This window comes from Hibiscus syriacus, unplaced genomic scaffold, assembly GCF_006381635.1.
Source record: "Hibiscus syriacus cultivar Baekdansim isolate YM2019G1 unplaced genomic scaffold, ASM638163v2 tig00116939_pilon, whole genome shotgun sequence".
In the NCBI taxonomy this organism is placed as follows: domain Eukaryota; kingdom Viridiplantae; phylum Streptophyta; class Magnoliopsida; order Malvales; family Malvaceae; genus Hibiscus; species Hibiscus syriacus.
Window position 1 is genome coordinate 1,928,367 of NW_024063477.1, and position 72,089 is coordinate 2,000,455.

Below are 72,089 nucleotides of genomic sequence, written 5' to 3' on the forward strand. Positions count from 1 at the left end.
CCGTTGTTTAAAATAAAACATTACATCCAAAAGGATGAAAATAACTAATGTTAGGCTTTTTTTTTTTGACAAGTTCACATGGAGTTTTCTTTAAAATTGGCCTAATCATTACTCGGTTTATAACATAACAAGCGGTGGTGTGGCTTCGGCCTAAAAAATTTTGGCAAATTGTTTTCACAAAGCATGGTTCTAACCATTTCTTCTAAAGTTCGATTTTTCCTCTCACACTCTGTTTTGTTGAGGGTTCTAAATGCTGAAAAATTATGGCTAATACCATTAGAATTACAAAACTCAGTAAAAGCAAGATTTTCAAATTCAGTACCATGATCACTCTTAACACTAGTTATGGAGTAACCTTTTTCATTTTGGATTACTTTTGAAAACGTGATGAATTTTTCTAATGCTTCATCTTTAGTACTTAAGATAGAACCCAAGTATATCTAGAATAGTCATCTACCATATAAAAATATTGTTTTCCACCCAAGCTAATAGTTCTAATTGGCCCAAAAAGATCTATATGGATCAATTGTAATACTATACTAGTTGATACATCATTAATGGACTTAAAGGAATTTCTTTGATGTTTTCCTTTAGCACAACATCATAGATTTATCTTTATCAAATTTTAGCTTTGGCAACCCTCTTACTAATCTCCTTGAATTAGTCTTTGTAAACCTCATGTTTGTATGTCCTAGTCTCTTATACCATAACCAACTATTAGTTCATCCTTAGCAACTGCACAAGTTAGTCATTTTAGAATCTAAATGAACCATGTAAATGTTTCCTATTCTATGACCAAAAGCATAATCCGATTAGATGCAATGTCAACAATTTTGCAACCATTTGCTTCAAATAAGACATTGTATCCTTTATCGCATAATTGACTAAAACTCAATAGATTATGCTTTAACCCATTCACATATAATACTTTTTCTATTTGTATGGAAGATATATTACCTATAGTGCATATACCTTCAATGTAACATTTTGAGTTGTCACCAAAGGTTACTACTCCTCTATTTTTATCGTTAAGCTCTATAAATTGGCTCTTGTCTCCGGTCATATATCTTGAGCATCCACTATCAAGGAACCATGAATTTGAACTTGTATTTTACACCTTGTAGTCATGCTCCTTTTCCTAGAAACATAGATTAATTTCTAATTTTTGGTACCCAATTTCTTTTGGGTCCATATTCATTAGTTTCTAAAATTCTAGTTCCCATGGGTATCCATTTGTGTAGGATATCCTTATCTTTAGTAGTAATGAGTTCTTTAGGAACCCATATACTTCTAACGATTTTACCATTAGAGGTTCTTTGGGGACCTCTATGATTGTAGTTTTTAAAACTTTTTCTAACAAAGTTGGATTTTGAATTTTCTCCATTTTTAAAACGTTTTATTCCAACTTTATTGAAAGAAGCTTTAAGATCATCAATTTCGTTTTGATGATTGTCATGAACTCTTGAAAGTAAGTTATGCAAATCAGTATTTTTCTTTTAAAAATCTTCGATTTTGATTTGCAATTCTTTAATTTTACTTTCAAGATCATTGTTGGTCTTGGATATGAGATTATTTTTGTTTTTCAATTTTTAAAAATCATTTTTGTATTTTAAAAATAATTTCTCATAATCCGAAGCTAACCCAGTATATTCCTCTACTAACTCATCAAAAGAATAATCTTCGAAATCAAATGAGTTAGAGTTTACCTGCGAATCTTCCCCAGTGGCCATCAAGCACATGTTCACTACTTCTTGTTCCTCTTTATCGGAAGCTTCATCATCGCTCCATGTAGCCACGTGCGCCTTGTGCTATATGAAGAGAATAAATTAACTTCCTCACAAGCTTCATATTTGGAATGATCTCTCCATATGATTTGAGACCACTGGCAATCACAAAAAATCTATCCGTCATAGCTTTGATGTTTTCATCCGGTTTCATCCTGAAATTTTTATAGCTATGAGTTAGAAGACTAATTTTAGATTCTTTTACCTCGTCTGTGCCTTCATGAGTGACTTGTAGTTTATCCCATATTTTCATGTTGGTTGTACAAGATGAAACTCATTCGTATTCATCTGGTCCAAGAGCACAAAATATAATATGGATAGCCTTTGAGTTGAGCTGAAACATTCTTGTCTCTTCTTCACTCCACAATCTTGAATGCATGGATGGAATGGTGTATCCGTCTTCCATGATATTCCATGCTCCCATGTCACTTGCTTGAAAGAAATATCTAATTCTATTATTCTAATAAGCATAATTAGCTCCATTTAAGAAATGAGGCTTATTGACGGGCATTGAATCAAGATCGAAGGCGTTGTTTGAAGTAGAGGCCATTGATGAATTGAATATCAATATAATTCTTCCCGAATCGACTCAAGAGGTGGTTAAAATTTAAAATGAGTATAGAAAATAATTGAACAACGATTTAGAGTGGTTCGACTTTCTCAACCAAAGTCTACGTCCACTAACTTAGCTATCCACACTAAGGATTTTCCACAAATTCACTAATTTGTCTTTCTTTTAAGGGCAAAGAGTAACCTTACAAATCCCTCAAGAATTATACCCAAATTCTTGAGAACACTCTCTCCCAAAGAGAACAATACAAATTTCACAAACTTACAGAAAAACCTCATAAGGTAAGATGTTTGAACAATTCTAGAACAAAGAAAGGACACTAAAATATAATACAATTGAGTACAAAGGGTGTTCTTGAAAGCAAAATGAATATTGAATGGAAATAGGCTTGAATTTGCTTAAACTTGATGTTTAAGGCTTTCTCTTTGTTTCTCTCTCAATTCTTGTTGATCAATGGCTTCAGAACTTGTTTAAATACACCTTGGATTGATTCTAGCCGTTGAGAATCATTTGGGTGATGTTAAAGCCGTTGTAGTGTGTAAACTCTCTTGAAAAATGTTGTTGGGAGCGTGGGGTATCGGTACGCCTTCAATGGGTATCAGTACCTGCAGTGTAAAATTCAAATATTTTGACCGTTAAATGACTAGGGGTATCAGTACCCATCAACCATTCTGTTTTTCTTGGAGGCAAATTGGCATAGGGGTATCAGTACAATAGCACAAAATATAATATGGATAGCCTTTCAGTTGAGCTGGAACATTCTTGTCTCTTCTTCACTCCACAATCTTGAATGTATGGATATAATGATGTATCATCTTCCACGATATTCCATGCTCCCATGTCACTTGCTTGAACTAAATATCTCATTCTATTCTTTCAATAAGCATAATTAGCTCCATTGAAGAAAGGAGGCTTGTTGACGGGCTTTGAATCAAGACCGAAGGCATTGTTTGAAGTGGAGGCCATTGATGAATTGAATATCGATATAATTCTTCCTAAATCGACTCAAGAGGTGGTTAAACCTTCAAATAAGTGTAGCTCTGATACTAATTATTGAGTTAATGATTGACGAAATAGCCAAGAGTGGGTGAATTGGCAATAAAAATTTTAGTAGAAGCTTTTGCAGAAAATAGAAAATAATTGGACATCGATTTAGAGTGGTTCGACTTTCTCAATCAAATTTTACGTCCACTAACATAGCTATCCACTCACTAATTTATCTTTATTTTGAGGACAAAGAGTAACCTTACAAGTCTCTCAAGAATTATACCCCAAATTCTTGAGAAAACTCTCTCCCAAAGAGAACAATACAAATTTCACAAACTTACAGAAAAACCTCATAAGGTAAGATGTTTGCACAATTCTAGAACAAAGAAAGAACACTAAAAAATAATACAATTGAGTACAAAGGTAGTTGTTGAAAGCAAAATGAATATTGAATGTAAATAGGCTTGAATTTTCTTAAACTTGATGTTTAAGGCTTTCTCTTTGTTTCTCTCTCAATTCTTGTTGATCAATGCCTTCAGAACTTGTTTAAATACACATTGGATTGATTCTAGCCGTTGGGAATCATTTGGGTTATGTTAGAGCTGTTGTAGTGTGTAAACTCTCTTGAAAAATGATGTTGGGGGCGTGGGATATCGGTACGCCTTCAATGGGTATCAGTACCTGCAGTGTAAAATTCAAATATTTCAACCGTTAAATGACTAGGGGTATCAATACCCATCAACCATTCTGTTTTTCTTGGAGGCAAATTGGCATAGGGTTATCAGCACAATAACACAAAATATAATATGGATAGCCTTTGAGTTGAGCTGGAACATTCTTGTCTCTTCTTCACTCCACAATCTTGAATGTATGGATATAATGGTGTATCGTCTTCCATGATATTCCATGCTCCCATGTCACTTGCTTGAACTAAATATCTCATTATATTCTTCCAATAAGCATAATTAGCTCCATTGAAGAAAGGAGGCTTGTTGATGGGCTTTGAATCAAGACCGAAGGCGTTGTTTGAAGTGGAGGCCATTGATGAATTGATTATCGATATAATTCTTCCTAAATCGACTCAAGAGGTGGTTAAACCTTCAAATGAGTGTAGCTTTGATACTAATTATTGAGTTAATCAATTGACGAAATAGCCAAGAGTGGGTGGGTTGGCAATAAAAATTTTGGTAGAAGCTTTTGCAGAAAATAGAAAATAATTGGACATCGATTTAGAGTGGTTCGACTTTCTCAACCAAATTCTACGTCCACTAACTTAGCTATCCACACAAAGGATTTTCCATAAATTCAGTAATTTGTCTTTATTTTGAGGACAAAGAGTAACCTTACAAATCTCTCAAGAATTATACCCCAAATTCTTGTGAACACTCTCTCCCAAAGAGAACAATACAAATTTCACAAACTTGCAGAAAAACCTCATAAGGTAAGATGTTTGCACAATTCTAGAACAAAGAAAGAACACTAAAAAATAATACAATTGAGTACAAAGGGTGTTGTTGAAAGCAAAATGAATATTGGATGGAAATAGGCTTGAATTTTCTTAAACTTGATGTTTAAGGCTTTCTCTTTGTTTCTCTCTCAATTCTTGTTGATCAATGGCTTCATAACTTGTTTAAATACACCTTGGATTGATTCTAGCCGTTGGGAATCATTTGGGTGATGTTAGAGCCGTTGTAGTGTGAAAACTCTCTTGAAAAATGATGTTGGGTGCTTCGGGTATCGGTACACCTTCAATGGGTATCAGTACCTGCAGTGTAAAATTCAAATATTTCGACCGTTAAATGACTAAGGGTATCGGTACCTATCAGGCATTATGTTTTTCTCGGAGCCAAAATTGGCATAGGGGTATCGGTACCCATTGGCATCTTGTTTTTCTCAGAGACAAAATTGGCATAGGGGTACCGGTACACCCTATGAGGAGTATCGGTACACCCTATGAGGGGTATCGGTACCTCCTTATTTAAAATTTATTTTTGCCTCGATTAAGGTTCGAAATACTTTGTAAAAATTATTTAAAAAACATTTGAAGTATGAAACACAATTTTACACTTAAGTAAGGATTGAAATTGACATTTGAAAGCTTGGAGTAATATTTTTTATATTCGAATAATTTAATCGAATATTATTTTTCAAATCGAATATAAAATCTTAAAATTCATTTATACTTAATTTGTTATATCGAAACATCAAAATGTTTTCAACAATCTCCCCCTTTTTGATATAACAAAACAGTTTAGTAATTTTAAGATTTTCTTATTGAAAATTATTTTTAAAAATCAATTTTTTAAAATTAATCCCCCTTACTATAACACTTCTTCCCATTTTTGATAAATCAAAAAGACTCAAAAACGTTTTTAAACAAGGTTTTTAAAAATTATCTAATTGATATTTAGATAAAACTTATGTTGCTAAGATCACAATCAAGAGAAAGATTAGCCATTAGTTCCATAAATCAATATTCATACATAATGTGCAATGGTAATTGGTCATATTTATCTAAAATGTAAAAGATACAAAATTATTAACCAAATTCAAATAATCAAAACCAAATATATATATATATATAAGCATCTAAGTTCAAGTATCCATCATCCATAACAACAAATCCAAAAACGACCAAAATATTTTAACAATTAAAAACTAAGTTCAATCCAAGAAAACTAAGCAAGGCAAGGTCTAATCATCCATAGGTGGATCAGGAGGAGAAGGATAATGTGCTCGCATCTCGAGTGTAAGCGCATTTATTCGTTTGTTTATAGCGTCATTGTTTGTGTACATCTCCATTGAATTTCCAATTACTGAGCCCCCATAGCGGTTAAATGAGAATCTATGGATACAAACCTCATATCAAATGAATCCAAAAATGATCGAAAGTATAAAGGCATTTGATCCTCTTGCTGTGCTGGCTCATCCACGGGTACATGATCGTCGATATCTTGAAATAGTTCTTGAAGTTCTGGATCATCATCAGCTGCCGGTGCCGGAGGAGCTTGTGAAGAGCTAGCTCCCGATGTTTTCTCAATGGATCGAACCCATTGATCCTTTTCCTTTTTCCATCCCGGTTTCTTTAAAGATGTCAAGTTGATTTCATTTTTGAGAGGGATGGCTACATCAAGCCGTACCTTAAGCTAGACTTTGATAAACAAGTTACTTAGAAGACAACCATAAACTAGAGTTTCAAAAAGTTTCTTATTAGGGACAAGGTTTACGGTTTCAACGAGTTCAACAAAGATAATTTGAGGTAGGTTTATTTTCTTATTTTTCTGGATACAATGTATCCACAAAAGGTCTAAAGCTCTAAGAATGAAGTATTTGCCTCCGGATGGTCTAAACCACCAAGAGATGATCAGATAAAGAAAATGATCATGGTGATCTATCACACTCGCACTCGTCTTGGCTTTATTACGAGAACCTACTACTTGTTTTTCATTATCTAAGCCGTTATTATCTAAACCAAATGCATTAGCTATGTAATCCGAGTCAATATAAATGAATTGACCTAGAAGATAGATCAAATTCCTATGGTTTCAGTACAAGACTCGTTTTGGATGCATACGGCATTGGAATAGAAAATTCGAACAAGTTGTTGGTAAACTACAGGCTCGAGTTGAAAAAGTTTATCAAATTTCCAAGTTTGTAAGGTAGGAAGATATCTAAAGTTCATATCTACCATAGCTCGAAGAGAAGGAATACTTTCTTCCCAAATTTTATAGAACTCTAAGAGATAAACAAACCTATGGTAAAGATTATCCCTACGGCCAGGTTCGTTAAAGCACAAGTTTCAAATTGCCATTTTAGGATCATCGTGATTAGGATTTTGTGGTTGATCGGAGGTAGATTTGGAGGTGGGTTTGGTGGTCGGTTTGAACGACTAGAGGATGACCTAGGGCATTTTTGAGACATGATTCAAGAAATCGGAATATGATAGATACCTGCAATTTTAAAACATATGTATGCAACAAAATCAATCCCAAAACTCAATATGAGTGCTCAATATTTCAATGTTCTCTAAAATAATCCTAATGGGCAATTTTGAAAACTATGTTTGAAAATCAATATGTAGTTTTCAAAACAACATAATTAAATAAAAAAACAATAATTTTAAAATCAAAACATTTTTTTATTTTCAAATTTTAAAACAAATTTGATAAAATCTTGTGTTTTATATGAAATTGGTTGTAGAATCTAGTTTAGAAACATCATATAATCAATGCCCGATATATAGTTCAACCTAAAACTAATCAAAACTAGTCCTAAGTTCAAAAATCAATAAAATAGTGGTTTTAGGATAATACCTTGAAAAGTTTTGGATTGAGAGGAATGTGATGATTTTTGCACGATTTTGATGATACTAGCAGGATTAGGAGTTGAAAATCGAGTGAAATCCGACTTAAAATCATTGATTTTGAGAAAAATAAATATTAGGGATGAGAGAAAGATGAATGGAGTTTGAGTGTTTAGGATAAGGGTTTTGATAAAATGATAATTTAGGGATTTAAGAACTCAAACCCGACAGGGTGTATCAGTACCCTTATAGGGGTATCGATACACATTCAAAGAGGGTATCGATACACGTTGAAGGGGTATCGATACCTAGCAAGGGGGTATCGATACCTATGAAGGGGGTATCGATACCTAATGCATAAAAATGTCAAAAATCTATATTTGAACACTCAAAATGCTAAATTAATTTGCTCTAGTGGTGTTGGTAACTCATATTACGAAAATTAACTATGTTCAATCAATCAAATTTATCCTTAAAAAAATTTGAACATAATATTAATTTTCACTAAGGATCATAAACTCCCCCTAACTATTAGCATATAATGCACTCAAAAATGTTATTTTTATAAGCATTTTTCATCTTTTAATTAAAAGTGCTAAAATTATTTTAAACACTAAGTAAAGATAGGTCAGTTAAACCTAATTCTCTCCTAAGTATCCAAAATCATTCTTTATCTAAAGGTTTTGTAAAAATATCCGCTAATTGATGCAAAGTATCAACATATTCTAGAACTATATCTCCTTTTGGGACATGATCTCTAATGAAATGATGTCTAATTTCAATGTGCTTAGTTCTAGAGTGTGGGATGGGATTTTTGGTGAGACAAATAACACTAGTATTGTCACACTTGATAGGTATGGTACCTACTTCAATTCCATAATCTAAAAGTTGTTGTTTCATCCATAAAACTTGTGCACAACAACTACTGGCTGAAATATATTCCGCTTCAGTGGTAGATAATGCAAAACAATTTTGTTTCTTTGAAAACCAAGAAATCAACATATTTCGTAGGAATTGACAAGTACCGGAGGTGCTTTTCCTATCTATTTCGTATCCTCCATAATCCGCATCAGAGAAGGCATGCAAGCTAAAGCTAGAGTCTTTAGGATACCAAAGTCCTAAACTAGGAGTGTCCTTAAGGTATCTAAAGATTCTCTTAACGGCTAGTAAATGTGATTCCTTAGGGCATGATTGAAATCTAGCACATAAGCAAACACTAAACATAATGTCCAGTCTACTTGCGGTTAGAAAAGTAAAGAACCAATCATTGACCTATATAATTTAACATCCATACATTTACATCCTTCATTTTTGTCAAGCTTTATAGATGATCTCATTGGAGTGGCTTCGGATTTTCCATTTTCTAGTCCAAACTTTCTGAGCATATCTTTGACGTATTTTGCTTGATTGATGAATATGCCATCTTTTCTTTGCTTGATTTGGAGTCCCAAGAAAAATGAGAGCTCCCCCATCATGCTCATCTCAAATTCACTCTACATTAGCTTAGAAAATTCTTGGCAAAGAGCATCATTAGTAGAACCAAATATTATATCATCAACATAAATTTGAACTACTAATGAATCTTTACATTTTTTCTTTAAAAACAATGTAGTCTCAACCTTCCCTTTTGAAAAACCTTTTTCTATTAAAAATTTGTCAATCTTTCATACCAAGCTCTAGGAGCTTGTTTTAAACCATAAAGAGCTTTTATCAATTTAAAAACATGATATGGAAATTTTGAATCTTCAAAACCAGGAGGTTGTTCCACATACACTTCTTCTTTTATAAAACCATTTAAAAATTTACTTTTAACATCCATATGATATAATTTAAATTCATTGAAACATGCAAATGCTAATAACATTCTTATTGCGTCCATCATAGCTACGGTAGCGTATGTTTCATTGTAGTCTATGCCCTCTTCTTGAGTATAGCCTTGAGCAACAAGTCTAGCCTTTTTCCTCACTATATTACCACTTTCATCAAGCTTATTCCTAAACACCCATCTAATACCTACAGTAGATTTATTACTAGGACTCTCAACTAATGTCCATACTTCTCTCAAATTGATTTAACTCTTCTTGCATAGCCATAATCAAATGTTCATCATTTAATGCTTCTTTAATATTCTTAGGCTCTATGCATGAGATAAATGCAACATAATTACATATATTTCTAAGAGAAGATCGAGTTGTTACCTCTTTGGATGGATCACCTATTATCTCACCATCCTTGACATAGTTGTATTCTCTTAGGTAAGAGAGTTCCCTTTCTTCAAAGGTTGGATTCTCGAGAGCATCGTGAGTTTTCTTATCTTTTGTTTCTTCCTTTGATGATGGTTTTCCAATGTCATGTCTAACGTCATTTGCTTTTACAATACCTACATCATCATCAACACAAGAATACTTCCTCGGAAGAGAGGATTATCATAGAAAATAACATGTATAGACTCTTCTACACCTAAAGTTCTTTTATTAAAAACCTGATAAGCTTTAGAATTTAAGGAATAACCCAGAAAGATTCTTTCATCACTTTTAGCATCAAATTTGCCATGATTTTCTTTACCGTTGTTTAAAATAAAACATTACATCCAAAAGGATAAAAATAACTAATGTTAGGATTTTTAATTTTGAAAAGTTCACATGGAGTTTTCTTTAAAATTGGCCTAATCATTACTCGGTTTATAACATAACAAGCGGTACTTGTGGCTTCGGCCTAAAAATATTTTGGCAAATTATTTTCACAAAGCATGGTTCTAACCATTTCTTCTAAAGTTCGATTTTTCCTCTCAACAACTCTGTTTTGTTGAGGGATTCTAAGTGCTAAAAAATTATGGCTAATACCATTAGAATTACAAAACTCAGTAATGCCGTATTTTCAAATTCAGTACCATGATCACTCTTAACACTAGTTATGGAGTAACCTTTTTCATTTTGGATTACTTTTGAAAACGTGATGAATTTTTCTAATGCTTCATCTTTAGTACTTAAGAATAGAACCCAAGTATATCTAGAATAGTCATCTACCAATACAAAAACAATATTGTTTTCCACCCAAGATAATAGTTCTAATTGGCCCAAAAAGATCTATATGGATCAATTGTAATACTCTACTAGTTGATACATCATTAATGGACTTAAAGGAATTTCTTTGATGTTTTCTTTTAGCACAAACATTACAGATTTTATCTTTATCAAATTTTAGCTTTGGCAACCCTCTTACTAAATCTCCTTGAATTAGTCTTTGTAAAACACTCATGTTTGTATGTCCTAGTCTCCTATGACATAACCAACTATTATGTTTATCCTTAGCAACTAGGCACAAGTTAGTCATATTAATAGAATCTAAATGAACCATGTAAATATTTCCTATTCTATGACCAACAAGAATAATCCGATTAGATGCAATGTCAACAATTTTGCAACCATTTGCTTCAAATAAGACATTGTATCCTTTTTCTATAGATTCTATGACAATTTTGCAATGTCAACATTTGCTTCAATAGATTATGCTTTAACCCATTCACATATAATAATTTTTCTATTTGTATGGAAGATATATTACCTATAGTGCATATACCTTCAATGTAACATTTTGAATTGTCACCATAGGTTACTACTCCTCTATTTTTATCGTTAAGCTCTACAAACCGACTCTTGTCTCCGGTCATATATCTTGAGCATCCACTATCAAGGAACCATGAATTTGAACTTGTATTTTGCACCTTGTAGTCATGCTCATTTTCCTACAAACATAGATTAATTTCTAATTTTTGGTACCCAATTTCTTTTGGGTCCATATTCATTATTTTCTAAAATTCTAGTTCCCTTGGGTATCCATTTGTGTAGGATATCCTTATCTTTAGTAGTAATGAGTTTTTAGGAACCCATATACTTATAACGATTTTACCATTAGAGGTTCTTTGGGGACCTCTATGATTGTAGTTTTTAAAACTTTTTCTAACAAAGTTGGATTTTGAATTTTCTCCATTTTTAAAACGTTTTGTTCCAACTTTATTGAAAGAAGCTTTAAGATCATCAATTTCGTTTTGATGATTGTCATGAACTCTTGAAAGTAAGTTATGCAAATCAGTATTTTTCTTTTAAAAATCTTCAATTTTGATTTGCAATTCTTTAATTTTACTTTCAAGATCATTGTTGGTCTTGGATATGAGATAATTATTGTTTTTCAATTTTTAAAAATATCAATTTTGTATTTTAAAAATAATTTCTCATAATCTGAAGCTAACCCAGTATATTCCTCTACTAACTCATCCAAACAATAATCTTCGAAATCAAATGAGTTAGAGTTTACCTGAGAATCTTCCCCAGTGGCCATCAAGCACATGTTCACTACTTCTTGTTCCTCTTCATCGGAAGCTTCATCATCGCTCCATGTAGCCACGTGCGGCTTGTGCTTTAGGAAGAGAATAAATTAACTTCCTCACAAGCTTCACATTTGGAATGATTTCTCCATATGATTTGAGACCACTGACAATCACAAAAAATCTATCCGTCATAGCTTTGATGTTTTCATCCGGTTTCATCCTGAAATTTTCATAGCTATGAGTTAGAAGACTAATTTTAGATTATTTTACCTCGTCTGTGCCTTCATGAGTGACTTGTAGTTTATCCCATATTTTCATGGTGGTTGTACAAGATGAAACTCTTTCGTATTCATTTGGTCCAAGAGCACAAAATATAATATGGATAGCCTTTGAGTTGAGCTGGAACACTCTTGTCTCTTCTTTACTCCACAATATTGAATGCATGGATGGAATGGTGTATCCGTATACCACGATATTCCATGCTCCCATGTCACTTGCTTGAATGAAATATCTAATTATATTCTTCTAATAAGCATAATTAGCTCCATTTAAGAAATGAGGCTTATTGACGGGCATTGAATCAAGACCGAAGGCGTTGTTTGAAGTAGAGGCCATTGATGAATTGAATATCGATATAATTCTTCCCGAATCGACTCAAGAGGTGGTTAAAATTTCAAATGAGTGTAGAAAATAATTGCACAGTGATTTAGAGTGGTTCGACTTTCTCAACCAAAGTCTACGTCCACTAACTTAGCTATCCACATTAAGGATTTTCCACAAATTCACTAATTTTTCTTTCTTTTGAGGACAAAGAGTAACCTTACAAATCCCTCAAGAATTATACCCAAATTCTTGAGAACACTCTCTCCCAAAGAGAACAATACAAATTTCACAAACTTACAGAAAAACCTCATAAGGTAAGATGTTTGCACAATTTTATAACAAAGAAAGAACACTAAAAAATAATACAAAATAGTACAAAGGGTGTTCTTGAAAGCAAAATGAATATTGAATGGAAATAGGCTTGAATTTGCTTAAACTTGATGTTTAAGGCTTCCTCTTTGTTTCTTTCTCAATTCTTATTGATCAATGGCTTCAGAACTTGTTTAAATATACCTTGGATTGATTCTAGCTGTTGGGAATCATTTGGGTAATGTTAGAGCCGTTGTAGTGTGAAAACTCTCATGAAAAATGCTGTTGGGAGCGTGGGGTATCAGTATGCTTTCAATGGGTATCAGTACATGCAGTGTAAAATTCAAATATTTCGACCGTTAAATGACTAGGGGTATCGGTACCCATCAGCCATTATATTTTTCTTGGAGGCAAATTGGCATAGGGGTATCAATACAATAGCACAAAACATAATATGGATAGCCTTTGAGTTGAGCTGGAACAATCTTATCTCTTCTTCACTCCACAATCTTGAATGCATGGATAGAATGGTGTATCGTCTTCCACGATATTCCATGCTCCCATGTCACTTGCTTGAAATAAATATCTCATTCTATTCTTCCAATAAGCATAATTAGCTCCATTGAAGAAAAGAGGCTTGTTGACGGGCTTTGAATCAAGACCGAATGCGTTGTTTGAAGTGGAGGCCATTGATGAATTGAATATCGATATAATTCTTCCCAAATCGACTCAAGAGGTGGTTAAACCTTCAAATGAGTGTAGCTCTGATACCAATTATTGAGTTAATCGATTGACGAAATAGCCAAGAGTGAGTGAATTGGCAATAAAAATTTTGGTAGAAGCTTTTGCAGAAAATAGAAAATAATTGCACATCGACTTAGAGTGGTTCGACTTTCTCAACCAAATTCTACGTCCACTAACTTAGCTATCCACTCTAAGGATTTTCCACAAATTCACTAATTTGTCTTTATTTTGAGGACAAAGAGTAACCTTACAAATCTCTCAAGAATTATACCCCAAATTCTTGAGAAAACTCTCTCCCAAAGAGAACAATACAAATTTCACAAACTTACAGAAAAACCTCATAAGGTAAGATGTTTGCACAATTCTAGAACAAAGAAAGAACACTAAAAAATAATACAATTGAGTAAAAAGGTAGTTGTTGAAAGCAAAATGAATATTGAATGGAAATAGGCTTGAATTTTCTTAAACTTGATATTTAAGGCTTTCTCTTTGTTTCTCTCTCAATTCTTGTTGATCAATGGCTTCAGAACTTGTTTAAATACACCTTGGATTGATTCTAGCCGTTGGGAATCATTTGGGTGATGTTAGAGCCGTTGTATTGTGTAAACTCTCTTGAAAAATGTTGTTGGGAGCTTGGGGTATCGGTATGCCTTCAATGGGTATCAGTACCTGCAATGTAAAATTCAAATATTTCGACCGTTAAATGACTAGGGGTATCGGTACCCATCAGGCATTCTATTTTTCTCGGAGCCAAAATTGGCATAGGGGTATCGGTACCCATTTGGCATCTTGTTTTTCTCAGAGCCAAAATTGGCATAGGGGTACCAATACACCCTATGAGGGGTATCGGTACCTCCTTATTTAAAATTTATTTTTGGCTCGATTAAGGTTCGAAATACTTTGTAAAAATTATTTCAAAAACATTTGAAGTATGAAACACAATTTTACACTTAAGTAAGGATTGAAATTGACATTTGAAAGCTTGGAGCAATATTTTTAATATTCGAATAATTTAATCGAATATTATTTTTCAAATCAAATATAAAATCTTAAAATTCATTTATACTTAATTTGTTATATCGAAACATCAAAATGTTTTCAAAAATCTCCCCCTTTTTGATATAACAAAACAGTTTAGTAATTTTAAGATTTTCTTATTGAAAATTATTTTTAAAAATCAATTTTTGAAAATTAATCCCCCTTACTATAACACTTCTTCCCATTTTTGTTAAATCAAAAAGACTTAAAAACGTTTTTAAACATGGTTTTTAAAAATTAGCTAATTGATATTTAGATAAAACTTAAGCTGCTAAGATCACAATCAAGAGAAAGATTAGCCATTAGTTCCATAAATCAATATTCATAGATAATGTGCAATGGTAATTGGTCATATTTATCTAAAATGTAAAAGATACAAAATTATTATCCAAATTCAAATAATCAAAACCAAATATATATATATATATAAGCATCTAAGTTCAAGTATCCATCATCCATAACAACAAATCCAAAAACGTCCAAAATATTTTAACAATTAAAAACTAAGTTCAATCCAAGAAAACTAAGCAAGACAAGGTCTAATCATCCATAGGTGGATCAGAAGGAGGAGGATAATATGATCGCATCTCGAGTGTAAGCGCATTTATTCGTTTGTTTATAGCTTCATTGTTTACGCACATTTCCCGTTGAATTTCTAATTGTTGAGCTCCCGTAGTGGTTAAATGAGACTCTATGGATGCAAACCTCATATCAAATAAATCAAAAAACAATCGAAAGTATGAAGGCATTTGATCCTCTTGCTGTGTCGGCTCATCCACGGGTACATGATCGTCGATATCTTGAAATGGTTCTTGAAGTTTTGGATCATCATCAGCTGCCGGTGCCAGAGGAGCTTGTGAAGAGCTAGCTCCCGATGTTTTCTCAAAGGATCGAACCCATTGATCCTTTTCCTTTTTCCATCCTGATTTCTTTAAAGATGTCAAGTTGATTTCATTTTTGAGAGGGATGGTTACATCAAGCCGTACCTTAAGCTAGACTTTGATAAACAAGTTACTCAGAAGACAACCATAAACTAGAGTTCCACAAAGTTTCTTATTAGGGACAAGGTTTACGGTTTCAATGAGTTCAACAAACATAATTTGAGGTAGGTTTATTTTCTTATTTTTCTGGATACAATGTATCCACAAAAGGTCTAAAGCTCTAAGAATGAAGTATTTGCCTCCAGATGGTCTAGACCACCAAGAGATGATCAGATGAAGAAAATGATTGTGGTGATCTAACACACTCGCACTCGTCTTGGCTTTATTACGAGAACCTACTACTTGTTTTTCATTATCTAAGTCGTTATTATCTACACCAAATGTGTTAGCTATGTAATCCGAGTCAATATAAATGAATTGACCTAGAAGATAGGATCGAATTCCTATGGTTTAAGTACAATACTCTTTTTAGATGCAAACGACATTGGAATAGAAAATTCAAACAAGTTATTGGTAAACTACAGGCTCGAGTTGAAAAAGTTTATCAAATTTCCAAGCTTGTAAGGTAGGAAGATATCTAAAGTTCATATCTACCATAGCTCGAAGAGAATGAATACTTTCTTCCAGAATTTTATAGGACTCTAAGAGATAAACAAACCTATGGTAAAGATTATCCCTACGGCCAGGTTCGTTAAAGCACGAGTTTCGAATTGTCATTTTAGGATCATCGTGATTAGGATTTTGTGGTTGGATCGGAGGTGGGTTTGGTGGTCGGTTTAAACGACTAGAGGATGACCTAGGGCATTTTTGAGACATGATTCAAGAATTTGGAATAGGATAGATACCTGCAATTTTAAAACATATGTATGCAACAAAATCAATCCCAAAACTCAATATGATTCCTCAATATTTCAAGGTTCTCTAAAATAATCCTAATGGGCAATTTTGAAAACTATGTTTGAAAATCAATATGTAGTTTTCAAAACAACATAATTAAATAAAAACAACAACAATTTTAAAATCAAAACATTTTTTTATTTTGAAATTTTAAAAAAAATTGTATAAAATCTTGTGTTTTTTATGAAACTGGTTGTAGAATCTAGTTTAGAAACATCATATAATCAATGCCCGATATATAGTTCAACCTAAAACTAATCAAAACTAGTCCTAAGTTCAAAAATCAATAAAATAGTGGTTTTAGGATAATACCTTTAAAATTTTTGGATTGAGAGGAATGTGATGATTTTTGCATGATTTTGATGATGCTAGCAGGATTATGAGTTGAAAATCGAGTGAAATCCTACTTAAAATCATTGATTTTGAGAAAAATAAATATTAGGGATGAGAGAAAGATGAATGGAGTTTGAGTGTTTAGGATAAGGGTTTTGATAAAATGATAATTTAGGGATTTAAGAACTCAAACCCGACAGGGTTTATCATTACCCTTATAGGGGTATCGATACACATTCAAAGAGAGTATAGATACACGTTGAAGGGGTATCGATACCTAGCTAGGGGGTATCGATACCTATGAAGGGGGTATCGATACCTGGTGCACAAAAAAGTCAAAAATCTATATTTGAACACTCAAAATGCTATATTAATTTGCTCTAGTGGTATTGGCAACTCATATTACGAAAATTAACTATGTTCAATCAATCAAATTTATCCTTAAAAAAATATTTGAACATAATATTAATTTTCACTAAGGATCATAAACTCCCCCTAACTATTAGCATAGAATGCAGTCAAAAATGTTATTTTTATAAGCATTTTTCATCTTTTAATTAAAAGTTCTAAAATTATTTTAAACACTAAGTAAAGATAGGTCAGTTAAACCTAATTCTCTCCTAAGTGTCCAAAATATTCTTTATCTAAAGGTTTTGTAAAAACATCCACTAATTGATGCAAAGTATCAACATATTCTAGAACTATATCTCCTTTTGTGACATGATCTCTAATGAAATGATGTCTAATTTCAATATGCTTTGTTCTAGAGTGTGGTATGGGCTTTTTAGTGAGACAAATAACACTAGTATTGTCACACTTGATAGGTATGGTACCTACTTCAATTCCATAATCTAAAAGTTGTTGTTTCATCCATAAAACTTGTGCACAACAACTACTGGATGAAATATATTCCGCTTTAGTGGTAGATAATGCAACACAATTTTGTTTCTTTGAAAACCAATAAATCAACATATTTCCTAGGAATTGACAAGTACCGGAGGTGCTTTTCCTATCTATTTTGCATCATCCATAATCCGCATCAGAGAAGGCATGCAAGCTAAAGCTAGAGTCTTTAGGATACCAAAGTCCTAAACTAGGAGTGTCCTTAAGGTATATAAAGATTCTCTTAACGGCTAGTAAATATGATTCCTTAGGGCATGATTGAAATCTAGCACATAAGAAAACACTAAACATTATGTCCGGTCTACTTGCGGATAGAAAAGTAAAGAACCAATCATTGACCTATATAATTTAACATCCATACATTTACCTCCTTCATCTTTGTCAAGCTTTGTAGATGATCTCATTAGAGTGGCTTGGGGTTTTCCATTTTCCAGTCCAAACTTTCTGAGCATATCTTTGACGTATTTTGCTTGATTGATGAATATGTCATGTTTTCTTTGCTTGATTTGGAGTCCCAAGAAAAATGAGAGCTCCCCCATCATGCTCATCTCAAATTCACCCTACATTAGCTTAGAAAATTCTTGGCAAAGAGCATCATTAGTAGAACCAAATATTATATCATCAACATAAATTTGAACTACTAATAAATCTTTACATTTTCTCTTTAAAAACAATGTAGTGTTAACCTTCCCTTTTGAAAAACCTTTTTCTATTAAAAAAATTGTCAATATTTCATACCAAGCTCTAGGAGCTTGTTTTAAACCATAAAGAGCTTTTGTCAATTTAAAAACATGATCTGGAAAGTTTGAATCTTCAAAACCAGGAGGTTGTTCCACATACACTTCTTCTTTTATAAAACTATTTAAAAATGTACTTTTAACATCAATCTGATATAATTTAAATTCATTGAAAACTGCAAATGCTAATAACATTCTTATTGCTTCCATCCTAGCTAGGGGAGCGTATGTTTCATCGTAGTTTATGCCCTCTTATTGAGTATAGCCTTGAGCAACAAGTCTAGCCTTTTTCCTCAGTATATTACCACTTTCATCAAGCTTATTCCTAAACACCCATCTAATACCTACATTAGATTTATTACTAGGCCTCTCAAATAATGTCCATACTTCTCTCAAATTGATTTAACTCTTCTTGCATAGCCATAATCCAATGTTCATCATTTAATGATTCTTTAATATTCTTACGCTCTATGCATGAGATAAATGCAACATAATTACATATATTTCTATGAGAAGATCGAGTTGTTACCCCTTTGGATGGATCACCTATTATCTCACCATCCTTGACATAGTTGTATTCTCTTGGGTAAGAGAGTTCTCTTTCTTCAATGGTTGGATTCTCGAGAGCATCGTGAGTTTCCTTATCTTCTGTTTCTTCCTTTGATGATGGTTTTCCAATGTCATGTCTAACGTCATTTGCTTTTACAATACCTACGTCATCATCAACACAAGAATCCTTCCTCGAAAGGGGATTATCATCGAAAATAACATGTATAGACTCTTCTACAACTAAAGTTCTTTTATTAAAAACCCGATAAGCTTTAGAATTTAAGGAATAACCCAAAAAAATTCTTTCATCACTTTTAGCATCAAATTTGCCATGATTTTCTTTACTGTTGTTTAAAATAAAATATTTACATCCAAAATGATGAAAATAACTAATGTTAGGCTTTTTATTTTTGAAAAGTTCATATGGAGTTTTCTTTAAAATTGGACTAATTATTACTCGGTTTATAATAGAACAAGCGGTACTTGTGGCTTCAGCCCAAAAATATTTTGGCAAATTGTTTTCACAAAGCATGGTTCTAACCATTTCTTCTAAAGTTCAATTTTTCCTCTCAACAACTCCGTTTTGTTGAGGGGTTCTAGGTGCTAAAAAACTATGGCTAATACCATTAGAATTACAAAACTCAGTAAATCCAAGATTTTCAAATTCAGTACCATGATCACTCTTAACACTAGTTATGAAGTAACCTTTTTCGTTTTGGATTACTTTAGAAAACATGATGAATTTTTCTAATGCTTCATCTTTAGTACTTAAGAATAGAACCCAAGTATATCTAGAATAGTCATCTACCAATACAAAACAATATTGTTTTCCACCCAAGCTAATAGTTTTAATTAGCCCAAAAAGATCTATATGGATCAATTGTAATACTCTACTACTTGATACATCATTAATGGACTTAAAGAAAGTTCTTTGTTGTTTTCCTTTAGCACAAGCATTACAGATTTTATCTTTATCAAATTTTAGCTTTGGCAACCCTCTTACTAAATCTCCTTGAATTAGTCTTTGTAAAACACTCATGTTTGTATGTCCTAGTCTCCTATGCCATAACCAACTATTATGTTCATCCTTATCAACTAGGCACAAGTGAGTCATATTAATAGAATCTAAATGAACCATGTAAATGTTTCCTATTCTATGACCAACAAGCATAATCCGATTAGATGTAATGTCAACAATTTTACAACCATTTGCTTCAAATAAGGCATTGTATCCTTTATCGCATAATTGACTAATACTCAATAGATTATGCTTTAACCTATTCACATATAATACTTTTTCTATTTGTATGGAAGATATATTACCTTTAGTGCATATATCTTCAATGTAACCTTTTGAGTTGTCACCAAAGGTTACTATTCCTCCATTTTTGTCGTTAAGCTCTATAAACCGGCTCTTGTCTCCGGTCATATGTCTTGAGCATCCACTATCAAGGAACCATGAATTTGAACTTGTATTTTGCACCTTGTAGTCATGCTCCTTTTCCTACAAACATAGATTAATTTCTAATTTTTGGTACCCAATTTCTTTTGGGTCCATATTCATTAGTTTCTAAAATTCTAGTCCCCTTGGGTATCCATTTGCGTAGGATATCCTTATCCTTAGTAGTACTGAGTTCTTTAGGAACCCATATACTTTTAACGATTTTACCATTAGAGGTTCTTTGGGGACCTCTATGATTGTAGTTTTTAAAACTTTTTCTAACAAAGTTGGTTTTTGAATTTTCTCCATTTTCAAAACGTTTTGTTCCAACTTTATTGAAAGAATCTTTAAGATCATCAATTTCTTTTTGATGATCGTCATGAACTCTTGAAAGTAAGTTATGCAAATCGGTATTTTTCCTTTCAAAATCTTTGATTTTGATTTGCAATTCTTTAATTTTACTTTCAAGATCATTGTTGGTCTTGGATATGAGATCATTTTCGTTTTTCAATTTTTAACAATATCATTTTTGTATTTTAAAAATAATTTCTCATAATCCGAAGCTAACCCAATATATTCCTCTACTAACTCATCAAAAGAATAATCTTCGAAATCAAATGAGTTAGAGGTTACCTGAGAATCTTCCCCGGTGGCCATCAAGCATATGTTCACTACTTCTTACTCCTCTTCATCGGAAGCTTCATCATCGCTCCTTGTAGCCACGTGTGCCTTGTGCTTTAGGAAGAGAATAAATTAACTTCCTCACAAGCTTCACATTTTGAATGATCTCTCCATATGATTTGAGACCACTAACAATCACAGAAAATCTATCCGTCATAGCTTTAATGTCTTTATCCGGTTTCATCCTGAAATTTTCATAGCTATGAGTTAGAAGACTAATTTTAGATTCTTTTAGCTCGTCTGTGCCTTCATGAGTGACTTGTAGTTTATCCTATATTTTCATGGCAGTTGTACAAGATGAAACTCTATCGTATTCATCTGGTCCAAGAGAACAAAATATAATATGGATAACCTTTGAGTTGAGTTGGAACATTCTTGTTTCTTCTTCACTCCATAATCTTGAATGCGTGGATGGAATGGTGTATCCATCTTCCACAATATTCCATGCTCCCATGTCACTTTCTTGAAAGAAATGTCTCATTTTATTCTTCCAATAAGCATAATTAACTCCATTGAAGAAATGAGGCATGTTGACAGGCATTGAATCAAGACCGAAGGCGTTGTTTGAAGTGTAAGCCATTGATGAATTGAATATCGATATAATTCTTCATGAATCGAATCAAGAGGTGGTTAAACCTTCAAATGAGTATAGCTCTAATACCAATTGTTGAGTTAATCGATTGACGAAATAGCCAAGAGGGGGTGAATTGACAATAAAAAGTTTGGTGGAAGCTTTTGCAGAAAATAGAAAATAATTGCACATCGATTTAGAGTGGTTCGACTTTCTCAACCAAAGTCTACGTCTACTAACTTGGCTATCCACACTAAGGATTTTCCACAAATTCTCTAATTTGTCTTTCTTTTGAGGACAAAGAGTAACCTTACAAATCCATCAAGAATTATACCCCAAATTCTTGAGAAAACTCTCTCCCAAAGAGAACAATACAAATTTCACAAACTTACAGAAAAACCTCATAAGGTAAGATGTTTGCACAATTCTAGAACAAAAAAAGAACACTAAAAAAATAATACAATTGAGTACAAAGGGTGTTCTTGAAAGCAAAATGAATATTGAATGGAAATAGGCTTGAATTTGCTCAAACTTGATGTTTAAGGCTTTCTCTTTTGTTTCTCTCTCAATTCTTGTTGATCAATGGCTTTAGAACTTGTTTAAATACACCAATACACCTTGGATTAATTCTAGACGTTGGGAATCATTTAGGTGATGTTAGAGTCGTTGTAGTGTGAAAACTCTCTTGAAAAAGGCTGCTGGGAGGGTGGGGTATCGATACCCCTTCAATGGGTATCGATACTTGCAGTGTAAAATTCAAATATTTCGACCGTTAAATGACTAGGGGTATCGGTACCCATAAGGCATTCTGTTTTTCTCGAAGCCAAAATTAGCATAGGGGTATCAGCACCCTGTGAGGGTATCGATACCCATTTGACATTTTGTTTTTTATCGGAGCCAAAATTTGCATAGGGGTATCGGTACACCCTATGAGGGGTATCGATACCTCCTTATTTAAAATTTATTTTTGGCTCAATTAAGGTTCAAAATACTTTGTAAAAATTGTTTCAAAAACATTTGAAGTATGAAACACAATTTTACACTTAAGTAAGGATTGAAATTGACATTTGAAAGCTTGGAGTAATATTTTTTATATTCTAATAATTTAATCAAATATTATTTTTCAAATCGAATATAAAATCTTAAAATTCATTTATACTTAATTTGTTATATCGAAACATCAAAATGTTTTCAACACAATGTGAAGTCTGTATCCTATAAATGAGTTTACAAGGTGAAAATCCAACCAAATGACTCAATTAAAAGGTATAAATGTCAACTTGTTGCTCGAGGTTTCCCTCAACAATATAAGCTAGATTATGAAGAAACTTTTAGTCTAGTAACAAAAATCACAACTATTCGAGTCTTACTAGCATAACTGCTAGCAAGTCTTGGCAGTTGTGACAAATGGATGTCAAGAATGCTTTATTACATAGAGAACTCGACAAAAAATCTATATAGAGAAACTAAAAGGCTTTGAGAGTAAAATCCAAGAAAATCTTCCATGGACAAGAGTTTATGTGAATGACTAAGTCACTTTATAGCTTGAAGCATGCTCCAAGAGTATAGTATAAAAATATTAGTGAGTTCTTAATACAAAGTGGTTTTATAGTTGCTCTTTCAGATTCCAAGTTATTTGTGAAAGAAAATCAAGAAAAACTAGCCATAGTGCTAGTATATGTGGATGACTTATTCATCACGGGATATTATTACGAAGAAATCTAAAGAACAAGGGGAAATCTTTATATCATATTTCATATTATGGTACTTAGAGAACTCAAACATTTTCTTGGACTTGAAGTGTAGAGCACGTGAATGAATGATTATTTTTAGGATAACAGAAATATGTAAAAGATGAAGGAAAAATTAAAAGATGTTACCATGTATCGATAGTTGGTTGGAAGATTTATCTATCTTACATTAAGTCGAACGAACATAACTTATGTCGTTGGAGTGGCTAGTCGATACATGAGCAATTCGAAGAAGCCTCATCTTAACGTAGTACGACACATCATGAGGTATGTTAAAGACACTGCTAATTTTGGAATCTTATACAAGAAAACAAATGAATATTATGCGGTTGAATATTGTGATGGCTAGATATTATGCTACCCAACGGTCGACAACGGGGTATGTATTCAGTATTGGATTAGGAGCAATATCATGGTGTAGTAAGAGACAACCAACAATATCATTATAAAATACCGAAGCAGAATACTGGTCGACAACATCAATGATACAAGAAAGTACTTGATTGAAACAACTATTATAAGATTTTCATTAGCCAACAAATTATCAAGGCTTTTGTGCGATAATTTATCACTCACACGTCTAGTAGAAAATTCAGTTTTTCATGAAATGATAAAACATATAGAAGTGCACTATGACTATATTCGCGAAAATGTCCTTGAACGGAAGATAAAGATGAAGCCAAGAAAGTCAAATGAACAAGTTGTAAATATATTCACAAAGAGTCTAAGTAGATCAAAATTTGAGAAGTTCAGAGAAGCACTCAGAATGATACGCAAATCATCAATGAAAAGAAAGTTGCATTGAGATAGAGTGTTAAAAGCCAATGCAACCTCTAGATAAATCTATAATTATCCTTTAGTATATATATCTTGAGAATATTCTAGAATAATATAAAAATAGTAAATATAGAATAATATTTAATATTATGTCTAGAACTATCTATAAAATAATCCAAATATTTAAAAGGTTCATATGTCTTAGATGTTAACATATGTCAACAATCCAATGACTATTAAAATCTATAAATATGGGTAAGATTTATCATTATTATAGAGTGAATAAGAGTGAAACAACAATAAAAAAAAAGTTAGAGAAAGAAAGTTTATAAGTAAAGAAAAAATAATAATGAGGTAAATATGTAATATTATAATTGTATGATGCATTAATAAAAGTACTATTCAACTATTTAAGAATATTCTCTACTTATAATAGCTAATTATTAATATATTTCTCGCTATCAAAATGCTACTTTGTATTGAAATAATGAGAGCAAAAATAGTGATGTTAATAGTAGCTAACTATTAATATGTTATTTTAATGGTATAAATTTTTAGAATTTTAGAATTTATTATATTTGAATTTAGCTACTCAACATAAGGAATAAATTAAAAATAACTACGTCATTGAAGTTTTTGATTTTATCTAAAAAATTATGATCGCTTCCTTTAACATTCTTCTCTAAGATAAAATAAAGTAAAAAATTACAAAAATCAATTTTGAAACTATGAACTTTGGATAAAAAACATCTCGAACATATCAAAAGTCAACAAATAAATAAAATTCCTCATGTAATATCCAAATTATGATTACTTCAAAAATCTAAACTTGTGCAACAAATATTTAAGAAATAATGAAAAAACTCAAAATTCCATAATTTTCACAAACTTAAACAAAAAAAAAAACATTCTTAATCACCAAACATATTAATTTCAAACTTTGTCACAATTACAAACATGTAAACTCAAGATCTACTAATTAAAAACTCACAAAAATTACGCATCACTTGTATAATAAAAAATGTTTGGGTTAGTCAATTTTGATATGTTTGTAATGTCATAAAAATAAAAAAAACAAAGGTCGAAATCACCTCTTACCAACACTTATGAATCAATGTTTGTAAACTTGTTTTTGATGTCCATATCTCAAAAACATTCATGAAATTACGTTAGACCTTAATTATATGTAGATTGTTTTATAGTACGTTTGTATCACAAATAAAAGAAACGAAAATTTTTATCTTAAAATAATTAATTGAATGAATTAACTTGATTAAAGTTTATTTTTTTCACATCAATTTTACCATAAAAATATTAATAAATAATAATGTGAATTTAACAATTTAAATTAGGATGATAAAACTTTGAATCCGAATTAATCAACAAAAATGACAACATCTAGTAGAATTTGAAAATCTTACGCATATGCATCCACATAATTATTGAAATGCGTTTGATTTTATTATATCACGAATAAGAATTATATTAAGGGGCGGATGCACTAAGTTCCCTAGGGGGCCGAGTGCATCTTTTATTTTGAAAAAAATGAATAAATTTAGTATGATGTGTTAAGAAAAAACTAAAAAAAATTGCACACCCATTATTTTAAAGAAAATAATATTAAAATTTTAGACATTATTCTTAGATTTTTGGATTCACCATCATAATATACGATGACAATATTCTTCATGAACCATAAAACGAGACAAAACATGTGGGCGCAAAAGCCTTTCCCTTATAAACATAGTCTCCAAGTCCGTTGGGGCTTCATTCTGCAGAATGACATCTTCTTTGGGTGGAAAATATTTGGCATCCATTACCGAAACATTTCAACAGAGAAGTAAATTGTACTAAGCACCTTTGTGCAAATGAAACTCAAAGCAATATACCATTTGCCTCAAAGAGAGAACAATGGATGATGAATGATATTATTACCAACTGAAATAGGAAGTCATGGGATACTTCTTGGAAGAGAAAGGTTTTCTGCACTACTTGGAGGAAGAGATGCTGCGCAATGCTCGACCGAATGGCTTTCGGTAAACTATTTAAGGTCCCTTTCTGCTTCAATCCTTCTGTTTTGTATCTTAAGCATATGTTTGAGTGGCAACATTTGATCTTGTATGCGGGGTGACAATTGATTTTGTGCGTCGAATTCTAAGTCGGCTCTAATTGTATCCCTCTGTAACATAAAAAAAAGGTTCCTTGTCCAAAATAAGTACCTATGAATTGCATGTCATGGTCAAATCAACTCCTACAAAAGACTGAGCATTTATGCTTGATTCATGATGTCATTCCTTTAAGCTAGTTTCTTTACCTTGAATTTATCATACAAATTTGCCTTGAAATAATGAACATTTCTACAGCAAATGGTGGGGTTTACTTCTAGTTTTGTTTATTATCACACTTTCTTATGGTACGTTTAGAATATATTTTATATACCTAGTTCTCCTAGTCTTGGGAGGTTAATGATTAGTTCTAACAGCTTGAAAGTTGTAACGCCATCTTACAAAATTGCGGGTCAGGGTTGTCCAGTGAACTACCAGGTTAGTCGTGTTCCCGATGAGGTAAGTTGTTAATCCCAAATTAAAGAACATGTAAAAACCACGTAAAAGATATCAAAATCATCTCTCTTGGATTCTCAGCATGCAAGTCCCCATAACAGGTGTTAGAGTTCTTCACTCCCCCAGATTCGGAGACTGTTTATAACGAAAAGGGCTAATTAATTTACTAATTTTCCATTGAACCCAAGCTTGTTTCTTTTCTTACCTTTCCTCTTTAATTTATGGGTAAAATAGACAAAAATAGGATATGTTTTGGATCTGAAACTTAGACGGAAGATGAATGCGGTCAAGGAGAAGGAGAAAGAGTGTGGAGAGTGTGCAGTGAAGGAGATACCAAAACGTAGTTAATAGGGATCGGTCGACGGGTGAGGTGAATGGCCAACGAGTGAGGTAAACAGTTAACGGGTCATGTAAGCATCTAACAGTCCAGCTCAGCTTTCCTCGTCCAAATTAAGAACGGTTAACGTCGAGTTACCATTTTGTTTCAAATTGATAACGTTAGCGATCAATTTATAATTATAAAAGTTCAGTAAAGAAAACGAAAACTTGTAGTTCACCCATAGAACAATACCCTTAGGGTGCGTTTGGTTCACGGAATGTAAGATTACCAATGGAAATAAAAGATTACCAGAGAATAGTATTATTGAAAATATTGTATTTTGTGTTTGGTTTGTTTAACAGGAATGTAACATTACCGTGTTTAGTTAAAGGAATAAAAGATTATTGGAATGTATATTTTACCAAATTATCCTTATTATATATTTGTTTTTTAATAAGTTGAATTCTACTATAATATTACTATAATTAATTTATATATTTTCTTTAAAAATTTTAACTTCATAAAATTTATATATATATATTTTTTTACAAAATTAAAAAGATAAATAGGTTTAATAAAAGAGTAAAATTTTATTTTAACCTCTGAACTTTATATAAAATTCTAATTATAGACTTTCCTTGTAAATTTAAAATAATTTAAAGATAAATTTGTAATTAAATCTTCGTAGAATTTTTATTATTCAACGACAGAAGAATTGTATTTTAGAAGAAAAAATATTTAAAAGCATTTTAGTTCAAAACGCCGGTAATCAAACAATACCTAAGGGAAGGAAGATAATGACATTCTCGGTAATATACCCAAAAAAATCTACTGTTGGTAATAAAAGATTACTGGGGCTGGGAATGTTGGCCAACCAAACGGGGGAATGAGATTCCATTCCCCCGGTAATCTCATATTACCTGAACCAAACACCCCGTTAGAACAACTCCTGAGATAAAATGCCATGCATTATATATATGCCTCTACTGGTTTTCACCCATTCAGACTCTCAAATCCAATGAAGGATTTCTCACCAGCAATGAAAATGAAGCGGAAGAGGGGATTTGAAAAAAAAAAAAGTAAACAATTTTATTTTTATAGGGAATCAGAAATGCATACTATAATATTCATAAGCAGCCCTATCAATACAGAAGTTGAGAAACAGATTTCAAAGGCAGACTGTTCTTCAATAATAATTATTCTCAAATTAAAGCCTTCATGTTGAAATCAGGAATAAACAGAAGCAAAGGCCAGTAGGACAACTTCCCATTATCTCAGTGTAAATGATATCTGTTTAACAAGGTCAAGATAGGATCCAAGCTGTTCAACCAACAAATGCATTGGACTTCTACCTGTCTCTACCCACATCTACATTAATGATCATGCCCCAATTGGTGAAGTATCACATTTATGCACAAAAATGAGAAATTGAATGCACAATTAAAATTTGCAGAATCCATCACATGATTAAGTAATTCAAACAAACAATAAAACAAGTAGAACAGTGGCTGCAGGTAGATTGCCTTCTAGTCAAGTAAACCCAAAAGATAACATAAACAACTCAATTGAATTAACTGCAAATAAACAACAGATTTCTGATAATAAATACATGTAAGAAAGATAGAACAACATAAATTATGGCGAAGAAACTTACGAATTGAACTTTTTAGGCCTAAGATAAATCTATATGCGAGGTTAGTACCTCAGCAACCACTAAATGACCCTACTAGCCACAAAACTTTCGACTTCATTCACTTCTTCTGCTGCGTTGGTGCACATAACGACTCATCAAAGCTTCTTTCTCTTTCGACAGGAACTAAATACGAACAATGCTTCATTCCTTCACCAAAAGTGTTGTTATTTACAACAAAGTAAAATCATACAACATACAAACATCCCTTTCCCTTGAAGAAAACTGCAGCTAATGTAGTATCAGATTAAATGCGAAAGAAAGGTTAACATAACAACGGACAAAAGATACATTCAACCATCGTTCAATCCTCAAAATCCCATCGGCTATCCCTTCTCAATGACCTCCCAAACACTGAACTCGATGTACTTCTCCTTGTAAATCCAGAATCTGAGCCTGAACGTGATGAACTTCTAAACCTCCCGAAAAAAGAAACAAAACTCCGAAATACACGTCCTAATCCTCCACTCTCTTGCGACCTTCTCCCACCAGGCGCCCATGAAATCCTCCTCGGAGCACCTGCATTATTGAATCCACCATCCATTTCAGTAAACACAACTGGAAACTCCCTCTCCGCAGCTCTCGTCCCTCCTGTAAATCTCCCCACAGCAAACCCACCTCCCGGCAACCTCCATATGGTTAATCCCACAGCTTCTTCATCTCTAACAGCACCGTTTTCCACCAAGTTATTTCCGTTGTTATCTGTTGGCAATTCATGGCGGCAAACTGGACAAGAGTTTCGAATGGAAAGCCAAGGTAAAATACAATCCATATGGTATATATGCTTACAAGGCATTTCACGAGCTTCCGAGTGGAGTTCGAAAGGCTCTTTACAAACTGCACAGTGATTTTCCAACCTTACATGGCTTCCTAGGATTTTTATCACCGGCATTGATTCAATTGCCGCTTTGGAGGCAGGCGGTTGATCGAGACGACCAACCCCGTTCGCTTCTAATTGAGATAACTGATCAAGAAGCCGATCAAAACCTGACCCCATTAAAAACTCCGACATGCTTGCAGGCAGGGGACGAAGACCCGATCCGGACCCATCATCATAATAAAGCTCAAAATTTCTATTACCTCTATCGGTAACTATACCATCGGCTTCGGAGGTGGGTCCACGGAGGACGACAACAGGATTGAAAGGGGAGCGATCACCAGCGTTTCGACGAGTGCGGCGGAAATGAGGAGTGGCGCTGGGGCTTGGGCTGAGAGCGGGGCTTGGCGTGTCGGAATACATGGCGGCGGCAGGGAAACGGTGGTGGATGGGAGATCGAGAGGGCGTTTCGATCTCTTCGATGAACCCTCCGCCACAGTCGGGGCAGTTGATCGAATCATGGGGAGAACGGACCCGGATCCGAATGAAGCGGTTGCATCTGTAGCACCAATAGGGAGATCTAATCGATTCCATGGAAACAAACCCAAAAAGATTACCAATAAATTAAAACGTGGAAACTGAGAAATCGTAGAAATTTAAAAGAACCCTAGAAATACAAATACATAGGGAGAGGGAGATGGAGAGGGAGAGGGAGAGGGAGCGAGGAACACTCAACGGTATAAGCGAGTGGTTTATACGATTGCAATTACTTTAACGGAATTTTGTTGATTCTCGAGTTGTATAGTTAACGAAGTTAGTGATTTGGAGAGAAGCGGCACCGCTAAGGCGTTGGAATTTGGATGGCGGGGCCACCTGGTTAGCGCTGAATGGGTAGAATTACAAAATCCGTACGCCTAATTGTGGTTTGATGAATTTTAAATATTTCTGATTTTATAAGATTATCAGTAACGTCGCTGGTTATTGTTACAAGAAGCGTAATATACGTGTTGGAGTATTATTGAATTCAAATTGATTTAAAATTTTAAAATTGGATCTGGTTCAGTTAGAAAGTTAAAGGGTTTAAAGTTATCAAGTTTGTTTAAATCTAAAATCAGAAAATCAAATTCTATACGAGTATAAAAAACTTGAATTATTACTGAATTTAAATCAATTGAAGTTCGAATTCAAACTCAAACTTGATCTTAAGTATATAAAAACCTTATACAACAACATATATAGGATAATATCATTAATAATTTAATTTAAAAAAATTAAAAAAAATTAATATATTATCTTTTCAAATTATTTATGCTCTTTTTAAATCAGATATCAAATAGTTAGTTTAGACTATTTAAGAATTGAAGTCAAATTTAAAATTAATTTAAATCCATTCAAATTGAATATTAAACAAATTTTAATCAAATAAAACTCAAATAACTTATAATTTATCCAATCTCATTAATCGATCTAACTATAAGTAGAGGTCACATTCATTCTGAGCCTGTAAACCCAAGCCGACATGGTCCATTTGGGCCGATGTGTGAATCCAATCTGAAAACATAGCATAGGTCTTCAGTCAAGAAATATGGGTAGGCGGTAGCGCTTTCCGCCACTTTCCAAATCTGAATAGAAAAGTCTCGAATCGCCTGGAATTTTTGCTGAATTTCTCTATTTAAAGGGAACTCCGCCAAGTTTTACGGAATCTTTTCTTTAATTTATCTGCAAGAAAATCCAAGGTAGTTTAGTTTGCACAAAGAAACCATGGCTAAAGATGGACCTAACTGGGATGGGTTGCTGAAATGGAGCATTGCAAACTCCGATGGAACTCGTCCTTCTCGTAATTTAAGGTAATTCCATCTATTTTTCCTTGATGACTCTTTTTTCTGATCGTTAATTGATTATTTAGGGGGTAATTATTTGCTTATTTTTGTATGTAGCGAGGAAGACAGAAGATGGTTTATGGAAGCAATGCAATCGCAGACCGTTGATGTGATTCAGCGGATGAAAGAGATAACTTTGGTTATGAAAACTCCAGAAAAAGAATTGGAAGTTCAAGGAGTTACGGCTGCTGATATTGAAGGTACTCTTGGAGAATCCCCAAGTTGTTTTTTGTCTTTAAATTTTTGTTATTGGGTTTCAAGAGCAGCTTTGTTCACATACTTATTTGATTGTGGCAGGTATGTTGGATGAGTTGCAAGAGCATGTTGAGTCTATTGACATGGCCAATGGTAAGTTTTCTATATTATGGAGTGCTTAATTTGAAACAAGATATCTCTAGTGTTAGCTATAGTTTTTGTCTGCATAGGATTATATTGTATGCAAGGAGAATCATTTTTTGTGTTTCCTAGGATTAGTAATTCCTAAGGATGCTATCTATGATTGAATTGATAGTTCCATTTTAATAACCTTGTTGCATCATATAACCTTTCTGTTTCTGGCCCTGATGCCCGTTCCTGCTAAAATTAGTCTTGCACTTGTAATGCTTTCAATTGATCCAAAAATATATGTGCTTATACGGCCTGTGTGCGTTTGAGGCAGATCTTCACTCAATTGGTGGTTTGGTCCCTCTCCTTGGTTATTTGAAGAATTCACATGCCAATGTTCGAGCTAAAGCTGCAGAAGTTGTATCTACCATTGTACAGAATAATCCCCGGAGTCAGCAGTTGGTTATGGAAGCAAATGGCTTAGAGCCTCTCCTTTCCAATTTTCCTCCGACCCTGATGTAACTGTTCGAACCAAAGCACTTTATGCGATATCCTGTGGGTACAACTATTGCTCTTTAGTATACTTTTTAATCAGGGAACATGCTCGTACAGAATCTTGAAAGTATCATGACATGATATCCTTTTTCATTGGATTTCAGCCTTGATTCGCCACAACAAACCTGGTATTGCAGCATTTCGACTTGCAAATGGTTATGCAGCCTTGAGAGATGCTTTGGGAACAGAGAATGTAAGATTTCAAAGGTAATCTTCGGATGTGTTTGTATTATTTTATCTGGTTAGTATCCCGACTTCTGGTTTTCTTATTTAATTGCTTTTTTATTTTCTTGCAGGAAAGCTTTGAACTTGATTCAATACCTACTGCATGAAAATCAATCAGATTGCAACGTTGTAAGTGAGCTAGGGTTTCCCCGTATAATGTTGCATCTTGCCACTAGTGAGGATGCAGAAGTGAGAGAAGCTTCTCTCCGTGGTCTCCTTGAGCTCACCCGGGACAAGACAGGTGGGAATAATGGTGGCCTAGGTGAAGACGATGAGAAGCTGAAGCAAATTCTTGAAGATCGAATTAAGGGTATCAGCTTGATGTCTCCTGAAGACCTAGGTGCTGCAAGGGAGGAGAGGCAGCTTGTGGACTCCCTTTGGAGTACATGTTATAAGGAGCCTTCTTCCCTTAGAGAGGAGGGCCTTTTAGCACTTCCTGGTGAAGATGACCCTCCGCCTGATGTTGCCAGCCAGCATTTTGAGCCTCCTCTCAGAGGTTGGGCGCGTACTGTTGATTCAAACTCCGGTGTGAAAAAGCAGGATGCTCCTCTTCTACTAGGACCGAGCCGTCCGAATTGATGGCTAGTGATCATATCCTGATAAAATTAGCACTAGGTGTGTTTATTTTGGCCTGTGTTTCACTGTTTTTTCCCTCCTATTGCTGACTGCTATATTGAATATATGATTGCCTCTGGATTGGATTAACCGGCACCCACTCTTTGTTTTGCTTTATTTGTTGTAATCAACACGTTATCATGCATGACTATTGCTATAGTAGTGGACTCCGATGGCATCGCAAGCTTGTTTTTCTCTTCCGATTCCCAACAGATCTCTGTGGAAGCGGAATCGATGGAGCACAAGTGGGTGCATTTTCGTTTTCCGTAAATGTGTCATTTGAGCTCTTTGTTGTTTAATCTTTAAAACTACTGCGGAGACAATGACACGTGTTCTTCGTATATAGAGCAATGCCAAGCGCTTAAGTTCTCCGTAAATTGTATTTTTATCATTATATTAATTTAAATTTCATAACTATTAAAAGAGTTAAATTATAAAATTATCATTTTGGGAACTAATATATATGTTTATCCTTATGTTAATCTAAAGTTTTATGAAGGGAATAAAACCCAAATTTCCGTTTCTGACGTTGATACTATGTTTATAATTTATTTTAATTCATTATACGTTTTGTATAATTTACAATAATAATTTTGTTAGAAATTATTTTTTTAACGAGTTTTAAGTTAGAATAGTAATGTTTGAGGTATTTTGGATGAAACAAACACTAAATTTACGTTTTAAAATTAAAAAGAAAAATGAATTAAAAATTTTAGAGTTCAATGACTAGAGATAGTAATCGAATGACAAATAACAATGATTAATACTAATGAACTTTGATCAGATTCACAGATAAAATTAATGCTTTATCTAAAGGTTAAATTCATATCTGTTTAAAGTTTAAGGGTGATATTAGTATTTTATTTAAAGTTTAAGATTTAAATTAAAAATTAAACTATTTTACTAACGCATTATATTATCAAACTAACATCATTTAATATTTTAATAACCAAAACATTATTAATAAATAACGTAATCAAAATATTATTATTTTTAAATCCGGTGACTAAAAATATATATTTATAAAAAGAATGTGATCAATTTGGTAGTTTATTTAATATCAAAATATGATGGCAAAATATATAAATGTAGAGTTAATTGCATTATATATCCTCAAATTATAACTTTTATTATAAATTGATTCTTAAACTTTTGAATATTTTAATTTCATCATGACTCTCATTCTAAACTAGTCTTTAATTTTGAACATTCTAATTTCATCCCTAAACTATGACCCTCTTACTAAATTGATCCTCAAACTTTTGAATATTCGAATTTCATCTCTAAATTCATCCATATATATAATTAGTTCCAACCATAGTTTAACCTAAAATTTGTTTTTTTTTCAAACATATAATAATATAACTTAGCTTAATGATTTTATTAACAAGGGATGTGATTAATATATGCTTATTGTTAGGGATGAAATTGAAATGTTTAAAAAGTTTGGTGACCAATTTAGAATGAAGGTCCTAGTTTTGAGATGAAATTGAAATATTCAAAAATTTGAGGATAATTTAGAATGATATCCATAGTTTAGGGATGAAATCAAAATATTTAAAAGTTTAAGGACTAATTTAAAATGAGGATCATATTTTGAGGATATGTGAAGCAATTAACTCATATGTAATATTTTAGAAACATTGTCATCTTTAGAAAATAAATTAAGTTCGCAACAATTATATAACGTCTGTAACATCTATATTCGTGAAACCGTTTCCCTAATGAACACCACAACCGCAACTTAATACTATGTTATGAAGTTTGTGCTTTTTGGTTAAGCGAGAGTTTCAACCTTTGCTACGTGGGTGTGAGCTTTGCCCTCCATTTTTGTCTTCATGGAGTTCCTCAAATAATCCCCATATTTCACTTTCTTATAAATCAGCTGTTCTGTTTTCGGGTCGATCAGGGGCTCAATCTCAACCTCATCGTGCGGGTATAGGAATGACGCATAAGAGATTCTTGCCCTTTCATCATTTACAACAGCTCTGTGTTCAATACTCTTGTACTTGCCGTTACTCCACATCTGACAAACAAAGCAAGACAATCAAAATTCGACCACCATCACCTATGGAAATACATTTTTTTTCTTTTACCTCAATGACATCGCCGACTTTCACGACTAGAGCATCCGGGATCGTATTAACCGGCACCCAATCGTCGTCGTGCTTAATCTGTAATCCGCACACATCATCGTCCTGCATGAGTATGGTTATAGTGCTAGAGTCTGAATGTGGACTAACACCTAGTACTTGGTCTGGCTTAGAGCAGGGAGGGTAGTAGTTCACTCGGTATGCTTGGATCAACTGTTTGTGCAGTCCAAGCAAGGCTTCCTTTTCCATTCCCATGATCAGAGAAAATGATTCCAACAGCTCTGTTCCGAATTTTCGTATCGCATTCGAATATTCTTCTATGATTTCCCTGTATGAAAGTTCATTTTAGTTGGATTAAAAACATGCAAATACCATGTTTTGGCTAAAGATCATCTGAATACATACTGGAGACCTGTAGGTGACTTGGGCCAAAACTTGAGCTTCCTATAATGAGAAGGGTGAACCGCAAGCATCAGTGCATCCGACCAGTCCAGTATCTGCTCTTCCGAGATGACATATATGTGTCCGTACCCTTGTATGTCATCCGACGGCATCGCGTTCTTGTTCTTCTCTTCTAGCGGAAGCTCGAAAAACTCAGCTGCAACATCCTTCATTTTCTGCAACACTTCCTTTGCAACTCCATGATTTACCACCTGTTAAAGAACACATACTGTTTCATTGTTCACCTTGTGCATATTCTTACATAAATAATACAGTACCTGAAAGAAACCCCAATCTTGGCAAGCAAGATCTAGTTTGTTTAGCTCCTCCTTGTTCCCCAACAATAGCAATGAAAAATCAATGAGGGGAATAAGTGAAGAAAGATGTGACATATCAGTATCTTTAGGTCTATCTTCCATGTCCCTAACGTATCTTTGTGGAACCTGTGAAGGATCCTCCCTCACCAGCTCTTGAACATTAGGTACCGGAATCGATGGAGCATAAGTGGGTGCCTCTTCATTCTCTGTAAATGTTCCATTTGAACTCATTGCTTGCTTTGTTTAAGCTTTGTGGAGACCATGGCACGTGTTCTTCCTATATATAGTGCTTATCCCTCTGGTTTCTTTAGCTGTTAGCTGCAGCGGACATTATCTTTCCCTGAAAGAAAGATACTCCAACTAAAAAATAGAAAATTTTATTTTAACATAATATAATTATTTATGTATTTTATAAAAAAAATGATGTCAATCATAGTGGAACATAGATGGATGGGATGGGATGGGATATTAGTTTAATAGGATTTGTGGCCTATGCAGTTGGATCCCTTTGATAAAACAATGGCCTTGTGTCTGGAATTCTGGATACCGGGCAAAAGTTTACCATTTTAGTAGTTCACATCGAATCGAATTTGGGTTTTTTTTGTCTTTTGAAATTTTATTTTGGGACGGCAGAGGAAAATTATTTATAGTCAGACACTTCAACTTTGGATATTACTATTTTTTTCTTTTTTACTAAAATAGTATTCAAAATATTTCCTATAATAGTACTCATTTCGTCCATGTACGTTGAAGGCGGCATGCCTTTGCGGATGTGGCAGGACATCCGATGGTTTTTCTTATGCTAACGTTACTCAAGGTGAGCATGAAAAATTGAAAAATAACTGGTGAAAAACTATATAAATTTTATCTGAAAAGACAATGCACATGGTACGTGTTAAAGACACAATGCACGCGTGATTATAAGGTGGAAGGGAGTCCAACGATGTGAAAATCCGACCGAACAGAGGCGGGGATGCCTGAGACAGTACCAGCTGAGGTTCTCGTAAACATGAAAGATTAAAGTGATTTTTTTAGAATTTAGATCAAATTGATAAAAACTGTATTTTGGTGGAGAAATTGAAAAACGTTTGGCAGGAACTATTTAGCCCACAATTTTTCTTTATTTGGATGTTGAATAAGGGAGATTCTGTTAACAATAATACCTTTGAACAACACTTGCAGTGAGCAAACCATTGCAGAAATGAGCAGAAACTAAAGCAACAAGGGGCTTACAAACAGAAACAAAGCGACATAAAGTTTCTAATTTTTACTTAGGCTAGAGTTTCAACCTTTGCCATGTTGGTATGTGCTTTGCCCTCCATTTTTCTCTTCATGGAGCTCCTCAAATACTCCCCATATTTCACTTTCTTATAAATCTGCTGTTCTGTTTTCGGGTCTATCATGTGATCTAGGGGCTCAATCTCGACCTCATCGTGCGGAACCAGGAATGTTGCATAAGAGATTCTTGCCTTATTATAATTTGCAACAGCTCTATGTTCGATACTCTTGTACTTGCCATTACTCCATATCTGACGAACAATTTAAAAATATCAAGTCAGCTCAAATTGTCTTTGTTTACAATCAACAATGGAAACATATTTTAGTTACCTCAACGACATCGTCGACGTTCACTACTAAAGCATTTGGGATCGGATTAACCGGCACCCACTCGTCGTCATGCTTAATCTGTAATCCACACACGTCATCGTCCTGCATAAGTATGGCTATGGTGCTGGTGTCGGAATGTGGACTAGCACCTAGTACTTGGTCTGGTTTGGAGCAAGGAGGATAGTAGTTCACTCGGTAACCCTGCACCTATTGTTATGCAGTCTAAGCAGAGCTTCATTGTCCATTCCCATTATCAGAGAAAGGGATCAAAAGAGCTCCATTGCGACTTTTCGGATTACATTCGAATATTCTTCTATGATTTCCCTGTATGAAAGTATATTTCAGTTAACATGACAGAAAAAAAAATGAAATTCCTATGTTTTGGTCAGATCATATGAATCCATACTGGAGCCCTTTTGGTGACTTAGGCCAAAATTTGAGCTTCCTAATTCCTATAATGAGAAGGGTGAACCACAAGTATCAGTGCATCTGACCAGTCCAGTATCTGCTCTTCGGAATATGCCTGCCCGTAGCCTTGTATGTCGTCCGACGGCATCGCATACTTGTTCTTCTCTTCTAGCGGAAGCATGAAAAACGCAGCTGCAGCATCTTTCATTTTCTGCAACACTTCCTTTGCAACTCCATGATTTACCACCTGCAAAGGATCAATCAATTGTAGCTCTCAAAGGCACATTCTTTAGCTATTCCTTATTTGCCTTGATTCTTTCAAAAGCTAACACAGTACCTGAAAGAAACCCCATTCTTGGCAAGCCAAATCCAGTTTTTTTAGCTCCTCCTTATTCCCCATTAACAGCAATGACAAATCAACGACGGGAATAAGTGAAGAAAGATGTGACATATCTGTATCTTTGGGTCTATCTTCTAGTTCCCTAACATATCTTTGTGGAACCTGCAAAGATCCTCCCTCACCAGCTCTTGAACATTAGGCACCGGAATCAATGGAGCATAAGTGGGCGCCTCTTCATTCTCTGTAAATGCTTCATTTGAACTCATGTTTTTCCTGTGTCTAAACTGTTGTGGGAACCATGGCACATGTTCTTCCTATATATAACATTAGACATGAGGGATGCATTGTTTCATCCTAGTTTGAATTAGGAAGTATTGACAGACAATTATGGTACCTTGTTATAATCGCAGTGAATTCACATGTTTGACTTTCCAACAAGTTTTGGGATACATCATCACATAAATGTCAACGGTTATGTTTTCTATTCTTCTTCTCAAAGTAAACGGATCATAGTTTATGTTCAAGTTGCAATTCTTCCCATGTTCGTTGCTTTATCCTCCATATTTCTCTCCAAGTGGAAAAAATTGGGTATAAGATATACACATGCTGCACATAGGGAAAACTGATATTTCCCATCCATGTCATTACTCACAGACCTTCATACTCCTAAGATGAAGAGAAGTTAACTGATCCATCAAGTTTTGAACTAATAACTACGGGTAGAAATCATAAGAAACAAGTGGTATCGACTTTCTGACGCTGCAATGACACCAAGCTTGTTATTTCTTTGCCATTTCTCATTTAGGCGGGCAGAAAGTGATAACATAAAGTGAAGCTCTGCATTTGTTAAGGCTACTAGAGTCATCAAAAGCATAGCTATAGGCCATTGGAAAGGGATAACATAACGTGAAGCTCTGCATTAGTTTTTAGATTCAGAACTTAAGTTATGATGATTGGTTTTTCTTTTAGAGGATGTTATGAAGAATACTCTGAAAAGCTGACATAGAATTCAGGGTTTAACGCATTCCTCCTTGGGCTTTAGAGGTAAAATTTTACTGTTTCAATTTACATTCTGTTTGTTTCTTGTTTGCAGCGGAATCATTTTTTCATGGAGTCCAAGATAATGAAGCTTGGAATGGTGAGATCTTTCAGTTTATCAGTTGGTAATTGACTATAGAAGAAGGTGAGAAAATGAAGACATAGGCAGATGCTGTATGGAGTAACCATCGAATGTCACTAGCTGATGCATTAGACAACTCAGAGCCTTCAAGTAAGGTGCCGGTTATAGATGCTCGAAACAGCCGAGTGCTGTAGATCATCCTGCACCTGTTCGAAAATGGAAATCATTTATGCATCGATAAATAAACACGCGAAACCTCGGCAATAAATTACATTCAGCAGATGGTCTGGTGATGATGATGGTATGCAATAGAAGAGAAGCATATGACCATATCTTGTAGGCTATGGAAACTTGTTAAAAGTTCCATGATTTCAAAAATAGATTGTACAGTCAAAACTGAGAATTTGCAGCTTGAACACAGATGAAACCGAAACATTTCATATGATACTCAAAAAGTGTTACAGATTACAGATATTGGAGTAGATAATGTGTTCACTTTTAATACAACAAAAATGTCTTTACTTGCTCCCAATTAAGCCAATGCTTGCCTCCATGGATTGAATCTTTACAGAGGAATATCAAGACCTTTGCCAACATCTACCCCAATCATCTGAAGTACTCCTTTGTTTAGTATCTGCATAACCCCAAAGCCGTCACAGTTAGAGCACCAACACCATAGTTCTATTGCCAATGGAAGATACAGAAAAAAGCTAGAAACCTCACCAGTTCTACAATGAAAACACCAATTATGCCAATCATACAGGCCCTGGAATTCCATATTTCAGCTGTCCTCGTAAACCCCTGAAACGGTGCTTTGAATTTGGGCCCTACTTTTGGCACTTCAACCTGAAACATTGGTTTTTTATTAACAGATACAAATTTGTTAAGAACAAAAACCCAGCAATATTTGAACATATAAGATAAAAAAATATGAAACAATTAGAACCAAGAAAGTACTCCAGCAGGAAGCTTGGCAGCTAGGACCTTGAAGGATGCTCGGTTCCTGAAGCTTGTTGTGTTGTGATACTGCTGGTTTTGTCGTTGAATCGTTAAGCTATTCGGAAGAAGAAACGATGAGGAAATGAGTGATGAAGTAGCCATTGTTTTCAGTCTGCAACCAAATCCAAAGCCAAAAGCCATCGTGTGGTTTATACGAGCTTTTATCTACTTCAATCTTAAAAGCCAGTGGGTCCGCCTGAACTAGAGCTTGTTTTTGTGGTCGGGTTCCAATCCAAGCAGCCAATTCATTGCGGTTCCAATAAATTATTCGTGGAATGCTACAGAGCACGAAAAGTATTTTTTTTCTTTTTCCTTTTAGTCAATATTTTTAAAATCGGACGAGACATTAAATCGGTGAATGTACTGATTCATTAGTTCAACCGCGGTTGAATCGAATTTTATATAAAATAATTTTTTTTTAATTTTACATAATATTCAAAGCAATATTAATATATATGTAACAATTTTTTAAGTTTACAATATTAAAAGGTATAAAAATATCACAAGTCACAACATATATAAATTAAAAAACATAAAATCAAGTGAAACAAAATGATTCAAATCAACTACAACATAATATTTAAGGTAAAACATATTAAATAATAAATAACTATATAACTATAATAAAAAAAAATTGGGGCTTAAAAAATCATAACAAATGATGTCATTTAATTTAATTTTTTTATAAAAAAACAATCTCACATGGCTAAGAAACATAGAAGAGCATCAAACTTACTTCTATAAATAATAGAGGTAATTTGGCATTCAAAATCATGGAGCCTTTTGGTGAGCACAGAGCGAACTATTCTTTTGCTTCAATTGAGCTCAAATTTTAGGCTTCAATCGAACTTCTAATTTTTTTTTTGAGTTCGAGCCTTTTCGAGTTCAAGTTTTAATATTATATTTCGAGTTCGATTTGAACTTGATAATTTTAGCTCGTGAGTTTTTGAGTCGAGTTGAGCTTACTTTTAAAGTTTTCGAGTTCAAGTCGAGCTCAGCGATACTCGAATTTGACTTGCTCGTTGAACAAACGACGCCGTTTGGTTTAATTTTTTTTTTAAAGAAAAAAGTGAACCGGCGGTTCAAACCGGTTTTGCCGATTTTCAATCGGTTTACCCCGATTTTACCGGTTTTCAGCTGGTTCATTGCCAATCCGATTTTGTGAGGTAACCGAACCGGATAGGCCACCGGTTCACGGTTCAACCGGTTAAACCGGCCTATCCGGTCCGATTTTGATAACCATGCTTTTAGTAATTTCAGATATCTTAGTAATAAAAAATTCAGATTTTTTTATTATTTCTAGGAGAATAGAATTTCAAAGTGAAAATGTCATTAACATTGATGAATGTTTTTAATTCTAAAATTATATTAACTTGTGTATTCTCATAAATAATAAATTTTTTATATGAGGTTGAGATAGAAATCTAATAATGAGATGTTTTATTTTATCATATAAGAATAGAATATCATGAGCTCTATTAACAAGGAAAGATTCATGAATATAAAAAATCTTAGATTACAAAGAAACTTTTTCAATACTAATTCCTATTTCAACTAGATATGAATACGAAAGTGTGAGCACCATATTTTAAAACTCATGCCCCACGTGAAGTTGTCTCCCATATGCTGTCAAGCCTCACCCATGCTCCACTTTCCAACTTGTGCCCATGCCTCCACCTTGGCCAACGAGCTGCTTCAAACACCAACACCCCACTCCACCTGCAAAAAAAACATAAGAAAGTGAGAATATTTTTATTTGGTTGTAATTGGGTATTTAACCCAAGCAAAGAGAATGTAAATGGGATTCGAAATCCTTGCAAACAACACACTGTAAACTCCATTTTCAAGCAATACCAGACTTCAATGGGTATCAATTACTTACTATTTTTTCTATTTAGTTTCATCATTATTCGAATGCATATTTTCCTCTGATCTATTCACTTCAAATCCAATAGTTATTATATTTTCTTTTGGTTCGAATATATAGCACATTTCATGCAGTTTTTATTGTGATACTTTTTTCCAAAAGCCCAGATCTAGAGCATTTCAAATATAACCCTTTTTTCTTTTTTCCGAGTATAATATATATATTTGAAATAATAAATATAAAAATAAATAAATGTTTTTTAAAACTCTAATCAACCAGCTAACCAGCAAAAATGATGAAAATAAGTAAATAGAGAGGAGTTTAGAAGTTACCTAAGAAATGGAGGGGTCTCGTCGGAGTAGGGGGCATGTGAAAGGTCGAGCACTTGTTGAGTAGATCCAAGGTTATTTTTGGGGTTTTTGGTGTGATTCGATTTGAGAGGGTATATCGGAGAGAGATAAACGTTTTGGGTTCGGTTTAAGGGCTCCGACCACCGCGTGTGGTGGTCGGAGCGACGACCGGAATGGGGGCCGGAGAAGGTTGGCCGAGAGAGAAGGGAGAGTTGAGAGAGAGAGTTTCATTTTTTTCTGTTTTAAGGATGAAATAAAAAAAGAGCCAAAAGTGTTATTTATAGCAATAGTTTAGGGGCAAATAGCAACATAAATCCCTGTAGGTTTAGCGCATTTTGCATTATGGTCACTGTAAGGATTAATTTTGATATCTCACCAATTTAGGATGCATGTTTTAATTTTATGGTAAAATTACTCTTCCAGTCTCTTTAATTTAAGCCTGTTTTCACATTTTGATCACTGACCTTTGTTTTTTTCCATTTATTTTTATGTTGGCACGCATTTTCATTTTATTATAATTTAGTCCTTTGTTGAATGTTTTTTTATTTCAAGATTTGACTACTGATATTTATGTTTTTCCATTTTAATCCTGTATTTATGGTTTATTTACGATTCTCGTGCTCCTGTTATGTGATTCTCTTGTTTCATGCCATGATAGTTGTTTTTAGTAATGTTCATAATCTTAAAATTATTTTAATATTTAATTCTTAGGAAAATTATTATATTCATTTTATTTCAGTTGGAAAGAGAAATATTTGTCCTAAAATATTTTAGGGAGTATTTTCTCTTCAATTGGAAATATGAGAATATTTTCTATTTTTCCTTAGAATTTTTGTTTTATAATGTTGTATGGTTGAATTTGGAATAATGGAATCGTGATTTAAATATGTATTCGAATTCTTAGATTTCTACTAATTTGAGATAATATATAATCAAAAGGTGTCAATTTTGGGCGTTGTGGGAGTGTTTATCCTTCCCCACACATAATCGACCCCCGAACCCTTTTTATTACTTAAAAATGAATTTCTGGTTACACGTGGATTGATAAATTTTTTAAATGACGTTTTCCTAAAAACTCTTTTAAAAGAAAATTTTTAGGTATTTAACCAACCTAACTCAAAAGGTCAATGGCGACTCTGAAACATTTCTTTTGCAAAATCAGGTTTTCACAAAATAAGTCAAGACTCGTCGCATCGTCGGAAATCGGTTACGACAGCTTGGCGACTCCGCTGGGGATCTAGAGGGTCAAGCCTTAAATCGATTATATATTGTCTCTATAGTTAGAAATTGATAATTCATTTATATTTAATTTATGATTCCTTTGATTCCTTTCAATTGTTATTTAATATCTTAGTATACTAATGTGTGCATTCGATTGATTTTCAGATATTAAAGTCTTTGATTTGCTTTAGTTTGTTTTTTTGTGATTGTCTGTCAAAGGTTTGATAATTTCTCCTTACACACGACATTTGCATTGCATAACATAAGCTCTATACCCGAGCTCTTCCTTTTAAGTGGGAGTGAAAGCGACGTCTTCGTGAGAATTTATTCTCTGTGTTAGACCTAGCAAGTAGCTTTCGGGGTTTATATATCTTATGTCTTCATGAGGATTTATTCTCTGTATAAGACATAGGGAAATGTGCCCCCTCAAATTGAACTCGATTCGCTTATTCGCTTAAGCCTATAATGTGTGAGGATCGAGGGTTTGACAGGCCAAGGGGGCACCAACATCAAGGACAATTCGAGTACATTTTCCTCATAGAGCCGAAACCATGCATATAGTGAACCGTAGCATGGTCACCGTAGGTATAGTCATACCGAACCTCTGTTCGTCAGTAGGTACCCAAATTAAGTGTACACAAAGGATGAGTGTTTTTGAACCTTTACCTTTTTGCTTTATGTTCGTAGAATATATTTGCTTTTTTTTCCCGAATAACAGCATGTGAACTAGATACCATGCAGTTAGGATTAATTTCATGAATAATCATTGTGGGTAAAAAGCATGTTCGGGTAGAAATGTTATTTAATTAAAGCATGTTTGGGTAGATATCATGATTGGGTAGGTGTTTTATTCCTCTTTGAATAACATTTTTAATTGTATTAATTATCTTACCTGTACTAACTAATTTCTTTTGTTTTGTTTGTGTATACTAACTTATTTCTTTTGTTTGTGTCATTTTCATCTTCATTTGCATTGTATTGCATTGCATCAACATAACATAATACAAAGTATTGATTTACAAGGGGATATTCAAGTGAAAATTTTGCACAATAAGAGTTAAAAAAAATTCAATTAAGTAGTCGCATACACAGACATGCGCCGAGGGATAATAGAAGTCCAGAATACCAGAATAAGACTTGTTCGAAGATCGTGCAACATTTGAGATTGGAAAGCTGATCCTTTGATCCAAGAAAGTATTGAGGGGCATCAATTCCAAAGATGAAGATCCAAGACGAAGCAATGAGCTCGAAGATCGTGCAGCATTCGAGACTAAAATAATGAATCCACTGACCCGATGAGTAATCCAGCAGTGGAGTCTTATCTACAATCATCTCATCGCTTACCACCAAAGAATAACACACTAGTTTCAACATTGTCGAGGCATTAACGGAGTTAGTTTACATAGCATTGAGGGGCATCAGTTCCAAATATGAAGATCTGAGATGAAGTAGTGAGTTCAAAGATCATGCAACATTCGAGATCGAAATGACGATCCATCGACCTGAGGAGAAATCCAACAGTAGATTCTCATCTACGATCATCTCATCGCTAGTTATCAAGGAGCGACGCACTGGTTTCAGCACCGTTGAGACATTATAAAGAGCATTGAGGGGCATTTTCAAGGACGAAGGTCCAAGATGAAGCGGTGATCCACTTCAAACTCAATATCTAATCGAAGGCATGTCTGTAAAGTGGACTGTCTTGTAATGTGAAAGCTTTTATCATTGGTTTAAATTATTCTACGATATTCATCGTTGGGACCAACATTTTTGCATTCTTGCATTCGCATCTTTGCATTTTGCATTAGCATTTCACTTTTAAGCATTTCCACATAAACATGAAATTGATCTGTGAAGGATTCAATGAAGTGGTCTGAACCACATTAATAATAGAAGCATGAAGCTAAAATCAGTACAGTTAGAGCTTGCTCAACTGGTTGTAGGTCTGAGCCTTCCAGAATGATCTGAGAAAAGATCCCACATATCCCAAGGGCTACGATGTTAATCTCGTGCACAGTCACCATATAGAAAACTCCAGTCATTCCTCTGAGAACTTTAAGGAAATGAAGCACAAGATCTAGAACCTGATAATTCAGGGGCATGGACAATCAAAGAAGAATGGGGGCATTGCATTTACCATTTTCAGTGAGAGCATTATTTTGTTTGAACATGTTTTTTTATGTCTTTCATATTTTTTAATCTTTTAAACGACTGAATTTATGCTACCTTCTAAGGTGGAATGATTGAACGAGTTTTAATCTTTAGTTTTTCGATTATCGAATGAATTAAGGATTCTTTTAATTCTTCAAGAATTATAGATTTTTGACATATGACAAGATTAGACCTTTCTTATCATGTCTAAAGCCAAAATAAAACACCTTGATTCTTTACCCAAAATAACTCATGGTCATTACCAAAAGACCAAATTTTGACATTACCTTTCCTTGATACACAAAGAGTCATACCTATACCTTTCTTTGAGTTAATAAAGTCACACCATTGTCTTATTAGAAGCAAAACTGACATTTTTATACCAATAAAACCTAAAGACATTGAGTATAAGATTTTCACTTGAGCATGAACATTTTTCTTAGAAGACACAACTTGGGGCATCACGCATCAATTTCCTGAAGGTGATCCCGAACATTGAGACATATTGGGAGCAAGAAGCAGAAAGTATAATTAATTCTAAATAATTCTATCATGCATTAATTACATTATTTTCATATGGATAAAATTAATCCTGAAAATCTATCCCCTGGGGATACCTCTTATGCAAAGACTTCTGTGTATGAGATGATGAATGGCTTTGTTTCATTTATCCATATATGTATATATATATATATATCCCTTGTTGTCCCCTTTTAAGACTATAGTATTTTTTTATCTGATTCAACCCTAACCAAGGATAACCCTCCACACTGGGGGGCAAGGTGGAAGAAATCTACTCACATGAGTGAAGACATCAATCCAGAAGAGATACCAAAAGGTAAATCAAATGCCAAGTGCGAAGATCTAATCAGAACAAAAAAAAAAGCAAAAAAGAGAAAAACAAAGGAAAAGTGAAGTAAAAAGAAGACAATACGCATATGCAAAGATTCTCTCGATTCAAATGACGCATCGAGATTCAAATTATGAGATTGATCAAGCACAATCATTCCAAAATCACTTCACTCGAAGACCATAGAGCATTGAGAGAGACACATACGGGCAGATTCAAATTGAGCAAGACATGATTGAAGACATCATAATGAATTGATCCTTGGTTCAATCACCCTTAAACACTTATTTGGACCTCTTATCCTTTTCTTTCATAACCATGAACCATGGCCTACATTACGTGCCTTAAAAAGTCTCTTCTAATCATATATGGATTTCTAAGCATAAGAGACTATCTTCAGATTTCATCCCGCCCATCAGGATTAAACTTTATTTGCAAAAAGTTTTCTAAAATCTTTAATGCATGATAGGGAAAATAATAAAATGAGGGTTCAAGATGTATAATTTTAGATGATGTAACCAAAGAAGGATTCGAGTTGAAAACCTAAAAAGGCGGCTCGAATATAAAAATAGTGCAGCTAAGATGATCGCACAAATTCCTTGATAAGGCATCGCACAATCCGAGTGTGGCCATGAAAGTTGGGAGCCTGAAAACACTTCTAGTAGAGGAGCATACAAGTTACCCCATCAGATTAGTGAACATCAAAGAAATGAGAATGTCAAACCTTTAACCAAAAATAACTACCTGAGACATTTTATCCTTCCCTTACTTAACCATACCTCAAAGATAGCATTAATCTTGACACTTGTCAAATGGATATAATTCATTTTGAAGGATTAAGAGTGTAATTAGTTCTTTGATATCCAATGAACTCTTGTTTCATGATTTGTCTCAATTATGAAACCTAGAAAGGGGCAATATTTTCTCAAAATCTTTGATTAAACATTTTCCAAAACTTTTTGATATTTTCAGACTCTTGAAAATAAAAGAAAAAAACATTTTCCAAACAAGACAATCTCTCTGGAGTGGGTCTTGGTTGTTGACATATGACTCTCAGACACAAAGTTCATGCTTAGAATCAATGCTGAAGCAAGAAATTATGAATGTTGGGGCATCTTTGGAGATTCAACGTCCTGAAGTAAACGATCAGATCTTCTGAAGGTCTTTCCTCCACATACAGAAGCATGTAGACTATTGATTGCCTTTGATATGGTTTCTCTTGAGGTTCGTCTCGCTCAAGACGAGTTTTCCCAAAAACAAATTTTGTCTCGCTTGAGACAGTTTTCTTAAAAACAAATTTCGTCTCGCTAGAGATAATTTTCCTTAAAACAAAATTAATTATTTTCCCTAAAAACAACTTTCGTTTCACTGGAGACATTTTTTTCTTTAAAATACAAATTCTAAAATTGTTTCACTGGAAACAAAATTGATAAACTTTGAGATTGTTTCTCTTGAAATAAATTTTGTCTCCCTTAAGACAGTTTCTCTTGAAAAATAAACTTTGAGAATGTTTTCCTTAAAACAAATTTTGTCTCCCTTGAGACAGTTTCCCTTGAAACAAATTTTGTCTCCCTTGAAACAAATTTTGTCTCCCTTGAGATAGTTTCCCTCGAAATAAAAGATTTTATCTCCCTTGAGACAGTTTCCCTTGAAACAAATTTTGTCTCCCTTGAGATAGTCTCCCTTGAGACAGTTTTCCTCGAAATAAAAGATTTTGTCTCCCTTGAGACAGTTTCCCTTGAAACAAATTTTGTCTCCCTTGAGACAGTTTCCCTCGAAATAAATGATTTTGTCTCCCTTGAGACAGTTTCCCTTGAAACAAATTTTGTCTCCTTGAGACAGTTTCCCTTGAAACAAATTTTGTCTCCCTTGAGACAGTCTCCCTTGAAACAAATTTTGTCTCCCTTGAGACAATTTCCCTTGAAACAAATTTAGTTTCCCTTAAGACAGTTTCCCTTGAAACAAATTTTGTCTCCCTTGAGATAGTTTCCCTTAAAACAAATTTAGTCTCCCTTGAGACAGTTTCCCTTGAAACAAATTTTGTCTCCTTTGAGATAGTTTCCCTCGAAACAGAATAATTTGTCTCGCTTGAGATAGTTTCACTTGAAATAAAAGATTTTATCTTGCTTGAGATAGTTTCACTCGAAACAGAAGATTTTGTCTCGCTTGAGATAGTTTCCTTTGAAACAAAAGATCTTGTCTCGCTTGAGATAGTTTCCCTCGAAACAGAATATTTTATCTCACTTGAGATAGTTTCTCTCGAAACAAATGATTTTATAAGAAACTAAGTTTGATTTTAAAGGTTTTCTTGATGAGTAAGACCTTCGGGCCATCCATATGACCTTTGGGCAGGATGTTTTCAACATTTATGATACTCAATTCATCACATATGGAGTTGAATCAAAAACACCTCACTCGAGGGACCAACATTGTCAGTAGAGAATTCATAATGAAGAGCTTGTTCAACCTTTTCCTGATTCAAGACATCTCAAATCAACAATGCCTCACTAGAGTGATCATCATTTCCATTGGAAAGACCAAGATGAGAAGAACTCGCGACTTGAATAATTTAAGATGAAGACTCAGCCGAGAGAACGAAGAAAGATGATATCATTTGCATCAAGGACTCGACAATTTCACAGAAGGAGAAGAATTGACATTCCCAGTGAAGAGTTTGCAGCATGACAAGAAGAGACCAAGATAAAATATGGCTCTCTTTTATCTTTGCTTCATTGTCGTTTCACAATAATGAGCAAAGAGGGGCACCTGTGAGCACCATATTTTAAAACTCATTCCCCACGTGAAGTTGTCTCCCACATGCTGTCAAGCCCCACCCATGCTCTACTTTCCAACTTGTGCCCATGCCTCCACCTTGGCCAACGAGCTACTTCAAACACCAACACCCCACTCCACCTGCAAAACAAAACACAAGAAAGTGAGAATATTTTTATTTGGTTATAATTGGGTATTTAACCCAAACAAAGAGAATGTAAACGAGATTTGAAATCCTTGTAAACAATACACTGTAAACTTCATTTTCAAGCAATACCAGACTTCAATGGGTATCAATTACTTACTGTTTTTTATTTAGTTTCATCATTATTCAAATGTATTTTTTCCTCTGATCTATTCACTTCAAATCCAATAGTTATTATATTTTCTTTTGGTTCGAATATAGAGCATATTTCATGCATTTTTTATTGTGATAATTTTTTCCAAAATCCCAGATCTAGCATTTCGAATATAACTCTTTTTTTCTTTTTTTTTCCGAGCATAATGTATATATTCGAAATAATAAATATAAAAATAAATAATGTTTTTTTAAAACTCTAATCAACTAGCTAACCAACAAAAATGATGAAAATAAGTAAATAGAGAGGAGTTTAGAAGTTACCTGAGAAAGGGAGGGGTCTCGCCGGAGTAGGGGGCATATGAAAGGTTGAGCACCTGTTGAGCAGATCCAAGGTTATTTTTGGGGTTTTTAGTGTGAGGTTCGGTTTGAGAGGGTATATCGGAGAGAGACGAGCGTTTTGGGTTTGGTTTAAGGGCTCCGACCACCGCATGTGGTGGTCGGAGCGACGGCTGGAATGAGGGCCGGAGGAGGTTGGCCGAGAGGGAAGGGAGAGTTGAGAGAGAGAGTTTCATTTTTTTTGTTTTAAGGATGAAATAAAAAAAAGCCAAAAGTGTTATTTATAGCAATAGTTTAGGGGCAAATAACAACATGAATCCCTGCAGGTTTAGCGTGTTTTGCATTCTGGTCACTGTAAGGACTAATTTTGATATCTCACCAATTTATGATGCATGTTTTAATTTTATGGTAAAATTACTCTTTCAGTCTCTCTAATTTAAGCGTGTTTCACATTTTGATCACTGACCTTTGTTTTTTTTCATTTATTTTTATGTCGGCACGTATTTTCATTTTATTTTAATTTAGTCCTTTGTTGAATGTTTTTTTCTTTCTAGATTTGACTACTGATATTTATGTTTCGTTTTAGTCATGTATTTATGGTTTATTTACGATTCTCGTGCTCCTGTTATGTGATTTTCTTGTTTCATGCCATGATAGTTGTTTTTATTAATGTTCATAATCTTACAATTATTTTAATATTTAATTCTTAGGAAAATTATTATATTCAATTTATTTCAGTTGGAAAGAGAAATATTTGTCCTAAAGTATTTTAGGGAGTATTTTTTCTTCAAATGGGAATATGAGAATATTTTCTATTTTTCATTAGAATTTTTGTTTTATAATGTTGTATGGTTGAATTTGGAATAATGGAATCGTGATTTAAATATGTATTCGAATTCTTAGATTTCTACTAATTTGAGACAATATTTATTCAAGAGGTACCAATTTTGGGCGTCGTGGGGGTGTTTATCATTCCTCATACGTAATCGACCCCGAATCCTTTTTATTGCTTAAAAATAAATTCTAGTTACACGTGGATCAGTAAATCTTTTAAATGAGGTTTTCCTAAAAACTCTTTTAAAAGAAAATTTTTAGGTATTTAACCTACCTAACTCAAAAGGTCAATGATGACTCCGAAACATTTCTTTTACAAAATCAGGTTTTCACAAAATAAGTCGAGACTCGTCGCATCGTCGAAAATTGGTTACGACAGGAAGTATAATAGTGTATAAACTAGATGTACTACAAAGTTCGTACCATGGGAGTCAGATCAAAGGATATTCGGATCACAAACTCTAACACGGCACAAAGAGCGACAAATAGAGGGGCAGGAGATTTTTTTTCAGTACAACCCGGTGAGTCCAATACTCTTCTAAGGGGTGTGATTCGTGACTAGTATGAGAGTTAGGTCTTTGTTTGTAAAAGATATTGCTTAGTTTACTTTAATAAGGTTTGCGTTTCTATTAAAAACGCGATAATGAAGTAGATCAAATGGTATATAATAAACATATTTGCAGTCACAGCAATCAATCACACTATTAAATTGATAGTTGTAGCGAAGATTAAATGCATGTGCTGAAGCACAAACACGATCAGTACACAACATTATTCCCGTTATCATATGATTAAAAGGCCAAACCATGGCTTTTCTCGTCTTCGACTGTGAAAAACCATTTCCAGGACATCTCTATTCTTCTTCTCTCTTCCTTTTATTCCCACTTGGTTCACGATCATTATAGACACTTGAACGTGGCAATGGCATCCCGAATAGTGAAAGATCGACTTGGCAAATGTCAATCCTCTCCATTAACAAAACAGTCACAGGATTTGATGGGTAGTAATGGGACTCTGAAACTTTCGAGTTGCAGAATGAATGAAACTACCATGCCTTCATTATCCTTAGACATTCCATAATATCACCCTGCCCCACTCCCAATATTTTAGTTATATAATCAATGGAAAAGTAATAAACTATAATATATATATATTACCTCGTGATCTTGGCTTATGAGCTTCATAATTTTGGCGAGATGGACATTGTAGGACGAAGGAATTAACTCTTCCAGATTACACCATAGAGCAGATACTGCAACAACGCTGGGTTGATATGGCAGCAGCTTGAAATCTGCACACAAGTTAACATTATAATAAGATAATGCGTTTTTTAAGAAACGAAAAGAGGGGATATATCTATGAATATACCCAATATAGCTTTGACTAGTGTCTTATTAACTAGGTTTATTAACTCATTGTGAAGGTAATAATTGAGATCATGGACCATAGTATGTTGTTGTAGAACCAAAACGCCATTTTAAAGCCTGTAACACCATCAGCTCCATTTGTTGGACTGTTCTTGATTGAAAACAATGCTCCAAGTCCTCCATCTTCAATCGAAATATTCTTCATAAAAACAGTGATAAATATAGCGCAATAGGAATTGTCGGACAATGGTAAATTGTGTTCACCTGAAGTTCATTAAAGGAAGCGAGGGACGTCTCGTTGAACTTGGTGGAAATGGATAAACATGCAATGGATAGTAACTCAACTATCCAATTTTTCCATCCCTAGAATATGTTAGGTATAAAGAAAGTAGATGATTTAATTCTTCAACGTTAAGAAGAAAAAAATGAAACCCAGAATTTACATGTTCCTTACATGGCAAGTGCTCGTTGATATGAAACGATCCAGGTAATTTACAGCTATGAAAACGGTTCCAATAGAGAAATTTAACCGACTACTAGTCTGAACAAACATACAACCAGAGAAAACAGACTGAGATTTGATATAAAATAATAAAACCCTTTTCAAATCTGATAACTAGAAGAAAATATGTACCTTGATAAGCCATTAAACCGCTCTAAACCTAGCGAAAACCGAATTATTAGACTGGAGATAATCCAGATAACCAGGGTCAGGCATGTAACTGAGCTCTTTATCCAGACATATTAAAAGAGCCTGCTCGGAGTCTTCCTTTGTCGTGTAAAAGGAATCTTCACAGCCACAGTCCTTCAAAGTACAATGGTCAGTTTCATGGCTAAGGTCCGGAGTTTCACGACTCGATAGCCATACCTCGTCACAAAGCAAATTCTCCATTACGTAGATAGTTTTATAATTCTTCAATGATAATGCCACTTAGGGATGCTGCTGGTCTAACATTGATAGTCACCTTTGTACTGTACATCCCATTTTGTCTCTACAAAAACAAAAGAGAAAGCAAAAGCAAAAGTCCGTAGAAGGTTAAAAGGATTTAGCAGTTTAGAGGAGTTGCAAGCAAAGGGGTTGTGGGGTAGATGGGCGGAGAAATGGGGGAGACATAAAAGGGAGGAGACGTCCCTCATGAAGTGGGGTAAATGCTGGTGTGATATTTTTTGACTGTGCAGTAACCAATTGCGTGAACGCATGAGGATGGTTGAGCTCGTTTCATTAATGTCCACCCCCTAAAAGTTTGGAAAGAAACACCGTTGTTCTTTTATTATTATAATCGAGCCATAATACCAGAATTAGTCTATGATATTTATTAGAATAGTCATATCATGTGTAACACCCCGGCCCGTACCTGACCCAGATACGACTCTGAGGTGTCACATTGACTTCAACTCTTTGACTCTCTGAAAATTTGACTAAAATTTTTCTTTTATTGGACAAATGAAAACATTTTTATAAAACATATAAGAACATCTACAATTTAACATTTATAGTACATGCCAACAACATTTTTAAAAACAAAACATATACAATTTACATTTTACTGATCTGATAGTCTTCACAGGTATGTTGTCCTTCCCTTGCTTAGTCTACTTGCTCCTTGAAGCTCTTTGCACCTACGTGTGAAACAGTCATACGCTAAATCTATGACTTAGTGAGGCAAATACAAGTAAGATAAAACATTATCAAATAATTTCTTATTCTTTTAGTAAAACACATTTCGTAAAAGATTCAATTTTCATTACATAATAAGAATGTATACTTTTATAACTTGTTCGGTTTATATAACTTTGTTTTAACAATAGCCCAATGCATATTACTGAGAACTCTAGGTATTTGAGTACATTGATGTTTTGCATTAATGATGTCATCACAGCTCGTATAAATTACACCGAAGTGCCACATATTTATCCCGAAGGACCACATAGTTTTGTCCCCGAAGGACCACATAGAACCCTCGACTCTTGGCATGTCAACTATACCTCTAATTCTCATACATATACCTTGGGCTTATTTCATATAATTAGATCACATTTATTATTCAAGAGGTATTTTATTGACATAGATCACATTTTGAGTATAATACTTCCACATAATTATCATCTCTTAACACATATTCACATAATTCATTTCACGTAGAACATTTACTCATAGCATATACCATATCATTATTAAAATTAACATTTATTCATATATAAAACATTTACTAATAGGCCATATACTTGTAGTATTTCATGTAGAATTATTCAAATTATCGTATACAAATAGTTTGGGTAATTCGTACCCAAAATTATAATGAGATCATTTAATTTATCAAGTCATAAAAAATATATGTTATAATATAATACAAATAAAAAAAACATTTGAGGTTGGCTAACCGCAAGCCGTCCTCCAAATATATATATATATATATATAATAAGTAAGTTGTACTCATCTTTGCCTCACTGAAGTCCTTAACGCTTTTGATCAATAACTTATGACGTCACATTAACTGGAAGTTGATTTTGTTCAACGTCTACAATATAACAATCGAAAATAAATATCATAATTCGAATAACTTATAACCAATCAAAGAACTTAAGCTGAAAGAAACACTTAATTTATCATTTCATGCTCAATAGTATCGGTGCTCCCACTACAGTACCGATATTTTCCTTCTATGGTATCGATACCCCCTCAGTACCGATATAATTTCGGCATTATGAAATTTCGACTTGAAAATGGTATCGATACCTTACTCTTGGTATTGATACTCCCCTTTCAGTATTGGTACCTCCCTCAATCAGTACCGATACTTATCCTCTAATTCCAATTGGTTTAGCCTTGAAGTATCAGCATTGTTCTTCCATTATCGATACCCTTGCCCAGAAATTACCATTTCCATCTCGAAAATTGACCAAAACTTACCTAATTCTCCTAGTTTTATCCCCTTTGGGCCTTTAAACTCAACTACAAACATTGCAACTAACTTTTCTCCAGTCACTACTCCTAAACATACAAATTCTCACTAGAACACTTACATCCCAAAATCATACCATAATTTCAAACATGTGTTTAATCATTTCTAATCCTCCTAACTCTTTTGTTAGATCATTGACAAATCAAATTTATCAATAAGACTCCAAAATATACATCATATCAACAATTCATTTCAACACCCATTTTACTAAATCCCTATTAAATCCTTGATCTATTAGTTTCAGCTCATCTTTAAACTTTATTAAGCTTCTATATCACTCATAGAACCACAACCAAATCAAAAATAAAAGAAATAACCAATGTTATTAAAACCGGACCGGACCGGCCGGTTCGACCGGTTGAACCGTGAACCGGTGGCCTGTCCGGTCCAGTTAACTCCCAAAACTGGATTAGCACAGAACCGGAAGAACCGGCTGAAAACCGGGGTGAACCGGCTAAAAACCAGCAAAACCGGTTTGAACCACCGGTTCACTTTTTTCTTTAAAAAACAAATTAAACCAAACAAAGTCGTTTGTTCAACAAGCCGAGTCAAATTCGAGTATTGTTGAGCTCGACTCGAACTCGAAAACTTTAAAAGTAAGCTCAACTCGACTCAAAAACTCATGAGCTAAAAATTATCAACTCGAAATATAATATTAAAACTTGAAAACGAAAAGGCTCGAACTCAAAAAAAAATTTAGAAGTTCGATTGAAGCCTAAAATTTGAGCTCAATTGAAGCGAAAGAATAGTTCGCTTTGTGCTTACCAAAAGGCTCCATGATTTTGAATGTCAAATTACCTCTATTATTTATAGAAGTAAGTTGGGATGATCTTCTATGTTTCTTAGCCATGTGAGATTGTTTTTTTTAAAACAATTAAACCAAATGACATCATTTGTTATGATTTTTTTAAGAGAAAATCGCCTCAGTGACCAAAAAAAAGTTATAATATACGATTTTAACCAACTTTTTTTGGATTTGCCAAAATGACCAACAAAATCGCAACGCGAAATAAAAATCGCAACGCGATCCCCAGAATCGCAAATCAGTTTCCAGAATCGCAAATCAGTTTCCAAAATCGCAACGCGATTCTTGAAAATCGCGATGCGATAGTACAAATTCGCATTGCGATTTTCCATAATCGCAACGCGAATATGAAAATCGCAACGCGAACACATAAATCGCAACGCGTATCCGTAAATCGCAACGTGTATCCGTAAATCGCAACGCGTATGGGTAAATCGCAATGCGTATCCGTATATCGCAACGCGTATCCGTAAATCGCAACGATAATACATAAAATCGCAACGCGTATCCGTAAATCGCAACGCGATATTTAAAGCGCCATTATAATCGCTACGCGTATTTTATTTTCAAATTACAAAAAGAATATTAAGACAAAATCCCGTAATCGCAACTCATAACCTAAAACCTAAAATCACAACTCAGTCCCATCTCCATCTCTCACTCTCTACGGCGAAGAAATCCGTCCCCATCTCCGAAGATTTCCGTCCCCATCTCCGGCGAAATCCCTCACAACCATTCACGGTCAGAAATCCCTCACAATATTCAGAAATGGAAAATCAACCTCCGAGGGTTAGTTTTTTTAATTATTTTTATTTTGAAATGTTTGCATTATTGTAGGTTTTTCATATTGAAACTGATGATAAGTTTACTGGTCATTTCAATAATAGATTAACCATTTCACTTAGATTTCATTTCGCGTTACGATTCTGTCGTTGCGATTTTCATTTCGCGTTGCTATTCTCTCGTTGCGATTTTCAAGTTAGTATTTGTCTTTGTCTTTGTTCTGTCTTTTGGTTGAAGTAATGCAATCCATTCAAGTTTCAATTTGCAGAAGAGTCGCAACGAGATAAATGAAAATCGCAACGAGAGAATGACTGTCGCAACGAGAGAATCGCAACGCGAAATGAAAATCGCAACGAGAGAATCGCAACGCGAAACCAAAATCGCATTGCGATTTTCATTTCGCGTTGCGATTCTCTCGTTGCGATTTTCATTTCGCGTTGCGATTCTCTCGTTGCGATTGTCATCTCGCGTTGCGATTCTCTCGTTGCGATTTTCATTTCAACCAAAAGACAAACAGTGTTGCAAATTTTAGTTTCAAGAATAAACTACTACTTTTTATGTTTATTGTTTTTGGTATATCTTCACAGTGTAGTTTTTGGTATATCTAACTTGGTATGTTTATTGTTTTTGTAGAAATTTTTTCGGCTCAATTGACCTTGAGAAATAAAGTCAGCCTGGCCACTACAATTGCAAAGAAGCTTTCACCTGCTCAAAGACAATTGTTTGAGGAAACCTGCTTCGGGCCATGGCTGAGAGTACAGCATCCGGGTGGAGATGCTAATTTGACCCATTTGTGGCTTCAGACCATGACATCAAATCTACCCGACAGTATACAACGTGGTGAGGAAGAGATATGGTTTCATTTTCCACCAGCGTATACTTGCTTTGGGCGGAAGGAGTTCTGCTTAATCACTGGTCTACGATTCGGACACGATGATGTAGGCCGGTACACTCGTCATATCGCCCGCCCATCATGGTTATCCCGGGTTTTTCCGGATGAGTCAATGGAGAAGCCGAACCTACATGTCGACGACCTGAAGAAATTATTTAATAAGAAAGCTGGTTTCACTCGGATGGAAGACGTCGATGTTGTCCGAGTATGCCTTCTACTACTTGTGTATGCCGGCTTTTTAGGCAGAGAGGCCAGACAACCTATTCATCGGGAGCTAATAATATTGGTAGAGGACCTGAATGCATGGAATCTGTTTCCGTGGGGTTCGTATATATGGAAAGCTACCTGGACTAAGTTGTCGTCTGCCTTTGATGACCGCAAAAGTTTGCGGGGCGATGGGTCCAAATACACTTTGTCAGGCTTTGTTTGGGCCTTTAAGGTAAGAATTTCTATATAATGTTTCTAAAATTATAATTAATTATTTAACAATTACTAATTTTGTTATTATATTGTTTGTAGATTTGGATATTCGAGGCTTTCCCCAGCATGCGTACATATGCAATAAAAACGTCAAATGATATTCCCAGGGCTATTTCCTGGAAGAGGAAAACTCTGTTGGATTGGGAAGACTTAATACCATATGCCACAATAAATAATGTAAGTTAACACAAATACTTTCATATAATATATAAACAAGTTATTAATAGTAGACGTTTAACTTTGTTTGAGTTTTTATATTTTAGGAGGCCAACATTCCATTACAAAGACTGACACCCACGGAGGAAGAGCTTGCCACTGATTGGTGGCAAGCTAGTCAGAATTTTTTTGATGGCACGGATGATGAGCAGCATCCACTTCCTCCAATTCGAGAGCCATCACCTCACCTAGAGCCATCACCCGATCGACCCGACTATACATCTCTAGAACGAGAGCCATCACCTATCCCGTCACATCATCGAGCCTCTTCTCCACCATCACCTCATGATAGGCGACCGGCAAAGATGCCACGACTCCTATCTCCCTGTTCTCCACCTCCACCTCAACGGGATGAGTCAAGGGAGTTACGTGATGAGGTCAATGCCTTGCGTGAGGAGATCGGTACTCTACGCGATAACGATGGTGCATGGCGTGTGGAGGTGTCAACTTTACGTGGTGAGGTTGCCGCTCTACGTGAGATGATAGTATCGTTGCAGAATGAGGTTCATACTCTACGCAACGAGGTAAGTTTAAGATTTTCCATATTTAACTTAATGATAAATTTACTCGTAATTTCACTTAGATTAGCCATTTCACTTAGATTGCTTAGTAAATTTATTCGGTTGCTGCCAATTCTGCTAAACTGTGTATTCTTTAACACTGTGAAATAGTATTTGTCTTTGTTTTGTCTTTTGGTTGAAAGTAAATTTGTTCGGTTGCTGCCAATTCTGCTAAACTGTGTATTCTTTAACACTGTGAAATATATTTGTCTTTGTTTTGTCTTTTGGTTGAAAGTAAATTTGTTCGGTTGCTGCCAATTCTGCTAAACTGTGTATTCTTTAACACTGTGAAATAGTATTTGTCTTTGTTTTGTCTTTTGGTTGAAAGTAAATTTGTTCGGTTGCTGCCAATTCTGCTAAACTGTGTATTCTTTAACACTGTGAAATAGTATTTGTCTTTGTTTTGTCTTTTGGTTGAAAGTAAATTTGTTCGGTTGCTGCCAATTCTGCTAAACTGTGTATTCTTTAACACTGTGAAATATATTTGTCTTTGTTTTGTCTTTTGGTTGAAAGTAAATTTGTTCGGTTGCTGCCAATTCTGCTAAACTGTGTATTCTTTAACACTGTGAAATAGTATTTGTCTTTGTTTTGTCTTTTGGTTGAAAGTAAATTTGTTCGGTTGCTGCCAATTCTGCTAAACTGTGTATTCTTTAACACTGTGAAATAGTATTTGTCTTTGTTTTGTCTTTTGGTTGAAAGTAAATTTGTTCGGTTGCTGCCAATTCTGTTAAACTGTGTATTCTTTAACACTGTGAAATAGTATTTGTCTTTGTTTTGTCTTTTGGTTGAAAGTAAATTTGTTCGGTTGCTGCCAATTCTGCTAAACTGTGTATTCTTTAACACTGTGAAATAGTATTTGTCTTTGTTTTGTCTTTTGGTTGAAAGTAAATTTGTTCGGTTGCTGCCAATTCTGCTAAACTGTGTATTCTTTAACACTGTGAAATAGTATTTGTCTTTGTTTTGTCTTTTGGTTGAAAGTAAATTATCCATTCAAGTTTCAATTTGCAGAAGAAGAAATAGTTTACTTTCGCAACACGAAACTTAAAATCGCAACGCGAAACCAAAATCGCAACGCGAAATGAAAATCGCAACGACAGAATCGCAACGCGAAACCAAAATCGCAACGACAAGATCGCAACGCGAAACCAAAATCGCATTGCGATTTTCATTTCGCGTTGCGATTCTTTCGTTGCGATTTTCATTTCGCATTGCGATTCTGTCGTTGCGATTTTCATTTCGCGTTGCGATTTTGGTTTCGCGTTGCGATTTTAAGTTTCGTGTTGCGAAAGTAAACTATTTCTTCTTCTGCAAATTGAAACTTGAATGGATTGCATTACTTCAACCAATAGACAAAACAAAGACAAATACTAACTTCAGGGTATTAGTTTGAAACATATTTTTCTTTGTTATCTGATGCATTTTGTGAACTATGATAGAATAATGACTTGGGTGAATACAATGCAAGTTTGAAACATATTTGTCTTTGTTTTCACTGTTTAAATATCATGTCTGTTTATTTACTGATTTTTGTATTTAATTATTTAGCGGCCCGATAGAGTGGATGCTTTACGTCGGGTTATGCTTGCACGACGGAGTTCACGCATCAGACAGCGTGCACGTGCTATTAAGTCTCCGTACACCCCAATAGTGCGAAGACACCGCAAGAAGAAGCCCGACTCGCCTGTCATCCCTCAAGAGTCCACTCCTATCGTTGAAGAGGCCCCCCATATCATTCCTCGAGAGTCCCCTCCCACCGTTCAAGAGGCCACTGTCATCATTGAAGAGGTCCCTCCCACCATTCAAGAGCCCGATTCACATGGCGTCATATGTAGGCTTCTTGAGAAACCCTCTGACGTGCCGGACATGATGGATTCAAGTTGGCTCTCGTATGAGTTACCGGCCAGTACCATACCGGTATCTGAAGAGGAGAGGGAACAACTACCGGACACAATTTTGGATAACACCCTTTGGGCTAAGACCGCAGTTGATTTTTATCTACATGAGCGGAGCAAGGGGTGTTTCACTGACATATGCAAGCTCACCGATGATATCTTTTTGTTGCTTGAACGGCCTTGGTGGGGCGTATTATTAGGGGTCGAAGACAATGGCTATTTCGATGGGGGGTAAGTCTTATATTTTCTTATATTTCATTTTGATTAATTTTTTTTTTAAATTTATGTAAGTCACTAATATATGTCTTTTTTTGTAAAACAGCATATCGATGCGTGGGTGACACGTCTTCTAATAATAAGAAAACTTAAGAAAAATAAAAATATACGATATACAATAATGCCGACGTCTTTTCACGCCGTTCACTTGAAGAATGCACGAGATGAATCATTTGATTTGGGCAATGGACAAGCTAAACTTTATCCTGCATGGTGGGAGGTCGATAAGGTTAGTATTTATTTTAGATTGAGTTTAAAGGTTTTATGAAATAAGTGCGCAAATGAATGAATTATTACTTATGATTGCAGGTGTTTATCCCTGTTTTGGAACGTAAACATTGGATTCTCGTCGAGCTTCAGCTCCCATCCCTTAAGACAATAGTGTATGACAGCATGATAAATTACATATCATTGGCTGATTTAAGAGATGTTATTAAGGGATGGAGCTCTCATTTGGCTAAATTCTTGGATGCGATCAATTATTGGACTCGTTCTGGAAACAAGAAGCCAAAGAAGCTCAATATTACAGTTATTAGAGACGAGACCGCGCCACAACAAACGAGCGGAGCCAGAGGAGATTGTGGTCCTCTCGTATGCTTGGCGTTGGAGCGTTTGACGACGGGAAGCATCAAGTATCTACCTCCCACCGATAGAGATAAAGCTGCAGTAGGCTTGTGGTTTCGGCATTATATGGCTAAATCGATATATACGAGACGCTGCCTACCTGCATCCGCGTTATAAAAATGTCCATAAACAATTGGTAAGTTTATATACTTATAAATGAAAATGTTTGGTTAAGTAACTAGAATTCAATAATTTGCTGTTTGTAGGTTTTAGATGTGTAGAAAGTGTTGTTTGAACAAATGTTTGGTTTCTGCAGGTTAATCTCAGAAGTGAACTGCGTGAAAATGATGTCGAGCTGCAAAAGTTGATTCAATAGTTTAATTGATTGTTTTTTGATTGTTTAATTGATTTGTAAAAGTTGATTCAATAGTAGATGATCGGAAATAAGAATTATTGCTTATTTTTTGATTGTTTAATTGATTTGTAAAAGATGATTTGTAAAAGTTGATTTGTGTAATTGATGCGAACATAATTCTTATTTGTGCTTGTTTAATTGATTGAAATGTAATGGTTGATTTTGTTGATTTCAATCTGCATTATGTTGAAGGCAAAAATGACTATCGCAATGCGAAATGAAAATCGCAATGCGAAATGAAAATCGCAACGAGAGAATCGCAATGCGAAATGAAAATCGCAATGCGGAAATGAAAATCGCAATGCGTTTATAATTTCGCATTGCGATTATCTCGTTGCGATTTTCATTTCGCATTACGATTTTCATTTCGCATTGCGATTCTTTCGTTGCGATTTTCATTTCGCATTGCGATTTTCATTTCGCATTGCGATTTTCATTTCGCATTGCGATTTTAATTTCGCATTGCGATTCTGTCGTTGCGATTTTCATTTCGCATTGCGATTTTCATTTCGCATTGCGATTCTCTCGTTGCGATTTTCATTTCGCATTGCGATTTTCATTTCGCATTGCGATTTTCATTTCGCATTGCGATTTTAATTTCGCATTGCGATTCTGTCGTTGCGATTTTCATTTCGCATTGCGATTTTCATTTCGCATTGCGATTCTCTCGTTGCGATTTTCATTTCGCATTGCGATTTTCATTTCGCATTGCGATTCTCTCGTTGCGATTTTCATTTCCGCATTGCGATTTTCATGTTGGGATTTTCATTTCGCGTTGCGATTGTATTTTCCGTGTTGCGATAGTCAAATGCATGCCTAATAGTGATAACAACTGAATAACAAGAGTTGGTTAAGTCAAAATGGTTGGCCTGAGTCATTAATTCAACTGAAAATGTTAAAAGTTCACACATAAAATCCACATAATACAACGTTTGCATTTAAAAATCACCTAAGTTAACAGTCTCAAAAGGTGAAGCCAATCGTGATTGGGATTTTAAAGATGATTGCCTTTTGCTTGACACCATATGAGCTTTGGATTTTGATAAGGATCCATATTTGGTAGAGGAAAAGATGATTTTGATGGCACTGGTGATCCACATGTCAACCTTGTATGACCACTTTCCTTGCACCGACTACATGTCGATCTCTTCTTCTCTTCACCCTTAGACGGTATACGATCGTGACTTTTTGGTCGGCCAGGTAGCCTTCTGTCCATGGCTGGTGGCAAAACTGTTTGTAAGTCATCTGGTATGTCCCACTCAGAAGGATGTGGAATAGGGTAGACAATCTCGGCATAAGTCTGTCGATAAACTTCTGTAGTGTAGCAATCCATAGCGTATGCGCTTGAATCATCTTGGTTAAATGAAGAGCAACTTTTATAACATGGCCACACGGATAACCAGATGTTTGCCATTTCATACAACTACACGTCTTTGCATTTAGATCGACTAGCCCATTTAAGTTATTATCCAGTACTTGAAACAAAGTGTTTGAACATGGTTCAACTCTCCATGACGTTGACTTCACAACACGTTTCGTTATCTTTTTTTCAGTCCATGGTGTAACACGATGTTCCAATGTTCCTGTAAATTTAAATAAACAATACTTAGTAAAATATATAAATATGATAAGTTACGAATTCAAAGAAATAATACCTGCATGGTTTCTTTCTTGTAGTACCACTGTTGAATAGAGGCTCGAAAAAACTCTATTAACATAGTAATGGGTAATTTCCGGGAATGACGACTTAGAGCGTTGATTGATTCTGCACTATTAGACGTCATGAAACCATATCTTGCTCCAAGTTGATGTACTCTTGACCATCTTTCAAACCCGACATCTTCTAGTGTTTGAGCACACTGAGGCAAAACACGTCTTAAACAATTTATATGCTTATTGAAATCCACTTCCCGATAAGCTTTTACAGCCTTCCAGTATGTCCATTTGTGCTTTTTTATACCAGCAGACCTTGATTTTAGATTTCTATACAAATGAACACCACAAAGTCCATGAAAAGCATCTGGGAAACACCTTCTAACAGCGTTGTCAATTGAGTTTGCCCTATCGGATATGATTGTCAGATTGCTAATAGGACCTATGCAATCCCTAAGATGCCCCATAAACCATGTCCATGAATCAGAGGTTTCAGATTTGCCAACCCCGTAAGCTATTGGCAATATCCCATTGTTAGCATCCATGGCTACTGCTAATAAGTTTACTCCAAGGTATCGACCTTTCAAATGTGCTCCGTCAACTATAATAATTGGGCGCATGCAAGTAATAAACGAACGAATCTACAAAATAATATACACAAGAAATATAATCATTTAAATGTGAAATGCATGTAACTAACAAAAATGAGTCAACAAAATTATATTGATTTACTAACCGTAGCACCAATGGCGATAAACAGCAACTCAAAGCGTCCATCTCTATCTGTTTTGATATGAGTTACCGACCCAGGATTTTTCAGCTTTAAATTGTGACAATAAGCCGGCAGTTGGGCAAACGATGCTTCTGGCGACCCCCTCAACAATTCCAAGGCATAACATTTGGCTCTCCAAGCTTGAGAATATGATATACTAATCTTGAACCGAGCATTCATGTCAGTCATAATTTCATGTCCCCGATATACCCTGCCATTCAAAAACATTAACTCAGCCAGAAAACCACCCAACACCTTTTTGTTTGCCTGTCTATGGTGAGGAAAAACTTGGGTTCTTGAACATGTATGTTTATCAATAAAAGTCCTAACTTGAAACATTTTGCAATCTTTTATTCTCTTTGCAATCATACGCCACGTACAGTTTTTGTCAATCATACACCTTGTTTCGAAACGATCTTTGCTTGATTTGTTAACTTTTAGTTGATAGCCATCTTCCACACATTTCGTATATAAAGCTATCTTCAAGTCTTCCTTTGTATCAAAACAATCATCTTTCTTGATACGAATAACTTTTGTGTAACAATCAACTGCTTTCTTTATCAACTCTTCTTCCGGTATCTGAAGTAATTCTGGCATATTCCAGTTATACGCCCGTGGCATTTTCTTTTCTTCGGGGACTTTTTCTTCTTCTTTTTCTTCTTCAGGATTATATGAATTACAGAATGGATGTTCAACATGTTCATTCACAGTCGTAACTTCCTCCTCATTATCATCAACATTACATTCTTCGGCAACGGCTGTTTCATCATCAAAATTCGGGTATTGACCAATATCAATATCATTACACGCATGGTCTGTTTCTTCTTCTGAAACATCATCAAAATCCGTGTATTGACCAATATCAAAGTCCGGATATTGACCAAGACCAAATTTCGAATACTGACTAGTACTCACAATTTTTTCTGTTGGCTCATCATCGTCTAACTGGTCAATACGAAAACCGGAATTTGGTGCTGAAAGTTGATTGGGATTTGGATTAGAGAAAGGTTGTGGGTTTTGAGAAAAACTTAGTTGATTACTACCCGCTACTGACCCAACAATACTACTTCTAGGTTCAACAACATACAATGTAACATCATCTTGTGAAACACTAATGTAAGCAATGAATCGTTCAACATCTTCATTGTCGGTTAACAAATAAACTTTACCATTTCTCTGATAAGATAGCCTAAATCCACTTAGGGGCTCTAAATTCAATTTATTTGAAACACGTAGCATTAGAGTTTCATAAGTTAACTTTTGTAAAGACAATTTTAGTTGAAGATTCATGGGTAAAGGCATATATTGTAAAACACCATGAACATTATCCCATGACCCTCCAAAACACAAATCTATCCAAACATGATCAACATTAGATGATTTCATGGTTGTAAATTAATTTACTAAACAGACGAGCTGCGAAACTAAAACCTGTTGCCGGATTGGGAAGGATGTCGTTGGATATAGGAACGGATGTCGCCGGAGAGAGTGATAGATGGAGATGGAATGAGTTGCGATTTAGGGATTTAGTTTATGATTTCAGTGTTATATACCCAAAATTTCAGTGTTGTGATTTACAGATTCTCGTTGCGATTTACGGATTATCGTTGCGATTTACAGATTCTCGTTGCGATTTACGGATTATCGTTGCGATTTACGGATACGCGTTGCGATTTACGGATTATCGTTGCGATTTACGGATACGCGTTGCGATTTACGGATACGCATTGCGATTTACGGATACGCGTTGCGATTTACGGATACACGTTGCGGTTTACGGATACGCGTTGCGATTTACAGATACGCGTTGCGATATACGGATACGCATTGCGATTTACCCATACGCGTTGCGATTTACGGATACACGTTGCGATTTACGGATACGCGTTGCGATTTATGTGTTCGCGTTGCGATTTTCATATTCGCGTTGCGATTATGGAAAATCGCAATGCGAATTTGTACTATCGCATCGCGATTTTCAAGAATCGCGTTGCGATTTTGGAAACTGATTTGCGATTCTGGGGATCGCGTTGCGATTTTTATTTCGCGTTGCGAATTTGTTGGTCATTTTGGCAAATCCAAAAAAAGTTGGTTAAAATCGTATATTATAACTTTTTTTTGGTCACTGAGGCGATTTTCTCTTTTTTTAAACCCCAATTTTATTTTTTTATTATAGTTATATAATTATATTTATTATTTAATATGTTTTACCTTAAATATTATGTTGTAGTTGATTTGAATCATTTTGTTTCATTTGATTTTATGGTTTTTCATTTATACATGTTATGACTTGTGATATTTTTATACCTTTTAATATTGTAAACTTAAAAAAAGTGTTACATATATATTAATATTGTTTTGAATATTATGTAAAATTAAAAAAATATATTATTTTATATAAAATCGGGTTCAACCGCGGTTGAACCCGATTGAACCAGTGAACCAGTGAATCAATACCTTCACCGGTTCAATGTCCGGTCCGGTTTTGAAAACATTGGAAATAACCAACTTCAATCACTTACCTTAGCAAAAGAGAAGGGTCACGGTAGAAGAAAGAAGAAGAGAAGATGACCTAGCTTCCAGATATTTATTTTTCATTATTTCTCTTTATCCCACATGTTAAATACCTTTAAAATAAATTTTAAATTTATTTCTTGTCAAAAGACCACTTTGCCCTTCAATCCTTCAATCTTTGATAATAAGTCACAGACAACATTTTTCCAAAATTAGTCTTTGAACTTTCAATTAATCAAAATATAACCACTAACTTTTAAATCCTTACACTTTAGTCACTAAACCGATGTTTGGGGTGTTACATCACGTCATCTAACTTGATAATGTGACATATTCCATATCAATAATTAAGCATATATGAAAATATCACGATAGCAATATGAATTGATTATTAGTCAACTAATGGTTTTCATTCAAGATAAGTTATTTTGACCAAAAATTAAAACGTTGGGGGTCAAAATACTAAAAAAAAGAGCTAAAGTGACTATTATAATAAATGATTTGTTAGGGCCTAATTTTGACAATATACCTATATTCAAAATAGTTTAGGTTATGTCACCCGAGTTTGGTTCGCCGGTAGTGTTCGTGGGGCCACGTTCGAACTCTCAACTCAATTAACGTGCAGCCAACTAATGAGAGTAGGCAGCAGCGGACTGATTTTGCCTTAAATCACCAAAAATATCTTCCCATCCAACTAGCTTTATTTCACTCTTTTTGCAAGCATTTATCCAGCCTGGTTTATTTCACTGAAGGAAGAGATCATAGACATGTAGAAGCGATTCATTTTGATCTAGTTGATGAACATCTAAATTATAAATCCCAGTATCTATTCGAGAAATCAGCTTTCCCTAATATATGTATTGGAATCAACATCCTGCATTCTTATATAATGCAGTTCATATGAAAAACTGAATCCTGATCTTCCTTCGTTTGTGGATTTCAGCTATGTTTGTAAATGAATTGGGTTTGAACAAATAAATTTGTGTTTGTATTTCTTTGTTTACTTTTGAAGCATAAATGAATCGAGTTTGAGCAAATAAACTTGTGTTTGTATTTCTTTGTTTACTTTTGAAGCATACTCGTCCCAAAAGATGTGTAGGTCATGTACTACTTTCTAAAACGAGGTCCATAAAATATTTTATAATAAAATGAAATTGTAAAATATCAAAACTTACCATATTACAATTGTTTTTTATAAAATAAAAAAATCCAAACGCATGAAATTAAAATAATGTCACAAAAAAACTCTATAATTGTGTCATTTCATTTAAAAAATGACATCATTCGAATGCTCTTAGAAGTAAAATCATGACATTTTTTTTAAAGTGTAGCCTCCAGATTTTGAGGCCATGTGACGTATCACAGGCCACACTTGTAAATGAACGAGCTTGTTTTGAAGATATTCATGTTCGGTTTTGTACGTTTACATTTTTTTTGTCTTCCTGGTTCCAAGGCCTCGTCTTGGCTTGCACACCTGGTTTTGGTGGGTGATGTTGAGAGTTACAGCACAGCAGATCCATGCATGCTCCCATGCATGCTCGTGCATTGGATGGTGAGATGATTCTAGAAATAGTCTAGAAGCTAGTTGGTTATAGGTTTGTTATTCTTAGCTGTATAACATAATTTGTTAAGCAATTTTTTAAGCATTGTAAAGGTTGCTATATAAGATGATGTATAGGAAACATGAGACTTCACTTCATCTTCTTTGATTGAATAAATAGTGTGCATGAATTCTTGAAGTATGGCTGCTTTCTCACATGGTATCATTCGCCAAAGATCCTGACGTCATCTTTCTTCTGCTGTTTCCATTCCGTTTTTTGATTGGGTTCCTCAATCGCTTCAAAGTTTCCTCTGTCGCCTCCTTCTCAGTTTCTTCATCAGCGACTACAGGGCCAAGATCGAGACCGATTTTTCATAGATTTGCGCCGGAATTGAAGCTCCTTGACGAGAAGCTTGTTCTGGCTGCTGGAACCGACGATTCCAAGGTGTTTTACCTGAAAATGAAGGGGAAAAGAAAAATAAACATCAGCTCTTGCAGATTCATGGCGAAGCTAAAGGCAAATGTACTGCTCAATGCATTCATTGCTCTTTTCTTGATATCAACAGCCACCGCTGCTGGCAACTCCCCCTTTGTCATCACTCACAAGAAGGCATCGCTCACCAGACTCAAATCCGACGCTGAACGTGTGTCTGTATCCATCAAAATCTACAATCAAGGCTTCTCGACAGCATATGATGGGAGTCTCATGGATCATAGTTGGCCTAAAGATGCATTTGATGTCATCAGTGGTAATATTTCACAGTCATGGGAGAAACTTGATGCTGGTGGTGTTATGTCACTTTCATTTGAATTAGAGGCCAAAAGACAAGGAATGTTCTATGGTGCCCCTGCAGTTATCACTTTCCGTATTCCCACAAAGGCTGCTCCACATGAGGCATATTCAACTTCGCTCTTGCCATTAGATATCCTCGCCAAAATACCTCCCGAGAAGAAGTTTGACTGGGCCAAGAGATTGCTGGCTAAGTATGGATCTCAAACCTCTTTAATATCAATTGTGGCTCTTTTCGTCTATCTGTTGGTTACCCCATCAAAATCCAGTGGTGCAAAAGCACACAAGAAGAAGCGCTAAGGATTTGTAGTTGAGCTCTGTTTGCAGTTCAAAAGGTTTTTTTTAATTGCTTTTGTTGTTTTAGAACTAGTTTCGTATGGATGTGTTGCATGGTGTTGCATTGCTGGTTATTTTGGATTGTACATCATCATGATTTGTTGTTTCTATCTCAAAGTGTCAAAAAAAATGTGCCAAGGAACCTTGTATAAGAGGATGAAGAATAAAGAAATGAAGGTGAATAAGAAAAACGAAAGAAAGCGTCGACACTTCCGATTCAAGTAGAACGAAAGGAAGCATCGGCACTTCCGATTCAAGTCAAACGGAAGGAAGCATTGACACTTCCGATTCAAGTCGAACAGAAGGATGTATCGCACTTTCGTTTCAAGTGTTCATCTTTTCATCAAGAAAGTTGAGAAAGCAGGGAGAATGTTCAGAGTTACAACACAACAGATCCATGCATGCTCCCATGCATGCTCGTGCATTGGATGGTGAGATGATTCTAGAAATAGTCTAGAAGCTAGTTGGTTATAGGTTTATTATTCTTAGCTGTATAACAGAATGTTGTTAAGCCGTTTTTAAAGCATTGTAAAGGTTGCTATATAAGATGATGTACAGGAAACGTGAGACTTCACTTCATCTTCTTTGATTGAATAAAGAGTGTGCATGAATTCTTGAAGTATGGCTGCTTTCTCACAGGCGAGTCTTTCAGCAGATGTTTTTTTTGCATATACAAAGACTTGAACTCGAGACATTGCTTAAGCGATATCAAATTACTTACTACTTGTTAGTTGTTCGTTTACATTTTTTAATATCGTGACCTTTATTTATTTTTAAAAGTATTCATGTTTAATTTATTTAACGTTGAGAAACGTTTGCTAATATTTTCTTGTGGTTTATAACTCACCAAATACCTCGGTGAAATGTTAAGGGTGCAGATGCCAAAGGGCATGGGTTTTTGAGTCCGTTGGCAACCAAGACTCTCTTCTTTAAACTTTTTTATTTACAATTTAAAAAAAAGATGAAATTACACCATTAATTCTTAAATTCTTTAGATTTTATAATTTGAACTTTTAGTCTTTATATTCATAAATATTTAGAATATAAAAAATAAAAGGAAAAGAAGAATTGGGTTAACGATTCAATAAACGAGTTTGTTTGTGAACATAAACGAACCAAACACACCTCTATTTATATTCATTCGTTTCTTAAATAGACATAAAAAATTTATTTATACTCATTTATTTAATTTAATAAAAAAAAAAACAAAACTTTCATTTTCATGTCTAATTTCAGCTCAAGATTCTGAAAAAGGCTGCAAGTTAATTGAGGACAGTTTGGTCAGACATTGGACATGAAAAAGAAAGGGAAATGTCAAGAGAGTTCAATATAGTGATAGCATTATTTAGTTTAGAGGGTCAGCTAAATGAGCACAGTTCTGCATACAGTTTACAAGTTCTAACTCATCACCAGGAGGGGCGAAAAAGATGGAAACTTTGTCCAATGCCTTTTGTCATCCTCTGGCCTGTTAATAGATTTATAAAACTTGTTATAAAGGGGAAAATGGATCATGTCAACTTTCCATCTTTCAATTGAACAAAAGAAAGAAACATACGCTAATTAAAAAGTATAATTCTTGGTAGCAACAATCTCCCCCAAAAGGTTACAACCTGAGGAAATCCCAAAAGTAAAATACAAATGGTACAAGTGGAAAGATCAACAATTCCGCTGTTCAACTAGATTCCTCATATTGGCTGGACTCAACAAGGATGCTTAAGAAACAATTGCAAAAGTGATTTTAGGTAATTTGTGCATTTAACTTCAACAATGAAAAAAAAAACATAGGTTTTATGGATTTTCAGAGCTACTGAAGAAAATAGTAGGTAAGGTGAGAGAATTGGGAAAAGATAAGAGATTCAGCTAGGATTTTTCAGTGTAGTGCTGGTGGACGGGGGATGACCGGAAAGGAAGGGGCAGGTTGGTGAGGTTGAGGCTGTCGAAGGTGGAGGGTGAACTGATGATTTACAATTTAGGGTTTGGATATAATTTTTAGGTTTAGAAATGATTCTAGATTTTTTTATATAAAATG

General features: G+C 34.6%; 5 protein-coding genes and 2 pseudogenes across 8 annotated transcripts; 2 read left to right on the top strand and 5 right to left on the bottom strand.

Moving 5' to 3' along the window:
* Nucleotides 1-28,560: 28,560 nt before the first annotated feature.
* LOC120188173 (probable E3 ubiquitin-protein ligase RHC2A) lies at nt 28,561-30,435 on the bottom strand. The gene has a single exon (XM_039191685.1). The coding sequence runs from the start codon at nt 30,226-30,228 to the stop codon at nt 29,122-29,124; it is 1,107 nt and encodes a 368-aa protein (XP_039047616.1). The 5' UTR covers nt 30,229-30,435; the 3' UTR covers nt 28,561-29,121.
* Nucleotides 30,436-31,253: 818 nt separating this feature from the next.
* On the top strand, nt 31,254-33,348 carry LOC120188150 (annotated as a pseudogene).
* A 1,661-nt stretch (nt 33,349-35,009) lies between these two features.
* LOC120188196 (protein SRG1-like) lies at nt 35,010-38,673 on the bottom strand. Of its 3 annotated transcripts, XM_039191701.1 has the most exons (5): nt 38,438-38,673; nt 38,214-38,347; nt 35,732-35,845; nt 35,330-35,654; nt 35,010-35,259 (listed from the first exon to the last, which is right to left on the bottom strand). In XM_039191701.1, the coding sequence occupies exons 1-5, from the start codon at nt 38,549-38,551 to the stop codon at nt 35,011-35,013; spliced, it is 936 nt and encodes a 311-aa protein (XP_039047632.1). In that variant the 5' UTR covers nt 38,552-38,673; the 3' UTR covers nt 35,010. The 3 variants fall into 3 exon arrangements, with proteins under 3 accessions (XP_039047632.1, XP_039047633.1, XP_039047634.1); XM_039191702.1 differs by lacking the exon at nt 38,214-38,347 and having other exon boundaries at nt 35,732-35,979; XM_039191703.1 differs by lacking the exons at nt 38,214-38,347; nt 38,438-38,673 and adding an exon at nt 38,348-38,384 and having other exon boundaries at nt 35,732-35,979.
* On the bottom strand, nt 37,322-38,025 carry LOC120188197 (probable 2-oxoglutarate/Fe(II)-dependent dioxygenase). The gene is made up of 2 exons (XM_039191704.1): nt 37,693-38,025; nt 37,322-37,613 (listed from the first exon to the last, which is right to left on the bottom strand). Exons 1-2 carry the CDS (start codon nt 37,798-37,800, stop codon nt 37,356-37,358), a joined length of 366 nt encoding a protein of 121 aa, XP_039047635.1. The 5' UTR covers nt 37,801-38,025; the 3' UTR covers nt 37,322-37,355.
* Nucleotides 38,674-39,963: 1,290 nt separating the features above from the next.
* On the bottom strand, nt 39,964-40,715 carry LOC120188155 (light-harvesting complex-like protein OHP1, chloroplastic). 2 transcript variants are annotated; one of them, XM_039191668.1, is made up of 3 exons: nt 40,545-40,715; nt 40,284-40,406; nt 39,964-40,194 (listed from the first exon to the last, which is right to left on the bottom strand). In XM_039191668.1, the coding sequence occupies exons 1-3, from the start codon at nt 40,698-40,700 to the stop codon at nt 40,126-40,128; spliced, it is 348 nt and encodes a 115-aa protein (XP_039047599.1). In that variant the 5' UTR covers nt 40,701-40,715; the 3' UTR covers nt 39,964-40,125. The 2 variants fall into 2 exon arrangements, with proteins under 2 accessions (XP_039047599.1, XP_039047598.1); XM_039191667.1 differs by having other exon boundaries at nt 40,518-40,715.
* An 11,379-nt stretch (nt 40,716-52,094) lies between these two features.
* Nucleotides 52,095-53,500, bottom strand: LOC120188258 (annotated as a pseudogene).
* A 15,936-nt stretch (nt 53,501-69,436) lies between these two features.
* Nucleotides 69,437-70,029, top strand: LOC120188154. Its single transcript, XM_039191666.1, has one exon. It carries the CDS (start codon nt 69,437-69,439, stop codon nt 70,022-70,024), a length of 588 nt encoding a protein of 195 aa, XP_039047597.1. The 3' UTR covers nt 70,025-70,029.
* Nucleotides 70,030-72,089: the final 2,060 nt, after the last annotated feature.

Excerpts from the sequence above, each read along its gene's own strand:
- LOC120188173 (XM_039191685.1), bottom strand. The coding sequence starts at position 30,228 with ATGGAATCGATTAGATCTCCCTATTGGTGCTACAGATGCAACCGCTTC.
- LOC120188197 (XM_039191704.1), bottom strand. The coding sequence starts at position 37,800 with ATGCAGGACGATGACGTGTGTGGATTACAGATTAAGCATGACGACGAG. Across the intron at positions 37,614-37,692 it reads ACGTCGACGATGTCGTTGAG|ATATGGAGTAATGGCAAGTA; the intron begins GTAACTAAAATA and ends ATTGTTCGTCAG.
- LOC120188196 (XM_039191702.1), bottom strand. The coding sequence starts at position 38,551 with ATGTCACATCTTTCTTCACTTATTCCCGTCGTTGATTTGTCATTGCTG. Across the intron at positions 35,980-38,437 it reads AAGAATGGGGTTTCTTTCAG|GTGGTAAATCATGGAGTTGC; the intron begins GTACTGTGTTAG and ends GTTCTTTAACAG. Across the intron at positions 35,655-35,731 it reads AAGTCACCTACAGGTCTCCA|GGAAATCATAGAAGAATATT; the intron begins GTATGTATTCAG and ends ACTTTCATACAG.
- LOC120188155 (XM_039191667.1), bottom strand. The coding sequence starts at position 40,700 with ATGGCTTTTGGCTTTGGATTTGGTTGCAGACTGAAAACAATGGCTACT. Across the intron at positions 40,407-40,517 it reads CTGCCAAGCTTCCTGCTGGA|GTTGAAGTGCCAAAAGTAGG; the intron begins GTACTTTCTTGG and ends CCAATGTTTCAG. Across the intron at positions 40,195-40,283 it reads GTGTTTTCATTGTAGAACTG|ATACTAAACAAAGGAGTACT; the intron begins GTGAGGTTTCTA and ends GGGGTTATGCAG.
- LOC120188154 (XM_039191666.1), top strand. The coding sequence starts at position 69,437 with ATGGCGAAGCTAAAGGCAAATGTACTGCTCAATGCATTCATTGCTCTT.